Source organism: Amphiura filiformis, chromosome 6 (genome assembly GCF_039555335.1).
Source record: "Amphiura filiformis chromosome 6, Afil_fr2py, whole genome shotgun sequence".
Classification (NCBI taxonomy): domain Eukaryota; kingdom Metazoa; phylum Echinodermata; class Ophiuroidea; order Amphilepidida; family Amphiuridae; genus Amphiura; species Amphiura filiformis.
In genome coordinates this window covers 7,148,403-7,211,300 of record NC_092633.1, presented here as the reverse complement: position 1 = coordinate 7,211,300, position 62,898 = coordinate 7,148,403, and the positions used below count along the sequence as shown (strand labels likewise).

At 38.3% G+C, this 62,898-nt stretch overlaps 1 protein-coding gene across 1 annotated transcript; it reads right to left on the bottom strand.

Moving 5' to 3' along the window:
- Window positions 1-10,256: 10,256 nt before the first annotated feature.
- On the bottom strand, window positions 10,257-62,661 carry LOC140154901 (E3 SUMO-protein ligase RanBP2-like). Its single transcript, XM_072177560.1, is given in 32 exon segments — window positions 10,257-13,804; window positions 14,493-14,724; window positions 16,159-16,508; window positions 17,259-17,456; window positions 18,644-19,871; window positions 20,497-20,697; window positions 20,939-21,136; window positions 21,799-22,041; window positions 22,967-23,280; window positions 23,822-23,938; window positions 24,717-24,947; window positions 26,378-27,163; window positions 27,670-28,243; window positions 28,245-28,592; window positions 29,794-30,003; window positions 31,031-31,210; window positions 31,733-31,882; window positions 32,378-32,515; window positions 32,825-32,885; window positions 33,743-33,864; window positions 34,605-34,728; window positions 35,032-35,398; window positions 36,125-36,269; window positions 36,487-36,566; window positions 36,948-37,098; window positions 38,149-38,296; window positions 39,221-39,378; window positions 39,935-40,096; window positions 40,734-40,796; window positions 41,708-41,814; window positions 42,650-42,875; window positions 62,469-62,661. Coding segments are annotated over 32 exon segments (8,130 nt in total). The 5' UTR covers window positions 62,550-62,661; the 3' UTR covers window positions 10,257-13,367.
- Window positions 62,662-62,898: the final 237 nt, after the last annotated feature.

The following is a 62,898-nucleotide window of genomic DNA, read 5'->3' as shown; positions in this document are numbered from 1 at the left end:
TACACTAGTGGCTTCTTCAGACTGGCAACTCATCACATCTGACTGCTTGCTTTTATAGGCAACAGGATGCACCGTGGAGGGCGTGATGAGTTGGTCAAAGATGTTGTTGAGTGCGTAGGCCCCCTCGTCCTTGTTTCACTCTAAAACAAGGACTAAGTACCCCCCTGGGTGAAACATCACTAAAAATGTGAGTAAATCACCCCGTTTTTACTTGGAATTGTTCAAAATGAACAAAATTCACAGTTGATATCATTCCTATAATGAACTTGTTCAAAGATCACAGTCATGTTCGATTCCAAGAGCATTGCATTCTCTGATCTTTTCAACTGAACTTTGTTCGAGCACTTGTTGACTGTTTTAGTCGTAACACATTTGGTGGGTTAACCTGTTCTTTTTCTGTCATCACTATTTGCTGTAGAATAGTTACCATAGCAATAGATGAATATAATTTTTGACTATATCACCCTGCACTACAACGTTCACGTGGTACCTATACATTGAACCATAGATGTAAAAAAAATGCTGATCACTCGCACCTGTAAGACTAGTAGTATCTTTGAAAAGAACAGTATTGTATTCAATCAATGATTGCAGACATACACAGGTGATTAGTGCAGGGCGATCTATTCAAAAGTTGTATTCGTCTATTGCTATGGTAGTAAATCTGATTATTACGTCACTTCTACAGCGAATAGTCGCTTTTAATTTATTCTACTCTTTTTCTATAGTCACTATATTGAAGTTAATTCCTCTTACATCATTAAAATTATCTGTTTTGGACAATTCACTTCAGTATCACAGAATTCCAAAAATGCACAGCCCTGTGAAGAATTAATTTACTTTTTGTCAGTTGAAAGAGAACTTTTGTCAGTTGACTGGATTTTTGAGAAAATACTTCTTTCTCAATGTGATAATGTCATTTTTTTTAACGAAGAACATTCTGTGTTTTTAATATGTAGATGTAAGGATATGCAACGTTTTGGAAGTGCAATGACACATCCACAATATAAGTGTTTGGTATGCATCATCAAATGTCATTGAAATCATTTAATGTTCAATCTTATACTATTGTGAGCCTTAAGTGTAATATATTTGCATTAAATACATATTGAATACAAACACTTGTGCCAGTTTGTTTTGTTTTAAAGTGTCTATTTTGTGTATAAATTGAGCATATTCTGACTATCAAACTCATCCATGTGCAGTGTGCTCTGGTGCTATACTTTGATCAGCTCGTAATCGGTGGGAATTGTTTACCACTATGCCGAAAAGTAGACCCATGTCAAGAGTTACATGGTTGACGTACCTGTATGGTTGATATTTTGTTAGTGAAATAAAGTTTAGGTCTTCAATTAATAATTTGTGATACTTCTGGCGACATGTCACAAGACAATTCTCAAAATAAAATAATATATTGATATTAATCCGTGACGCTATTCGCTGCCGTAGTGCACGTTAGTAACCATTGGTTACTGGTTCAATCTCGGGCTCATACACCTGTTCCGAATTATGATATGCCATAGGCTTTGTATTGTGATCATTTCGATCAGTGGTTCATAACAAAGAAAGCGTGAGCCAGTTGACCTAGCAACCGTCATATTATAAGGGGTCATGCAATAATTATGTGTACCCCCAGGGTGTTGAATTCTCAAAGTGGTCTGCCAAAATTGCTTGCCCCCCCTTTGGCCGTGCCAAAAAATCTTTGCCCCCCTTTTTACGTGCCAAAAAACCTTTGCCCCCCCTTTTGACATGCCATAAAATCTTTTTCCCCCCCCCCCTTTACACACTAAGATTTTTAGGAACCTGAATTTAAAACCTTAAATTGTGTTATCATATATGCGAGCGCAGCGAGCACAAAATTTTGCATATTTGAACATGTTCCTAATGTTTTCCTACACCTATCTGGGCGTAATATAGAAATGGTGCCCAAAATATCTGTGCCAAATATCTCTTCCCCCCCTTTTGACCTGCCAAAAATCGCTTGACCCTGCCCCTTCGACCTGCCAAAAAATACTTGCTCCCCCCCCCTTTTGGCCTGCCAAAAATCTTCCCCCTATAATTCACCACCCCGGGTACACATACTAATTGCACCTCCCCTAACGTGCACTACAACAGCGAATAAGGCCCGCTGATTACGAGTTGATCAAAGTGTAGTCATCTTGCCCACTATGATATTAGATTTCTCAGCTTATTTTGCCATTTGTCAAATTTTGCCTCACCCCTACCTCAATCACACAAATCCAGGCTAGGCCATGGGTGCTAGTGTAACCAATGAGGGCAGTTCATATGCAGACTGGCTACTGTACGTATCCCCATGTGGACCCCTTCTTAGGCTGCCACCAAACTTGGTAGTTGAGTTTAATTCCCCAGATCTAACCACCCAAAATCCACAGGTTGCTATGCAACTAAGCTTTAATTAATACCCAAGATAAAACCCCACAATTTGTTTCATTGATCATGCACCTTAATTTATTTTGCCTTGTTCAAAACAATTTACAACTCAGTTCACAAACCACTGTGCTGCAAACTTTCTGGGGCTACCTTTCTGGGGCTACCTTTAGAGGGTATCCGTATCAAGCTGTATCAGACAGTACTGAACCTGTGCTAACACAATGTAGCTCTAATTATAAATAGTATTCACTATTAACAGTGATGCTAACAGAAGATGAGATGACTAATCAGAAAGACCTTTCATATTTTAATATTAAAGGTATTAAATATTAAACGATGTTTTTGAAAACAACACAATAATCCACTGAAAGATATTACACCATCACATTCACCATAGAAGTGATGTAACAGGATTAACTACCACAGCAATAGGTCAAAACAATTTTTGAATATATCGCCCTGCACTACAAGTAGGTTGCACTCAATCACTCATCACCTGTGTATGTCTGCAAACATAGATTGAATACAATACTGCTCTTTTAATAGATACTAAAATCTTACAGGTGTGAGTAATCAGCAGGATATGAATATTCTATAGAAATACGATCCAGGTCTTTATCCCTGTTTTTTGACATCTATGGTTCAATGCATTGGTACCGCATGAACGTACTAGTGCAGAGCGATATATTCAAAAATTGTTTTAGCCTAATTGCTATGGTAGGCTGTTACATTATCACTTCTACTGCAAATACACAGAAGTGGACAGAAACAAAAGTTGGTAATGTGTGAATAGGATTACATTGTTCATCAGTATGTATGTAAATAGTACAAACCCAAGGATGACAGGTGGTTTCCTTAGTTCATTCACACTGGAAGACAATCGATAATTACAAAGAAAAATCACTTTATCAAGGTCAGAATTCACAAGTGATATTTACTTGCTCTAACTCATGTTTGCTCAAAACTGAACATTTCTCAGAATAATGATAAACTGAAGAGGTTCCATTTTCCACCAATACACCTTTTTCAACCGCTAAACAAGGTTTTGATGAAAAATCATCCCTGGGGATATTTTCTTTGTCATTTAAGCTATTTATAAGTGTGTATATTCACAATATACAAAGGTTTAAGTGCTAGCAAAGTCAATGACCTTTAAAGAGGACCATCTACCTGGAGATGCTAGCAGACATCATAGCAAAGATAGAATGGGTAGTATAGCCTTGACTTTCAGATTGCAAATTGACAGCCTCATTTGAGTAGAAGATTTTAAAGTAAGGGACCTCCACTATCCTCTCCCACAAAAAAAAACCATGAATAACATGAGTGTTGATGCACTTTGAAAAGGAAAAGATACTTTTCACAGTATGTTAAGGCAAGTCCGAGGGGAGAGTGACCTAGCAGTGTTTGCACTCAAATATCGAGATAAGTAAAGATGACACTGACTCAAGAGGTAAGGTATGGGTTCTGAAAATGATATCACAAAGCTGATATAAGGGGAGAGGGTGGAGAAACATCCAAAAAAGGGGTGCCATATCTGTCCAATGACCATTACTTTTCTCAGGATGGGGAGAGGGTGGAGAAACATCCAAAACAGTTTTGGTATATTTTTTATTTTCAGAACCACAGGACCTAGGAATTTCTTATAACATCAATGTATTAATATCAAGAAATAAGAAAAGCACAGTGATTTATAGTGCACTACGCACAGGCGCAACACCTATACATTGGTCCACAAGCCTTGGCACACTTTATTGACAACTACAGCCCCATAACAATTAAACAACACATGGACGCAGCTATGAAGCACACACTCTAGACATTCCACAGTGGACCTTCGCAGCCAGGATCAGCTCCCAGCAGGGTCTTAGCTAGCCACCCGTCTGGCCGTCATTTTAGACGGCCAGTTTGCTCCTGGGACGGGCAAAATTAATGCCATTGACAGATGCTATATTATAAATTGTATGTTTTAAGAAGCTAATTGACCTTTTTAGTAAACCCAATTTGTAGAACAAGGCCATATCAGCACATATTTTAACTCTTTGAACCCCCAATAGGCTTTAGACGTCTGGTAAATGTTTTAAAGGTCAAATTAGGACAGGCAATTTTATTCAAATGATTGGCATGACCCTCAATTTCTAGCTAAGACTCTGGCTCCCAGAGTATCGTACGAGTTACAACAAGACAATTAACAAGAAGTTCCTTGTTCAGGAGAATTTCAAGCTAATACATTTTTGACTATGTGTGTGTATGAACCAATGCTAGGGTTCAAACAAGCAACCTCACGCACCATAGATGAATGCTTTTGAGTGAACTTCCATAAACTGCAGTATTAAGTTGAAGGTAGATGGATAGATTTTTTCTGATTACATTTTGTACCCTGTACCAAAACAATCAAATTCCCCAGGTTTTGAGGTAAATTGCACTAGCCTTTTTGATATTAGATGTAAAAACATGTTTCACAATGGCCCATAGAATGGTATGTGTGGTATACCACAATTGGGAATGAGGCTATCACTTTTTCATTCATAAGATCTAAATGGAATATAATTTAGGCCTAAAATTTCACTTGGATTTTGAGAAAAATATGAGCTTTCGTCGGATGCCAAAATCTCCATTTTGATAGGGAAAAGTGAGGGGATGAGGCTATCGATCAGGTCACCCATCTTTAAGGGTACTTTGCCCATGAATTTCATTCAGGGGCGCGTTTGAAAAACGGCACAGCGTATTAGTAAAAAGAATAAAAAATACTAAAATTTCCACCAGGGTTCGACCCACGGCCGATACACTATGCTGAACAGTGAACGATGCCACTGTGCCACGCGCGGTACCTGTGGTTAATGTCTGACGATTTTCAAAGATATACATATCAACACGTTTCTAGTGTATTAAAAGCAGATTTTGGTAGTAATACAGTCATAGTAAGACATTGGACTCTACTTGTTTGTTTGTTTTTCATTTAATATAAATTAATTTTGATGAATTGAACTGGTATGACTCTTAGGACTCGTAATAAACGACGATTAATTTTCTAATAAATATAATAAAACGCTGGGTCATTCAAGGCGTCCTTGTAATTTATGTCAAAACCAGGGAGCGACAACACACCTCACGTGTATAAGCCTACTTTTGCGATCGATACTGTCTCAATGATCCAGACAATAGCATTTGAATATACCGCCCTTATGTATGCATCTGCTTGACATGCCTGGTACCATAATAGCTTCCAATAGCCTACCCCACCGTAAATAGCTTGATTCATTTCCTCGCTGTCCCAATATATACGTGTCACGTACGTAATTTCGAGGAATATTTTGTTCAAAAATGATAGGAAGGGACTGTTTTAAGCCAAAATACTGGCTGTCACCAGATGCGCAATGGCACCGGGAAGTGTTGCAGAAAGGTAAGCGTACTCATTATTAATTCAATATATCACATTTTAATGAATTCGGATGCGAAATCTGAAAAGGGATTGACAGGTCAAAATTCTCACACTAGAAACAACGTCCAATTATTCCCATTGGGGTTTGCTACACGGGTATATAATAAATTATGATTTTGGGCTAATTTGAGAAGAGTTATGGCCTCGAATTTCAAAATACACCGAGTGACGTTTTTTGATCATAAACCTCGTCAATTCAAGACTCTGTAAAAACAAATCAAGAATTTTCTGGGATAATTGCAACTGAAGTATATGAAAGTTATGATCTAAGCTACCAGATGCATCATTAATTTCCTGACTATGATATTTAGTTGTGGGAAAAGATTACTTTATATTTGTGCGGGATTATTTCCCGCCAAAAATTTCAACCAAAAAGAGCATGTAGCCTTAAATGGATAGGGCTGGAAAAAATATGGCTCTTGCCATCTGACCTGCCTTAAAAACATTACTGATTGCTGAATAAACCATTCAAAGTCATTAACAAATTTCCCTCAAGACAACTTCATTTAAATGATAATGTATACACCCACTAATTTATGGTAATCTTATCAGTTGAATTTGTAACATTGGAATTGCACCTTTTTCATCCTGCAATGAAGTCATAGTTGTTCAAACTACATGTACGAAATTCCTACATGTATCCACATTCCCTCTAAATGACTGCAAATCTGTGAAATCCTCTGGCCAGCCCCTCATATAAATAGGCTCCATACCATCTGTCATAAAGAACACCTGCGGAGAGTCTCTACTACAGCACTGACATCTTTGCATCAATACAGAGATTGCTACATTGATAGTTTGTGTAAGAGATGGATATGCCAATGACCTTATCAAGTTGATGTGGTATTCATTTTATCTTGTCATCAATTCCAAACCCATCAATTCCAGATACATGATGTAATCAATATAAACACATCAAAAAAAGTAAGTCCCACAAGTTTGAATAGTCAGAACTTTAAGCACAATTAATTATAAGCAATAGATATGAACATTTGAGAGTATTTTCTTATATGATATCAGAAAAACAAAATCTTATATGATATCAGAAAACAAAATCAGAATCAGAAAACAAAATCAAAATCAGAATGATCGAGAAATTAATGATAGAATGAAATTTGGTGCGATTCAAAAAATTAAATCCTGTGTCTGAAAGCTGCCGTGCGCGTTAGTAAAATCATGCGCTTAGTCCTCTTTGAAAATCAATGTCTTTTTATTTTATTTTTAACAAAAAGGCGAAAATAAAACTCAAAATTCATATTCGATCATAAGTTTCAGATTTGTTTGCATATTTTGGATACGAAAACAATGAGAAGAATAATAGTTTGTAGCAGTGACTTTATTTGTCTACTATTCCAACATTTGCAACATTGGATAATTTTTGCACAAAATTCTTGTCCGAAATCCTGTACTGACACATTAAAAAAATAAACATTAAAAAAAAATACAATAAAAAAAACCCGCATTCCGTATTAGGTTTTCAATTTCTCACAAGCTACTGTGTAAATGAATGGGTGCCAACCATTCATAATACTCTCCAAATTTAAAAGAAGTATCAATGTTGGTTGTTTATACCAATCTGACACACGCTGGTCACTCACTTCGGGTGAGTGCAACATTTCACACCACATAATCCATTTGAACTTTTCAAATGCACCAAATTTTGTTTAACCATTTATTTTTTTATCATTCCAATTTGGGATTGTTTTTTTTGCAAACAAAATTTTCCATACATTCATGAGTTCATATTTTTTTTATTATAGTTTCTAAAATATTCATTGGAATTTTTAAAAGTAGGGTGTCAATTAAAAGGGCATTTCGTGATCCACAGCCTCATCCCCCACTTTTCTCAAAAAAGTTGAGATTTTTATATCACTGGAAACCTCTGGCTACATAATGTTTATGTACAAAATATTTCTTGCAGATTAATTCGCTTAGCAAAGATATTGTGAAATTTGAATTTCGTTCTGGTGCACCAGAACGAAATTACAACGCATTGTCTATGGAGCAGTGTAATACACATAATCATGCATAACTCGCGAACGCAAAATCGGAATCAACTGAAATTTTGGGAATACGTTTTTTTTGTGGATATCTAATGAAAAATGACAATACTCCTTTAAAAGCTAGCATTAGATGTTGGTTGAATATGGCATTTATTGGCTTTCGCATTTGAACTCTATATCAGTCTTGTTGATTCTTATAAGCCAAATTGTCATTGAAATGATGCAATGCATTGTGGAACAGTTTTTGCAGTTATGGGACACTTTGCCCTCTGACCTATTGGGAAATTGTTTTTTTTTGTGCATGCAAAATATTATTTAAATGTTTTACTAGAATAAAAATTGTTAAAAAAATATGAATATGATATAGAATAATTATTTAGAATATTGTTAATGATAACATTATTACAATAATAAGTAAATGAATAATAATTAGAGCAATTTCCCTGATATGTCAGAAGTGTCCCAAAAGTGCTCTCAAAGATTAGAAGTTACAATGGCGATTGGGCTTATTATTTGTGGTTAAAGGTATGACCATTCAAATTTGTGGAGACTTTCTTTTTTGGGGGTGTTTGCATGTTTTAGTCTGCCCTCTCAATTTGATTATATAACACTTGTACATAGTAAGAGAAAGTTTATTTAAAAAGGCAATGCAACACTATAAATGTTTTCTTCTGCCAAATTCCTTTTGATTTTTCTTTTTTTGATTACCAGAGTCAGGTACTCCAAGGCAGCACTTATTGTGTCTTTACCACTGGACCCACACCATATGCGTGGCATGGGTCATCCAATTTAGGTGAACAAGGTCTGGTTGAGGGGGTGGCAACCATTTTAAGGCTAATTTTTCATGGATATGTTCAAATTTCCACTTCAAATCAAGGTGCACGTACTGACCCATATGATAAAGCCTTGAAATAAGCAGGACCCAGGAGCCATTTACCCAATGGTCATAACATTTTGGCTCCTGGTCCACATAAGCATATTCGGTATGCCAAATACCTTATACCGGTATACCGTCAGGTCCATACCGGTATATACCGGTATCCCAGTATTTGCCGTTTTCTCCCATTATTTGTTGTAAAAAAAACGGCGCGGTCAAAAGATCAGTAAACTAGTAAAGTAAGAAGGCCATTACGGTAATCTATATTTTAATTGAGACGCATGCGGTAGATAATTCAACTTACTTTGACATGTTTTACGAAAAATAGACACACGCACACAAAACGAAATCCATATCACGAAATCTCATAATTCCATTCGTTAGTTAAATCCTATTATAGTTTCCAATTCTTTAAAATCCGCAGCGGCTTTCTTTGCACTATATTTAAATGAGCATTGCGTGTTATTGATCAGTGTCGAACATCTATGAAAATAACAATACATTACATTTCCCACGAGCACGTGTGCAGGCTTGCAAATTGTTTGTCTAACGTAACGGGTTTCCCGATTTAACCCCTTATAAAAAAGCTAGGAAAGGTCGAATGATTTTCGTACTCCCTTTATTTTCACGAGGCCGCAAAACATTATAAAATATTGATAATGACAGTGATTATGACAATGACATTTAAATGAATCGGAGATTTACTTATTTTTTGTACCATTATGTTAATAGTAAGTATATTAACGATCCGCTCACAGGCCTCCTAGTAGAAAGATCATGAACATGAAATTTAAATTGCCGCGAAGAAAATATTGAATGTATTAGCATTCGAGCTATTAATAGTAGCTCGATGGTATTATTAGCACATGTTTGTGGTGGTTGTCCCACTACTTCCTCACAGGGGCATCGCGCTCATCTGAAGAAGAAAAAACAAGGGCGTGACCTATTTGCGGTCTAGCTATACCGCAGTTGTAAACAAGGGTTATGGTCATGCGAACACCTGGGGTAGTGGGGTGTCGGCGTGTCGTGTGAAATTTTCCCAGGAGTTTACATTTCATACATTCCAAAATTATATAAATTACGGGCCCTGGAAGAAACCTGCCTCCAGTCCAAAATCAAAACCACAAAGGGGATAAAAATTACAAGAACATATCCAAAATCTGTCTCATTTTGTGAAACATCAAAAACGAATCATGACACAAAAGTCATAATTACCAGAAACACTACTTCCTTCAACATGTTTAAGGAAATGGCTCCTGGTTCACTAGATAATCACAGAACCAGGAGCAGCTTTTTCCAAATGTGTGGCTCCTGGTCCAGATCTGCTTATTTTGAGGCTTGCAATGCATATGATGATACACATTTGGCCCGCCAGAGCTCCAGAGCTGAACACTGAACCCTACCATGTGAGGCTCATATCCCAAGCTTCAATTAAGTTAAATTATGGACTACTTTACCATTTTTTGCTTCAATTTGTTGTTTTAGTTAACAAAAAATATACAATAAAATTTCAAAAAATGCAACACAATTCACGACTTCAAGACAATTTTGCAATTTTCTAATAGGAAGAATTCATTTATTTCTTTTTACTACCAATAACATCAGTAGCACTTGAAGATATCTAAATCTAAATTACTTAAATCTATGTAAACAAAAATATTTAGGGTGACACTTAATAGGTGATCATTTTTCTTTTCTTTTTGTTTTGGATTATGCACATTTTTCTAAATGTGCTCATCACTCAATTTCAAATTTTGTAAGAAACAAATCAAAATATTTTCTCAAATATCATTTTTTTACATTTTTACTTCATCTGAAGAACTACTTGGGTGCACATCAATTTTCATTCATATATCTTCGTATGATTTTATCGTAAATATATACTTCAGTATGCAACCATTAAGTGCCACCTTCATAAACAAAATTCTGCATACTTATATATGCTACACCACGTGATGAATCAAATGCACTGCTAGAATCACAGTGATTTTTACATTAGTTTTTCTTGTTCTATAATGTTTAACAAAATAAAACCAAGATATAAAGAAAGCTACAAAATAATAAACAAACATCCAAATTCATATCACGGATTTCTGTTTGAAAGGCTTAACCACCCTATAGTCTGTTCAACTCATAATAGGCAAAACATACTTGGCTTTGTTACCGTGTACAATAACCATAGACCATTTCCCTGCAAGCAATCCAGAATTTCCCTCCAGTTTTACCAAATTTCCCTCCAGTTTTACCAAATTTCCCTTCCCTCCAGCATGACATATTTCCCTTATGTATTTCTTTATTTTTTTGCTCAAAAACCAAAAATTTCCCTGCAATGAGCTTCCCATATTGCCCACTTTTTCCTGCATGATAACTGTACATCAATAAAGTCCTAACTTACACTGTCGTAACATAAGAAAAGCATGCATTAAACCCAATATGTAAAGCACTCTTTGCATAATTGTTATGGCCTAACTGTGTGTTCACCATTCTTTACACATTCATGTTTATGAGGCTTGCCTGTTAGGAGCTGAACAATGTAGTCTAAAATTATGTATCAATACTTTCCAATTACACACACAATTTTGTAATACTTGCAACATGGTTTCTTGTTATAGATAACATAAACGATTTATCCGAATAACACATAATTTAACATCATGGATTCAACTTGAGCATGAAAGTTTGCAATTCAACCACTGCATGAATGTTTCATTTCTTTATAAGCAACATAAATGCACATAATTGTACATAAAAAGTATTTGTGCTAAAATTTGCATGATTGATTACAACCAGCAAGAGATCATGATTGAAAATGATATTATTAATTTGTCTACAATACTGGGCAAGGCACACATAATAAGTAGATTAATAAATGATGCATCTGTGATCAAAGCATGTGGGAGAACTCATGAAAAGATGTAGGGTTGGTATGTTTGTCACATACAGGTAGTGGTCATTTCAGTGTCCCCTCCCAAACTCATTCCTCATCAGCGGAGAAATTAATCAGGGGCCTTATCCTACCAAGCCTGGAAATAAGCAGACTGGATCCAAAATTTGTTTTTGAACATTGCTCCTGGTTCACTGGAATTTTACAAGCACCAGGGGCAATATTTAAAGAAACAGCAGCAATTTTCAAATAGTAATATACTTTTCTGCATATACAAAAAATTATAGCATTCCAGCACTACTGCATCAAGTGCAAAAACTGGAACCAGGAGCAATTTTTTTAAATAAATTGCTTCTGGTTCATGTGAATTTTACAAGAACCAGGAGCAATTGGTGTCTTTGCGAGGGCAAATTTGCTCCCCGCACCCGCTTTTTTCCAGACTTGTATGTATAATCTTTTATACACATCATAATGTTGGACACCAACAATTTAGGCAGTCAGCAGTTCAGATTTTTAGATGCCTGTCACAAAATAATGTGCTGGTTCGTTTGAAATGCCACTCCCTTTTTGGTCGTCTTCTTCCATGTTGGGTGTATTGATTTCAACTTGGATAGCCCATTGTTAAGGCAATAAAGATTGTCTGCTCTGACAAATGCTGCATTTCTGATTCTCTGTTACAAATCTTGGTTCTGTTGACGGATTTCCCGCTCATATAATGAATTCAGGTTTGGTCGCAATGAGAAAATAAATTGCAGCTGTGTTTATAGTAATGGCAAAACGCGTATAAGGTATTTCATTGGAATTGGGGACTTTCAAATGTTTCGGGGTAATTCCAATTCCAAATGAGAGTTATACGCTCCATGCATGGGTTCAATCTGATTCTACAATACAATAGGTATGTGACTATTGCTGGAATGTTCCCACTATGCACTCCTCTCATGTCATAACTGAATCAGAGCAAACTAGGTTAATGAATAAACAACCATTCATTACACCTGGAATAATGGAATATATTATAATAAACATTCCTTTCATATTAATTTCTGGATTTATATGAGTATCAACCATTCAATAATACAATTAATGCTATGCTTTCCTAAAAAACAATTAATGGCATGTTTCCCTGAAAACAATTGTTCAAACTATATAGTACTTTTTGGAGTCCAGATGGACCTCAGGATAAATCAATCCTATCTGCAACCATGTTTAATGTGATATTACACATGACATGATCTTAGTCCTTATGATAAATTCAAAGCACCGGCACACACAAGATAAGCATCTTATTTTACTATTGCTGCTGCTCAAATTTAGGCATTAATACATACATTTAATAGAAAAGAATATTACAAGATAAGCAATGATAGAGACTTTGACTAAATATTCCGTCAGTCTTTGTGTTGGCGAAGGCAATGCTACCGTAGAACTGATGATTCTTTATCAAATTATAGACATAGCTGTGAACTGTTGAATTTTGACTGTGCATACTTCATCGCGATGTAGTACAAATTTCGCGTAACAGCGCACCCAAAACCCCACATATTTTAGGTCTGCTCACAGCTGCCTGAAACCTTACATGAAAAGTTTTACCTTTGATCCAGCACAAGAACATTAAACTATGCTTTAAGACAGCATACATGATTTTTTTTCCCAATTTCAAATAAAAAAATTTACAAATCAATATCGAAAAATCTCATCCCAACTCTCACTCCTGTACTCAAATCAGATTGTCCATAGTTAAAATCGCCAGTTCTGCGGTGATTTCTTTGTTAGTTATACATTGCTAACACCAACATCCTCCTCCTCTTCTTCCTCCACCTCCTCATCAGAAGTACTATGACTGTTACTACTACTACTAGATGTAGTTGTAGTTGTCTCTGAACCTGATTCACCTTTATCACTACCGAATAAGCCATCTGTAGTTTCCTTTAGTAACGATAATAAGCCTGTGTTGCTGGCCTTTGGTGGCATCTCCGGACTAGGACTAGCTGTAGATTTGGGAATCACATCCGGTGAAGCACCAAGAGTTAAACCACCTGCTCCTCCTGGTGTAATCTTCTCTTCTACAGCATCTGATGGTGATGCTACAGGACCACCCCCTATCGTGGATGTCTTGGTAGGAGTTGCTGCTACGTTGTCAGCTGCTGCAGACTGGGACGATTCTGAGCTTGATGGTGGTGCTGCTGCTTGCGTGGTGGAAGTTGTTTCTTCTACACATAAAGAGAACAGAAAATTATAAAGGTATATATGTAACACACTGTAGATATTTTATTGTGAAACACAGAACTTCATAGAGAATATTCCTAATATATATCATACATGCTTCTAAATGACTCATTGAAAGAGTGCAATCTCCTTACAATATATGCACTATTCCACAGCAATGGGCACTTCTATATTGTAGAGCTGAAGTTCTCCTTGCTACTAAATATGTAGGAAGATTACAAATTTCAATCTAAACAATATTTCTCACTCCCAATTTCCCCAAAAGTCATATTATTGACCATATGAGATCTAGCTATTGCTATATATTCCAGTGAGGTGCCAGTGTAAGGTGCTGATAACCATGGTAATTCTCCTGACCAGTTCACCTGTTTGTAATTTGGTGAATGTTTCAAAACCACTGCAAAATCAGTGCTTCTAACAAATGAAAAATCGCAACAGTACCTAGAAAAATTTGCTATATCTTGTTTTATTTTCAATTTAGAGAATAAAGAAATTGAAAAACACAATTTAAAGAAGAAACAAGTGTTTAATATTCAAAAAGTGTATGAACTTTTAAAAAGTCTATATTGCGCACAGATCAAAGTATGAATATTATGAAAAAAAAATCTACAAAATGTATTTACAAATTTTGACAATGTAATCAACTATTAATAGTAAGGAAAATTCTAATACCTTTTGTAACCACTTCTTCAGTCTCCTCATCAAGAGCTTCTAATTTGCTCTGACATTCTTCAAAAACTTGCTTGAACAAGAGTGCTGTCTCCTCTAATTTAAACTTGATGGCCAGCTGTTCAAATTGTGGCTCTCCCTCTGACGCATCCATTGCTAGCCATACCCATGATGTCTTGGATCCAGCATTGGGGGCAAGCTTCATGTCTGCAGTGATGTAATGATTAGCACACACCTGTAGATCACATGAAGTAAAAGAAGTTAAGTGAGAGCAAAGGGTTTGTTTCCCTTTGTTTCCCAATATAACAAAAAGTACAGTCATGAGAGAGAGCAATGTTTATTTCACATCCAAGCAGTACTCAAAGACATACTTTAAAGCTTGAACACTCAAAGACATACTTTAAAGCTTCCAACACTCAAAGAGCACAGCTTGAAAACTCAAAGAGCACAGTTTATCCTGTTTTAAGAGCGACACCGAGTCCCAAACTAGGTTCTCTGGTGGAGGAACACGGTTGTTTGATGGGATCATTTATTAATTTTCAAACAAAACATCACGTTCAAACAAATTTTAGGCTTAAACAGCTAAAAGTGATTCATGCTAATGAATACAGATGCTTTTGAGTCATTCTCAACGTTAATTTCCCCTCTTTTACAAAATTATTCACGTTTATAGTATTTTTTAAAGCTTTTTCGGATATAAAATGTATCTATTAATGACAAAATTGGTGGCGCTATTTAGTTACTGGAAATTACTCTTTCAAGCTTTTAATACAAATAATTCCTTTTATTGTTTGTTCACAGGGCCTCCAAGAATAGCAGTGCTTTTACACTGAAGGAGCTACCCTGTATAAAGAAAGTTGAAATAAATAAATAAATAAATAAATATAAAATTTCCTTCTCGCTTGTTTCACCTATTCCATCTGTTTTAATGGCAGTATTAATCACCTAACCCTTGAAAATAAAGAAATGTGATTTAGGATAAATAGCGCTATCTATAGTTTGCATTTAGTTAATAAAGAAGCCAACTCTATATATATCAAACAACCGTGGGAAGTGGTGGGTGACCGTCTGGCAAAACAAGACATCATGTAACACATGCACACATTATCTGGAATAAGCCTTAGATGGAATGACAATACTCAATTTGAGTGAATTTAGGTATGATTAATTAGGCCAAGATAGACTACCTAGAGTCAACCTAGGGCTGGGACAAATACCTGGAAACTCTGGTACCATGGGTCTGAATTTCTGGTGCAGGATACCCAAAGGTCATTATAATGTTATGTTCACTAAAGCTCACATGAAAAGTTCAATGGTTCCAATGACATAGTCCCAGCCACAATATACAATTACAAGAGGCCATATTTCAATTGCCGAAATTAACTAAACCGTAAATAATTAAGATCAAACCATGTCACTGAGATTAACTAAACCGTAAATAATTAAGATCAAACCATGTCAAACAGGATATTTACAAGCTGTTGTTTACATGAAATATTTGCACATTATATATCTTCACCAAATATCATTGCTATTCACACACAACTGTTTGGAGACAATTCATAACATTTTTGGACTCCACATTGACTTGATCGGTGGGATATGGGTACCCGGGTTCCCGCTCATAACTTACATACAATTACCTTATAAGTCACACCCTTAGACTTACCTTCAAAACTTGTTCACGTCGCATGATGACTCTAAACCGTCCAGTTTGCTCATTGCTCAAGATCTTAACATCCCCAACTCCACGATCCTTCCAAGCACCTCCTTCCACGTCAAAACGATACAATTTGGAACGGGAGCAGAACAGAGCCTTCTCATTCTCTTCCCCAGTTTGCAAGTCTACTTTCTCTGGTAGTTTAGCAATAGGATCAAAATGGATCTCACGTTCTTCTTCTGGATTATGTTCAGCATTTCCAGAAACAGCAGATATTACTGATGATGAAGTGGGTGGAATTGGTGAATTCTTGAAAATTTCACTGAAAGCTGATTCCACTTTAGGCATTGGCTTGGGATCTGCAGGATATAAGAAATGTTCAAATGAAACAAGAGTATGAAAAGAAGATGTGTTGGCTAAATCAATCAAAATATTTTTACTTCTTCCACAGATAGGTCAAAATACTTCTAAAAGCATCACACATGTTTCATCCGTCACTATCATCATGAGCACAGGTGTACAAATCAATCAATGCTCAGATCCATGTTCACATAATTCAATCATTCATCCATCCAGTCCATTCATTCACTCAATTCAATCACCACTTATAAATATGACTAATTCATGATCTCATGAACAAATGCCATGTTATATAAGTTATATTTCATTATTTCTAAATATGCCAGCGCATATGCAGGTATTTTAGTATAATGACCGCTTCTTGTGACACATTAATACGCTTTATAATGACCATATCGTATTGTTTGCGCACATTGACCCCCCTATTTAGACATTGCATGATTACGTGGTGGTGTAATTAGTAGCTGGTGGTATGTCTGTCATCAGCTATTCCTTTTTTCAACAGGGAAACCAAAAAATAAATATTGATACATGTGAATAACAAAAATAAAAGTGACAGTTATGAATGAGATTGATGACCTTGTATCAGTTATTTTTCAGGTATTGTGAAAAATCCTAACACTTGGTTTGGACCTAAGAATATCCTTCAGGACTGCGCCCCTTGGGATATGTTCCTCAGTGCCAAAGCAAAGTGTTTAGATTTTTCACAATACCTCTTAACAACAAGTCTGTGTTTACAAATCCCTTACCACTCTCCTTCTTAGCAGCAGCAGCAGTTTCCTTTGGCTCGGAACTAGATGAGATTTCCGATGACTGGACATCGGATGTTTCAGGGGTGGTGGTAACTTCACTTACAGCGATGTCACTCTTTGATGACTCTGAGGCTGCTGTAGAGCTCTTGTTGGTAGATTCCTTCAGCAAGTCTTCAACAGCTGCTTCAAAGATGTCTGTGAATATCACATAGTCAAGACATAATTGATCATGAATTGGCAGCCTCTAATAGTGTAACATGTAAGGAAATTGTCCTATTATTGAGAACATCCATCAGCTGTTTTCCTGAATTTGAAATATAGTCTTGCCTCAAGTTGAGAGTAACGCCATATTGGATTTTGCAGTTCGAATCAGTGCCTTTATGCGGTTGCGTCACGTGTGTATACACCCTGCGGGATCAGGTTAGTGTGTGAGATTCAAATCTGTCACTGCAAATCCAACATGGTGTTACTCTCTCAACTTGAGATGAGACAAGACTAGAGTCACTGTTGCAATGAGGATTAACTCTAGCTAATCGTAGATCCATCCTTTGCACTCATATCAGTGATAACATTTTTAACCCAGCAGCTCACCTGGAGTTAGGACCAACCATCAAATATGAACAACTCTTCCATTACTCATTAGGTTTTGAACACTCATTATTTAACAATTATCGGGCTTTCTATGGTAACAAACATTGAAGACAACAAAATGATGGATTAATATACTATAGCTTATTTTAGTATAACTTCTATGCAGGAGGGATAATAGTTTACACAAGTAACAAGTAGAAAAAAAGACTGAAACATTTTCAGAAAATAATGTTGATCCAAGTGACAGAAAACTGGCTTTGATTAGCGTAAGGCCAAAAAAAAAAAGTTGTTTGTTTGTCCTCCACCGCCCGCTCCTCAGATTAAGGCCTGACCAATATTTTTTTTTCTATTTTTTTTTAAGATTTGGAGTATCTCTGGACCTAGCTAGAGCTAAATACTAAGATCTTTCATGGTTGAAAATTAAAAAAGCCCCCCACAAACATTTCGTGTCTTCAATATTCAAAGTTATAAGTTGTGTTCATGTCATAGTCTATTATTTTTAGTGACTTCAAAATACAATGGATTTGAAATCATTAAAAGACTGACATGAACACAAATTATAACTTTAACTGCATATTAAAGAAACAAAATGTTTTTGTTTTTTTAAGTCACCATGAATGATTGTAGCATTTAGCTCTAGCTAGGTCCAGGAATACGCCAAATCCAAAATTGTTTTTTTTTATTTAAAAAAAATCCCCCCGGCCGCAAAGCTGTGGAGGACAAACAAAAAAATTTTTTTTGGCCTAATGACATACCGCGATACAAATAGCAAACCCTTTCATTATACCTACCTTTAAATTTGTTAGCAGTTTCTGGTGTCTTGAAGCGGACGGCCAATTGCTCAGGTGCCGGTTCCCCATCTGATGCGTCCATAGCTTGCCAAACCCATGATCTATCTGATCCAGCATTTGGAGCTAGCTTCATACTTTCATTCAGAAAATGATTAGCACAAACTCGGAACACCTGGTCACGGCGCATCACGATACGGTATCTATTTGAGGTAGGGTTATGTAACAATTTGATGTCACCAATCCCACGCTCCTTCCATTGACTCGTTTCACTGTCAAATCTGAACAACTTACAACGATGACTAAACACTACCGACTCATCTTCTTCACCCGTTTTCAGCTCTACTTTGTCTGGAAGCTGGACTATGGGATCGAAGTGGATATCATCCCCATCTTCATTGGTGTAATATTCACCATCAGCCCCACCTGGAGACCTGATCAGGCCTGGCGATCGTAAGAGTCCGGGAGATTTATGAGGTTTAGGCGGAGAGGGTTTTGTGGTAAGAGAGCCAATGTCCATCCGGAATGAAAACGTGGAACCCTGGGATTGTGCCATATCAGAAAAAGATGATGTTAGGCTGTCGCCTTCTGGAGTACTGATGTTGGAGCTTATAGATTGCAAAGCCTGTGTAAAAGGATATTGAGTTGGCGATGTCTGTTTGGTTGGTGGCATCGTATTGTTTCCTCTTTCAGGTGTGGATGGTATACTGCTTACACCGCCAAAGACAAAGCTGCTGTTAGTTGGTTCTGGCTCATCAGTCTTGCCAAAGGTGAACTGTGGTAGTCCGGTATTGCGACTGTCTCCAGCATCAAATGAGAACCTGGTAGTTGGTGTGCCTCCCGGAGTAGTCACTGATGTCTGCTGACTGCCATCTTGATTTGAGGCAGTTTGTTTGACAGGAGTCGTAGCCTGCTGTCCACCTCCGAATGAGAATCCAACATTGGATGTTGGTTTGAATCCACCAGCAGTGCTAGGTTGTGCTGATGCAGTGGGTGGTGAGCCAAAAGTAAATCCAGATGGCTTCGGCATACCACCACTTGGTCTAAAACCCTGAGATCCTGATGGTTGGGCTGAAGGCATTGCTGTTGGTGCTGCTGGCTTGGCACCAGGTTTAGGAGTACTGCAAGCTGGGCATACCATCATAGTAGCATCATTCTGACACAAGCAGCCATCGCATTTCCATTCTCCTTGTTTAGGCTTGAATTTGGCCATCAAATCTGCATCAGGTTTCTGGGAGTCAATTAAAAACAGAAGTAAATGTTAGCTCAAAACCACATATGTGACCATCCACCACAACTGAGCCCGGATGTCTCCAGTGCCACTATTGAGATATGCTCCATTGAACTTAACAATAAACAATAGGAAACAAAGGATTTATTGACTGTTTTATTGACTTTTCACTACTTAAATGTCAAGTACTATAGACATGATATACATCATTTTAAAGCTAATTTCAAGCAGAATATTTTGGTTGAATATCTCAAAAATGATGATTGGCGACTTCAGGGCTCAGTTGTGCTGGATGGTCACATATTAACTCGTGTATACATAGCAATATCAGATTTAGTCATCAAAGAATTTATTTGTAGTGCACTATCTAGTTAACTAGATGTTGATTAAAATAATCTTTAACCAATTTGAAAATCAGAATTGTGTTCACTGGTGGTATGTTGCTAACTGGTATGAATTTCTATATTGTTGCCCACTATTCTCAAATTGTGTGAGCAGTTAATCAGTAACATCTTTGTTACAATGCACTTGTCTGTTAGAAAAAAGATGAAACCTTCAGAAGAATCTGTTGAAATATTGCCTTCATTCACATATAAATTTGACAAACCTTAGTTTCTACAATTACCTGGGTCTGTTGTGTACCAAACTTAAATCCTCCTGAGATAGATGCTGGCCTGGCTGCTGGTGCAGCTGGCTTAGCACCAGGTTTAGGAGTACTGCAAGCTGGGCATACCATCATAGTAGCATCATTCTGACACAAGCAGCCATCACATTTCCACTCTCCTTGTTTAGGCTTGAATTTGGCCATCAAATCTGCATCAGGTTTCTGGGAGTCAATTGAAAATAAAATGACTTTATTAGCTCAAAGCCACATACGTTCAGAATTTTATTTTGTACTAATTTATAATTTATGATGGTCGCTTCGTGATTTTTTATAAATCATTTTTAGCATAATGAAGGTATGCAAAGCTGTGAATGCACCCAGGTATCATGTTATTTATTGCCCAAATTGTTTAAAAGGTCATAGTCAAAACACGCATTGAAGTATAAATATAAATTTGACGAACATTTGCCTGGGGCTGTTGTGCACCAAACTTAAATCCTCCTGAGATAGATGCTGGCCTGGCTGCTGCTGGCTTGGCACTTGGATTAGGAGTATTACACGCCAGACATACTGTCTGCTCTGCTGGGTTACGAACATAGCAACCGTCACAGTTCCATTCGCCTGGTTTGGCTGCAAACTTGGCCATCAAATTATCTTTAGGCTGGAAATTGAAGGAATTTTAATTAATATACAAAGTTTTCTTTCATCTTTTTACTTATGTACTATTTCATAAACATTTTGCATTTTGTTGTTGTTGATAAAGCCACATGCATTTTTACTCACTACAATATTTTGTCCTACACATAGGAGGACTTCATCAGGTACAACTGATATGGTCATCTGATCCACTTTCCCAGTAAACAAGTTTGGTTTCCGGTGTTTCTTAGTCTCTTTTGCAGACTTCAGTAGTGGACAGTAAACATGGCTTTAATAAGAGGTATGTGCGCTGTTTAAGTCATGTTTACGATCCACTACTGAAGTCTTCAAAAGAGACTAAGAAACACCGGAAACCACTTAAACTTGCTCACCAGGAAAGTGGATCAGATGACCATATCAATCATACATGATGAAGTCCTCCGATGATTGGGACAAAATATTGTAGTGAGTAAAAATATATGGTAGCATTATACTCCATATCAATACATGGGGAGAAATGCAAGAACATTTGATATGTATAGACAAGTAATAGTTCCACTTTAATTTCAATTGAGTGGGGTATTTTTATGGGGGGGGGGGGTAATAATGGGAGAGTCTTTTTTTTTATCAGAAATTGCAAATGCAAAGACTTAAAGCATGCTTTAATATGTATAGCTCTGCTCCTACCTCCTGAGGTTTCTCCTCAACTGTGATCTCCTCCACGGCTGGCAACTCTGCAATGTCTATCTGGCACTCTTCAAACTTATCTTTGAAACCCAGGGCTATGTCAGGATTCTTAAACTTGATGGCTAGAAGCTCTGGGCTAGCTTCACCTTCAGAGAAATCAATGGCATTGTAGACCCACGCACGGTCTGATGTCTCCAAGGCCTTCAGCTGCATTGCTGGCGTGATGGTGTGATTGGCACAAACCTGCAGATAGTATGGATATAGTTGGTGGATTAAAACCATGGTGTACAAATATCATGACTATAATGGCAGGTTGCATTATGAATTGGCTAGAATGATATAACATGAAGTTATGTATTTGGGATGTGGTGAATCTTGAACTAGTATTTTTGGACAGAAGGTGAATCTTTCCCTAAAAATAATTTTTGAAGGGTGAATCAAGGTGAATGGCTTGAGGTGGGTAGGTTCAAGACTCCCTTTGACGGCTGGGTAGGTTCAAGACTCCCTTTGACTGCTGCATAAGTCCTGCCCTATACTTGAAATACATTGCTGCATATATTCGCGAGGTGTTATTTTCACAGTTAGAGCTCCAATCGCGAAATGTGCAAAAATTAAACCCCCACGACAATTTCCCTGTTTACAGAATTTGACAGCCAAATTCCCAAAATTAGCTTTACGCTGAAATATTACACTACCCCTGCTAATTCGCCCTTTGCAGGGACCTGCCATCTTGCTAACAAAATGAGGTTCTCCCTGCAAACTCATGCGCAAAATGTGCATTTTTGTTTCTCTCGCTTTTCTAGCAACTTGCCAGACAGCTTTTGCAAAGCGCACATGGTAATTAAAGCATGCGTTTGACAGGTGTATGCACACACTTTGCGGGTAGAGTCTCGTTTTGAGATGACTGACGATTGACCATGCAATTACTTACACTCAGAGGGAGCACACTACCATTGGGTGATTCCACAGGAAATCTATGCACCCCCTATGGAAGACATGACCTTAATCTCATACACAGGAGATGTAATTTCAAATGGGTCCCCCATTTAGGTAATCCCATTTGAAATGTCACACTCCCTGTGTGGGAGTTTAAGGTAATGTTTTCCACAGGAGGTATATAGATTTCAACTGGAATAACCACTTTTTACTATCATTCCAGTTTTCCTACCTTGTGGACTTGGTCTCTCCTCATCACCACTCTGACTCTGCCAGTAGCTGTATGTCTCATGAATTTGATGTCACCAACACCACGCTCTTTCCACATGTTCTTCTCCGCATCAAACCTATACAAACGACATCTCTGTTTATACAGCTCCTCTTCTTCTTCATGACCTGTCTTGAGGTCAACGACCTCAGGTAAGGTGACAATGGCTTCATAATGGGGATCATAATCCTGTGAAGCATCACCACCAGCTTGGTCATCCCCTCCTTGACCAAACACTTGAGCACCGGCATTGGCAAATGCAAATGGGGCTGAGGTATCTGAGGAAGAAAACAATATTTAGCTTATTTACTCATGATATGTTGTTTGTAATTCAAACAATTTCTAAGCCATTTTTCTTGAGAAAAAAACCTTCAAATGAAATTTAAGGCATGGTTCAGTAGAAAAGCTTACTTCCAAAATTTTGGACATTGACTTCGCGAGTTTTGCATAATTGCATTGCATTGTACCACAGTGCCCGCAGACCACTATGTTGTAATTTCTGTCTGACAGACAAAAAATTTGTACGATGTCTTTGTCCAATGACCAAATCCGCAAATATGGTTAAGCATAAAAGCATTATGTAGTCCTAGCTTTCTCAGGAGATGAGGCTGTGCATCACAAAGTGCCTCTTACAAGGATGCTTTTAGTTTCCACTAAAAAGGTTATAGTGCAGCTGATCACACATTTTCGCACATATTATTTACAGTCTAACCTCCTTCGTCCAGCCCTCTTTTATACAGACCTCAGTTATTAGACTGAATGATCATTAAAGGAAAGCAATTTGTTGGGGTCCCCCATAATTATTTTTTACCATGTTACCTTTTTTAGCAAATCCATTGGCTGTATTTGTTGCTAATGCTGCAAAATCCATTCCAGATGCTGCTGCACCAAATACATCGCCTCCATCCTTAGGTGCATCCTCGCCTGTAATACTCCCTGCAAAAATATATGGCAATTCTATAATATATCAGCTAGCTTGTAAAATGTGCTACGCCACATACAAACTGCGCTTTATTTTGCAAGTATGCCCAGTCTCAAAATAATCAGAACGCAGGGTCAGAATTTTGGCGTGAATCAGAGAATCGATTCTCACAAAGAATCTCGTAAACAGATTTGCGTGAATCAAAGTTGATTCCCGCAAACGTTTGTAGTTTACACAGAAGTTGATTTGCGAGAATCAAATGATTCCCGCAAATTTATTCTGCAAGAATCAAGATTGATTCTCACACTGTGAAACAAAATTCTGACCCTGGAATGTGTATAACAGGAGTGGCATATCAGATTCTGAAGTTGCACCAATGTTATTTATCATTAAGTAAAGATAATAAATATCATATATTTCACAGAAACATATTTGCTGAGTGTCAAATGTAACTGTACGAGGCCTATGTACAACAGGTTTCTTATGAGTCATGTATGGATGCAATTTACATGTACATAGCGTTTGGGGCACAAATTCATGATTAGTCATTACACTGCATACTGGAACTCTCAACATTTGAGATATTGAGTTTAGTACCATTACATTTACAATAAATGTACCAAAATAAATTGTTAGGATCATTATCATCACCATTCAGCTGCTTTGCAAGTGAACACAAGTTTCTAATTCATGTACTTTTCTCTTATTAAGACACGCACACTCTATCTTTCTCCCCGCCCCCCCCCCCCCTCTCTCTCTCTCCTGAAAACCCAACTGGCTTTCCATACTCACCGAATACATTTGAAGAAGCCGATGTCACGGTTGGCTTGTTAGTCTCATCTTGCTGGACACCACCCGCTATTAATTTGTCAATATCAACATCATCTCCACGGCAACCAATACATCCTGGACATGGTGGAGCATCTTGGTAATTATAAAATGTTGGTGGAAGCTTGAGACTCTTGGCCTTCTCTTGAAGAGCAGCAGAGGGTAATTTCTCTGAGACCAATACTACATCACCATCTGAAAGAGAAAAAAGGTACACAACACTGAGTTATGGGGTTTCTCTTGTCTATTGTTCATTCCCAAGTTCTCCAAATTGGGATGAATCGGATGCTAGCTCTTGTGTGGATCCAAGTGTTTTAATGTAAATTGTGATGCGATCAAGCAAAATCAGTCACAACTCAGAAATACTGATTTTGAGATATAGCCAATAACAGTTAATATTTCCTTTTCTTTCCTGCTGTTTTGGAAACGCTTTAATTGCCCTATATCTTCCGAACTGGTTGTTCAATTTCAATGGGGTTTTCTGCAAAACGCTGCTTTGTAAATGCTTTTTACTATGCTATAAGAAACTGAAAATTTAATATTTCAGAGTTCCGACTGATTTTGCTTGATCGCATCACAATTATGCAATAATCTATTTCAGAGATTTAATCATCATGCAGTAGTCTCAAATGTCACTGACATTGGTGTATAGGAAGTTCTCACATCGAGAACACAACAGATTTGTGTATGTCATTCCAATTTAGTGAAATATGTGCAGAGTTTCAATATATCCTGTTTATTTTTCAAATGATTTGGGATTTGGGTTTAAGGTCATGTCTTCCATAGGGGTGTATGTATTTCAACTGGAATGCCCCATTGAATTTCCCTGCTACAGTTGAGTGTTTGTTTTATTCCATATTTAACCTGGGACACTCCATCAGTTGAAAACACAATTAATCATCTGTTCTTCCTTGAGGCCCAACTGCTACAGTTGAGAAATCAGGACAGGCACCCCTAGGTGTGGTGAAACCTTTATCCTGCAAATGAATATTCATAAGTTCCACTGCGTACAGTTTGTCAATAATTCCAGTGATCGGATGAGATGATTATTTAGGCCTATACCTTATCCATTTCAGATGACTAAATGCACTCTCAACTAATCTAGTATTTAGCTAATATCTTGAACTTGGTTCACAATGCCGTAAGTGTGCAAATGAAGAGGTTGGTGATGATTTACATTTCAGTCAACCGAGAGGAGGTCCATTATTAGGCTCATTAACCCCAAGGGTACTACCTGCCAATGTATTGGCCTCTAAGAACTATTTTGATTGGTTATAAAAAGAGCTACATCATCTATTGAGCCAATCAGAGATATGGTAAGAATTGTCAATTGGGCTGAAGGATATTAAGGTTCAAAGTGCTTAGAGATACAAAAGCTCTATTTTGATTGGTTACTCAGATGCGTATATCACCTAATTAACCAATCAGAGGCACTGTAAAAAGGCAGTAGTCCTCATGGGGTTGAAATTCGTGTGACATCATGGTGTAAACGAGATCATACAGACAGGTGCACTTGGATTACACCTCATCACACAAACATTGATTTTGCCTCATACTCTAACCATATAGTAATAAGTACACCTTCCTTTACTATCGCTACAGTTTACAGACTTGTTTTTACATACCCTCAGTTGGCTTAGTAGGTGTAGGCTTAGCAAATGATATACTTGTTGGAATAACTGGTTTGGAGGGCTGACCGAAAACAGGTGTTTGTGTTGGCTGTCCAAACACTGCAGGTGCTGATGGCTGTTGTATGCTACTAGTTGTTGATGTTGTTGTTGTAGCAGCAGTAGATGACGACATAGAGAATGAAAACCCAGCGAATGGACTCTGAGAAGCAGTGGCTGTTACTGGTGCAGTAGGCTTTGGCTGTGCAAACATTGAAACTGTGCTAACAGGAGTTGATGAAGCTTGCGGCAATTGCTGGCGGAAAGTAAACGTTGATATAGCTGATGGTGTTGTGGTGGTGGTGGTGGTTGGTTTGCCAAACGTTGGTTGGCTAGTCTGAGCAAATCCAAATCCACCACTTGGAGACGAATATTGACTCGGCTGCTGCGGCTGTCCAAAAACTGAACTTGCAGGGGTAGGACTTGGTTTACCAGCGAACACAAATGACTGTTGCGGTTGTTGTTGCTGCTGTTGTTGCTGCTGTTGTTGTTGCTGTTGTTGTTGCTGTTGTTGTTGCTGCTGCTGTTGTTGCTGCTGCTGTTGTTGCTGTTGCAAAATTTGTTTCTGCATAGCAGAAACGCCTGGAGACACAGGCTTGCCAAAGACAAAGCTCTGAGGTGACTGTGTGTTTCCAGCGGATACTGCCTGCCCTTGCTGGGTTTGTTTGAAACCACCAAATATTGGCTGGGCAGATGCAGCAGCTGTTGGTTTACTCATTGATGGTTGCGGACGCACTGGCACACCTAGGGAAAATATGAATAAGATAGCAATTAAATAAAATGATAATATATAGACAATAACTAAATAGAAAAAGGTTATCTACAATATCAATATTATTTTGTACCCTCAATTCAATTCAATGAAAAGAAGACACAAAGTGCTTTCATAGCATGTAATCTTCCCCATGAAAATTATCTCTGATTACTAGTGAATTCAATGAAAATACTGCAAAGATTGAGTATTGTCTGGGTTTTGTATACACAGACATTGGTCCCAATTCTATTTGTGTCACTTTCTGTACACAACAAAATATATATCAGCCAGAATCTTGACAGTATAGTATTTGCTTTCAATAACAGATTTCAAACTTGGGCCATTTGAGCTATTTTTTGTTAAAATTGGATCAATGAATAATCAAAAGCCTTCATTTTGTTATTATTAATATTATATTCTTTAGGTTTTCCTCCAATCATTATGTGCCACTTTTGGCAATATATGGTCTTGGCAATGTACAGGTCATTTAGTTTACCTGATGCAATTGATCCTTGCTGCTGTGGCGAGACAGATGTACCAGCACCAGGTCCAGCGATTCCCCCATGCTGACACCTCACTTTGGGGTCATCACCCAACAGCATGGACTTCAATATTGGAGAGTCAGAAGCACTTTTAGCAGCTGGAGACATCCCCATATTTGTTGCCGATTGGTTTGGTGGAACAGGTGAAATACCACGGTCAGATGATCCAGGTCGCCCAGGGCTAAGTGCCGACTGATCGTTGCTGAAATACGATGCAGCTGCGGCTGCTCTACTGGCTACGTCCGGTACAGCTGCTACTCTGGTGGCACCATTTTGATCTTGAACAAGAACTGTTGTAGGGGATGGCTGGCCTTGCATCTGATTAGCTTGGCTTACTAATAGATTTGCTAGAGGTGATGATGCATAGGCTGGATGTTTAGCAAGAGACGGCAGTACACCCTGGTTGATGCTACGTCCTAAAGCCATGTTGGATGCCATCTCATTGTCCACTGCTTGACTTGTCATTTCGTCATACCCTGGATAACCTGGCTGCATGTGACCTCTTGGCCTGGCGGGGTGGACGCCATCATGCTGTGCTGCAATGCGGCGCCATCATATCCGTACGCATATCCATGGTGTGCTGGATAGTAAGCAGCAGCAGCAGGGGTGCTGCATAATGCTGGTACATTCCTTGTAAACCATGCACTGGTGAGGCAACCACTGGCGGCATACCAGCTACATTAGGCGTTTCTATTTTGCACATCTGGGCAGAGATTATGATAGGTTTATTAGGAGTGATAGTAGTAGCTTGTGAGGTATCCGGCACCTGAGGTGGGGCACTTGGCTGTTTGGATGATTGCTGCTGTTGCTGTAGCTGCAGCTGCTGTTGTTGCTGTTGTGTTTGAGCTATCTTGGTGCTTAGGTCTTGAAATTTCAGCTGAAAATATAGAGCACAATTTTGGGATTTATGTTACATGATACCAAACATATGAAGGAGCTTTACATATTACATAGATGATTATGACAAAAAAAACTGCATACTTCAATGATAAAACATCTACAAAGCCCCCCCCCCAATACACACCAGTTAACCTTCCAGTAGAAACCGAATGTATACTCTAACCAGTGTGGTAATGGTAAAAACCCATCTTGGATTGAACAGGAGTTCATACCTCAGGCTCACATCCAGTGAGCGGGATAGAATTCAGGTTCTAAGATATCATTAATCTTCCACAACTAAAGGATATGTCAAACTTTGATTTCCGGGGAATATATTTAGGTCAAAAAACCCAAAGATAAATTTCTGGAAACATGCACATTTTGACAAATTAAAGATGGACCGCTGTTAAATCAAAATTTACTTCCAGGAAACAACCTTCATATAGCACCTTTCTCATGGCCACCATCCAAAATAGATCAGCATCAGGGCTGCAAAACAAAAAATGTTTATTTCCCTGGAATAGAAGTGAAATTTCACTCTAAGACCGCAAAATTTCAAATAATTTCGTATGTATTTCTTACTTGGGGAAGCACAATTTACCTCAAAATCACAAAATTTGCCTGGAATGAGCTTACCGGATTCTACATATTTTCCAGGCCTGATCAAGCAAGTTGGTCTGATTTGAAGTCTGTAAAATTTTGATTTTGACACAAGGAATAATAATTCTGGAAATAATGCATCTAGGGCCAGCTAAAGAGCTCTAGATATGATTAGGCCAGGCTAGTTTCAATCACTTCAACATTTTCTTTCAATGAAGTGGTGATCAAAATGATCTATTAACCAATTTCAGTCTTGTCAGTGTATCAAATTGTCAGGCAGATCCAGGGTATTTTGGTTTTTTTATAATTTTTTTCCCCACAAATGATTTATTCATCATGAAAAGAGTTAAAACCAAATTTTTTTGGGGGGGTATACCCCCTTTCCTATTCCCCGATCCCTCATGTTCGCTAAAAAGATTGTGCCCCGAGCCAGCACTCTAATTTGATAGTAGAATTAGCCGGCACTCAACTTGGTCTAGCTACAACCCTGGGCAGATCGTGTGAGCAGCCAATCAGCATCACTGCATAATTATGCTCTGGGGTGCAAATTTGTAACAGAATCGTGCCTCCTATTTGGAAAGTGATGCTGGACTACTTACATTCATTTCTAAAATTTGCTTCATGAGTGCTTGATTGGATTCCATGAGCTCATTCTGTCTCTCCATCACTGCTTGATTCTGTTCTAGGATACGACCATGCGATGCATGCAGCTCCCTCAGTGATTCATTCTCTTCCAGTACACGCATGTGTGAGGTGTTCATAGCTCGCAGTTCTGCTGCTAATCGGCGTGGGCTTGGATCTTTGACGTTCTGTAGTTTAGTATCAGTAATGATAAACACGTGCATCACATCAATATAGATGGAAATTATTTGAAAAAAAACCCACAAAAACAGGTAAAACAAACATTTAGAGCATTTTATTTCATACAGGTAGAAGAGGGAAACGGTCAAATTAGTTTAAATGTTTTTCCACTCTCATCAAACAGAAATGTATAAGTTGTGCAATGGCAATGATTAATATTGCGGGGGAGGGGGTGGAATGATGAATTTGATACTGCACATCAGGTTTAAGCTAGTACAGTAATACTGTAGTAATAGGACTTTTTTTGTGTTTGTAAAATGTCCTATTACTACTGAATCACAACTATCACCTTGTCAAATATGCTACACAAAAGCAATATGCTAGATATTAATCCAAAAATTCCTCTTCATCTGATGGTAAATGCTACAAAGCTTATTCACAGAATTTATCCAGGATTATTATACACATGAGAGTACCAATTGCGAATTCACCAAGACATTTCAATATCCTCCTCATCATAGTGTGGCTTCATTAACAGTCACTTGTTGACATTCCATTCTACACCAATTGAACTATAATTTTGCACAATTGTTGGATGTATACATACATTTCACGCATCTCTGTTCCCATTTATCAATGCTGATGAGTGCCAAGTGGAGTGGAGCAGACAAGCATAAAACCTTCAACAGTGAAACATAGCTTATATAGTACACCTAACTCAAGAATCCTAATGAATTTCATACATGTCTGTTTGCACAGTACCATGGCCTCTTTTGATAAGGTGCTTCATAAAATGCTGTTTAATAATAATATGATGATTGTACCTTCATCATAGCCAATTGATTTGACAGGAGACTGTCTGGTTTGACTTTATCTCATTTTTTTGGATGCAGACATAAACAGGCTACCGAATTAAAGGATGGTCCGATCTAAACAGATGGTGGACAGTGGTGGTCAAGGTCATTAAACCCAAGGTAAAAATAGCATATGATGAAATCAAACCATCCTCTTTTAACAATGACAATGCAGCCTTACCTCATCCTCAAAGTCCAAGTCCAAGTTTGACCTCACTCTCTGTGACCTAACACTTATGTCAGCTACACCACTCAGTCTAGAGTCATCATGGGGTGCTTCCATCATAGATAGTTGACTTGCCAGTTGGCTCTGGTCTGTTTCAATCTCCTCAAGCATCTCTTGGACAGGTTCATGCAAAGACTGGTAAAAAGGAACATAGTAATACAATTATTTCATTCAGATTCTGTGTTCAAAATAAGAAGAAAGTGGTGAGTGTCCAGAGGACAATCTGACCTAATGGTTTTGATTGTCCTGCCTAATTGTTTGGTTGTCTGTAACATTAATTGCCACAAATGTCACTTTTTGCATAATATGTTTAATTAAATGTATTTTGATGGGTTTCTTGTAGTTTGTAGATATGAACTGAAGTTTGTTTGCAGATTTTGCTTGTCTGGAGCAGTACAGTAATACATCAATTTTGGTTGTCTCAGACAACCTGACAACCACTTATTTCGAAAACTGTCCAATTCAAGCTGTCATGAACACAATTGTGTAATATCCCTGAGTGGAAGATAAGGTCATTTCTTAAATAGGAGGAGTATGGATTTTAACTGGACTAGCCCATTGCATCCCATGTAACCTTTAAATACCATATTTTTGCTGGGGTTGGATGGTTTGAAAATACTGCACTGAGTTGATTCAATACATAATTTGTTAACTTACATGATTTGGCTTGTCTTCGATACTATCCATAGTAGCAAACAGAGCATACTTGGCCTTATCCAATAGCTCCCCATGCTTAGAGACGTCACTTGTGTTCAGCTGGTCCTCAGACCGTCCACCAGTTTGAATACCAGCCAAAGTCTTGTACATCTATAATGGTATCAAACAAAATCAGTCAAACTTTAAAATAATTCTTTAAATCAAAACTACCATATTCAACCTATGGGTTATTCACATTTCCCATGTAATGGAAAACAATAAATTATATAATTCACATCACAATAATAGATATAACAAATGAAAATAAAATGCCACAGCCAGAGTGATTTCCTGAGATTTAATAATCATATTTTTAATTCAATTGCATGCAAAAAGTGTCTAAACTGACAATGGGAAGTGTCCACACTGACCATTGAGCCTTTTATGCCACTATGTCAGGCTGACCAAGTTAAGAGAAGTATACAAATTCAAAATTGTTGTCCTACAAGCATAATCAATCTGGCTGATTCCAATTAGGTATAAATTGGCACATGTGTAAACATTACAAATAAGCCAAAAAATCAGGTTTGAAAAAAGTAAAAAATTTTCATTTTAAAAGATCGTACATTATGGCTTTAACATTGCCATTAAACATTAGTCACTTACCATAGCCTTAGTATAGAGAGCATTGGGTGTTTTAGCTCTGTCTATACATTCCAATGCTTCTTGGTGTTTACCAGCCTGGAATTTATGCTCTGACACCACCACTGACCCCTCATCAATGTACTCTTGAATTTGACTAGCCTAGAAAAACAAAAGGTGGTTATGTAGCTTAATACAATCACAAACAAGCCAGTAAATAAGTATCATTTGTTGGGAAGACTTGCCCAATTTAAAAGATAGATAACTATATCAGGGGTAAGTCGCCACATATAAAAAGAGCTGAAAAGGCTGAAAACAGCAAGCAAAAAGCTGTAAATTTGCAAATATCCTATACATTTGCACAGAGCATGTGTGTAAAAAAAAGTTGAAATCAAAACCAAAAAAGCTGCTAATTATCGTGTCATCAGGAATCACCAATTTGGTGTTTACGAGTAAAGTAAGAATGATTACCTCCATTTTTGTCTGCTGATATGGAAAGAATGGCTTCTTCTGCAGTGGTACAGTCTTATCGCTGAAATCAACAAGAAACAAAACATGATAATAGTGCATAGCTGCTGTCTTAAATTGTGAGGGTCTTTCAAAACATTCTTCCAGATTTGTGCCAATATTTTACATTTAGAAATGGTGGCCCTTCAAAAACAATCCTGTCTAGTGCCACACATTCCCCAGTCCATATCTTTGAACCACAAGTAGCCTGCAAAAGTTCGAATATTTTTTAAAGGTCAACTTTGGATGGGCAATTTAATTGAAATGACAGTCAAACTTCAAGCCATTGTTCATAATATTTTGTTGTCTTCAGTTATTTGTATATCAACCAAAGACATTATACACCAAGATTACCGGCTCAAATTGCACCATATGTAAAAATATGGCAAATCTACTATCTTGGGCTCATGGAGGCCCGAAACCAAACAATAATTTGCGTCTTTCAAGTTTGGGAATTTCAAAGGTTTGGACAAGCAGTGCTTAGTACCTGTTTTTGGCACAATGCATTTCACACAGAACACAAATAACCACCCACTTTGAATCAAAGTTTACAGAGTGCATAGCAAAATAATCAGGAGGAACATTAAGTTGCCTTCATGAGCAACTCACAAACTTGGAAAAGATGGTACTCTTTGATTCTACCTCATTGGTATCAACTAAAAACCAAAACAAGATTTAGTTTCACTTGTCAAATAGCAAAATCTTTAGCACAAGGTAAACATTGTAGTTGAATCTGGTCCTCATGAGTTCCATGTCAACACTAGAGGTATGACCAATTATGACAAGAATACAGACATGGTAAGTACTACTGTAAAGCACAATATTTATGTGGCACAAAAACAAAACTATTTAGAATGTTGGCTTTCCCTTCTACTCTCTTACCTTCCTAATAGTTTGAGTTGCTCCAAGGCAGTTTGCCAGTACAGTACACTCATCCGTTGATACGCCTCCCACTGCTCTCGTTTGTTCTGAGGGTCATCGCTTTGATTCTGAACTTCCTTCATCTAAAAAGAAAAGGAAAGTGGCGATTACAGAACTGATTTTAAATTCCACTTTGCTACTGAAGCTTGGATACGATCCTGATTCATCGGTGGGGGTCCAGGTGGATACCTTAACCTAGACCGTACCCCTGGCAGGGTCTAGGGGGACAGCCCAAGTAGGGTACCAGAAGCCTGTTGAAAAATTCTGGGTTTTGAACTTCATTAATATTGTGACAAAATAGTAAGCTTATACAAGTACATTGTTTTTGTGTGGTTTCACTCAAGTTCGGTTTGGCCAGTAAAGCTTCCTAACATCCATATACTGGGAAACAATTTTCAGATAGATTTTTCAATTTCATTTGATCGCCATGACAAGAGCTGTGACCTGATTCCATGCACTTTAGAAATACCTAATCAATGTGTGTATACGCTGGAATGAAGTAGCAATTTTCTGTTTTACCCCATTTGTTTGGCCCGAAAATTAAAATTATTTGACAGTCAAAACCAACAATATTTGGGAAAAAATAGAAATCTATTTCTAATGCAAAATTGCATCGCACATTATTGTTGACAGTATTGAAACCAACTTAAGGCAGCATAAGAACCTGGCATCACATGCCTTTTGGCTGGTTCAGGTATTGTGATTCATTCCAGGTAAGAAAATAAACAGGGGTCAATATGCCTTTAGTCCACGTTAAAACATATTACAAAAAAAGCTTGCAAGACTAGAAATCAATGTCTTACAATAGCTTTTGTATTCTTACCCTTGCATGGAATGTCCTCCCTAATTGAACCAACAGTGATGTTTCCATTCCATGGTTGATGCGACATCGCAACACCTCCAAACCTTTCTGAGCTGTCAGTCTCAACTTGGCACGATCACTGGATCTGAAGTAAAATAATTAAGAATTATGAACATTTGATTTTAATTCTGGACATGGTTTGTAATAAATTATCAGCAAAAGTTACAAATTCACCAGAACTTTGAACCAAAATGTACTGATGTGATTGTGATAAAATAAAAAGTATTTTGTACAATGAATATAAATCAGTAAATCAGCATAAATTATGTTGTAAATGTATATAGAACATGTTAATTTAATTTGAAGAAATCTGTGAACTATCCTCTTGAACTGGATACATAAAGCAAAACTATTTTCCTAAAAAAACTAAATGATTTGATTGACTTACTTTGCTTTGCCTGAGTAGAGTTGATGGAGTGCCAAATACCACTCCAACTGCTCATCAGAGCACAGATCACGATGCAACACTAGAGGGCGCTGTCTAGGAAGATCCTTGCTGATTAGTTGACGCTGATTCAGCAGCGACAGCATGGTAGTTGCTACGTGTACACTGGCATACAAGAAAGCTTCTATGTCCAAGAGTCGGATGTTGTCCACAGAGATGTTGTCTATGTTATTGGTGCTAAATAAGAGACGTCCAAAGATGCCTTCCACAAACGAGCCCAAATCTGGTAGGATGCCATCTTGCCGTATGTCCCACTGCAGACCTAACCAAACCAGACGGTGTGGGTCCGATGGTTTGTGCAAGACTGACACTGTCAAAGAAAAAACATAAGACGTTGATTAAATTTGTGGCCAGGCCTGGAATGAAATTTTATATCCTGGAAAGGTAAACATACTTCCCTCAAAAATTGTAAAATATCTAAACCGTATCAATATTCCTTTGCAATTCTTTATCTAAAGAAGCAAAATTTCTGCAGATTTCCTGCAGATGCCAAAATGTCACATTTTTTAAAGGCCTGCCTGTAATACTCAAGTGACTGCATAATTTATGCCAGGTGATAGCATATAGTACTACATTCAGAATATTTCCAGAACTTAGTTGGTTCCCACATTATCTTATTAACAACTTTTTTTTACATTTTTATTACTCTCCTTTGGAATGCTACCCAACCCTCTTGTTGGATCATGAAAATATATATCAGCACTTGTAGAAGTAACCAACAGTGACTTGTGGTGAAGGGGAGAGATTAACAGTAGTGGGAACCTTTCAGTGCCAATGTGCTAATTGTACTCATGAAAATGGAACAAGAAAATCAACAGTTCCAAGTAATTTTGACAGGGATTGCAGTTTATTATACTGCCATTATATTGGGGTTTAAAATTTAACACAAAGAAAACAGAAAAAATGCATACTTTTGTCAATATGCTATGTATCATCCTGTGAAAACGTCATTGCACAACATAATTGGTAAAACTATTACATTTGCAATTTCTTTACAAAGAACACTTATATCCCTTTACTTAAAATAGTTTCCTACCTTCATCATAATGGTATACTGTTTTAATAAGGTCTGGTAATTCTGGTGTATTAGTTAACAGAAAGCTATCGTCAACATGCAGTGATGACAAGTCTGTAACACCGCTATCATCACCAAACACCTGGTATAAAAACTGCTGTCGACCCTTTGAAAGCAAAAATATGAAAAACAATATGACATTTTCAAAGAGAATAGCATTTTCAATAGTTCCCTGTACATAAATTAAGTACATTAAATGTGAAGCATAAATGCTAATTTGAAGACAATAGAAGGAGTCTTAAGGAATAAGTACTGCTAGTGGAACAAGACAAACATTGTGCATTAAGCAAGTGATTTCATTATGACACTACTTCCTTACATACCTCTTCATTACACCACTGTTCAACACATTCCTCTAGCCAGTCTGTACTATGCTGCTTCACTAACCCATGAAGAACATGACCTGCAATACATACAAAATATACAGTGTGAGTGATAATCTGGGTAGGTACCTCATCTTATTTTCCCAAGTATCCTGCCTCCTACCATGCTGCTTCTGATCAATTAGGCCTAACAAGTTTGTATTGACCTTATAGCTTCAAAGTCAGGATCGGTCAGTCTGTCAGTTTACTTTTCTTTTCTTTTTTAAAAAATATTTTGCCACATACAATATTTAAAAACACAAGTAAACCAAAATTTGATGGCAAACAATGATTTAAAAGGCTTGTCAGGCTTGTTTTTTAATAGTTTACAAATATCTAAGAATGTTACACATATTTATTTAGGTTTAAATTGAACTGCTTTCCCTTGGTTTATTTTCTACCTATTTTTGTAGATAACTTACATATCTCACTAAGTCTTGAGCAGCCCATCTTGTAGAGATTAGCTAAGTTTTCATTCTTAGTGGTAGCATGATTCTCACTGGGAGACACCTGTAAGCTAACCAGGTAGGACACAGCAGCCATGCCCATTACATCATGCCAACGAACTTGATTCTGTCAAAACAATATACATGAAACATGTTATCTCGGTGTAGAAAATAATATTATCTAGCCTATATACCAAGCTTCCACAACTAACAAGTTACAACACATCAAATCCTGTAACTAATCATAAGTCCAAACTCAACCTAAATCCTATGAAAGAGTTACAATTGATGGCATGGGGACTACGTGTTTAGGATGTGCATCACATTTGCAACCACCTCTATGCGTGACAGGTAACATAATGAATCTGGATTTGCATCTCTTTGAACTAAGGTCATCAGTTATGTGACCCTTACCAAACCTGTAGACATCTCATGAGAGCTTGCCAAGTTGAACATACATCATTTTGTCATCATTTACGCATATAGCAATTAGCATGGAAATAAATCTGGCAAACCTACACATCTTTCTGTGTGACCTGAGCATGTGGCCCCTACCCAGCCCTCAATTTAAGATTTTTTTTTCTACCTTATCTTCCCTACCCAGCCCTCAATTTAAGATTTTTTTTCTACCTTATCTTCCCTACCCAGCCCTCAATTTAAGATTTTTTTTTTCTACCTTATCTTCCCTACTCAGCCCTCAATTTAAGATTTTTTTCTACTGCTGCAAAATTACACCTCACTTGTCAAATTGGGGTGCAATTCCTTCTCATGAGGTCAAATTTTAAATGCAGATTAACAAATGCTTGTGGTTGCTTATTATCACAACCCTGACAAAAATGTAAAAGTTATTGTCTAGACAACATGCAAACAATGTGCATGGGAGCAAGTTGGCACAGTGGTTGTTCCATCGCCTTGCACCACTGGAGTCCCAGGTTCAAGCCCCGGCCGTGCCCAAGGACTGTATGTGCACTTGGTTTATCCCTATCCATGCTCGCTCTTGCAGGTTTTCTCCGGGAACACTGGTTTCCTCACTGCTTTCACAATTGGTAATTAGTTGTTTAGCTATCAAAAACTTCCTTCACCCAATGGAATTTGGGGGAGCTGTAGAGAAGTTCCTTTTTAATTTGAGGGATGTCCCTACCCCCCTACCCAAACCTCCAGGCAGGTGCATGCTTACATTTGCTGCCATCTTCATAAGTAGTGAGCCGACATGGTAGTACATCTGGGCCTTCATTTCATTCAGGGTAATCTGCGCATGTGGCACTTCTGCACTGTACCGACTACTAGCTACACAATCATTGGCTTTCACTAAATCATGGTCCAACCTGCATAAAAACACAACAAGACAAATTCAGTGACATAAATTCTCTACCACATACAGAACAAATAATTGCTACTTTTCCACATTCCATCGCCTTTACTGGTCATGGCCATATCCAAATCAATGAACTCAAACTCCACCATGTTTTTATGTAAGTCATGAAGAAGAAATCATTATACCTTCAGATTGATTTGCCATGCTTTCAACAAACTAATTCTTAATGCATCCCATTTGCCATTGTAATGCAGTGTGCTGCTGATGCTGCTGCTGATGACGATGATGATGATAATGATGATGATGATGATTGTCATAAAACTCCAACCTTACATTGACATAGGAAAGTCAATGTATTCACGGTGCAAGAGACAAACCCATCATTGAACAAAACAGCACATATAAATACGTTTAACAGTACATAAACAATGAAATACATGTGTACCTAACAAAAAATAGATGTCAAGTAAACTTTAAAGCAACTTGTTTCAGAACTCATTATGAAAGTTTTAAGATTACATGCTTCCAGGATGCCAAATATTCAATTTTGCATAATTGCTAAAAATGACAGAGATTTAATTTTTTAGTCCTAGTGAGTGACAATGCAATATGGAAGATTTCCCATAGCATTACCCATGGGCCTATAATAGTTTCCCTAATCTATTTTCTTTCTACTATACACAATTACTGGCCTACGAATATCGCTTGGAGCTTGTGTTAAATTTGTGTTTTAGGTATGAAAATATATCTATAATCTTTGCTTGAATCTTGTTTGAATCTTTATTCACCCAACTTATAAGAAGCATACAAAGATGTTATGATTTGAGAAATGAATCTGATTTTATAAGATTGGAGAAGTGTTAAGATATACACACCCTGACAAATGTGTATCAATCTTACAATGTTATCATAATATACTAATAATCTGACATACCTTTTCAATATTTCTGCAGTTTGTGCGGTCGACAAATTTGGGTTTGCCAAACTCAACACAACCAGTCTATTGATTGCATATAACAGGCTGCAGTATGTTGTTATGCAAGCCACTTGAGCATGTTGGGACTGATCTCTACTCCATGATCTCAGCATTGTCTAAAACAAAGAATAACAAACAGATCATCAGACTTGCTTCAACTCTGGATATGCACAAATTATTTGATGTTTGTTACAGTGCAAGTCAATACAGTCCCAATTGTGGTTTGCATAAAAGTACGCACCAGTCATGCAAAGTGCAGTCAGCGTAGGCACTGTGCCAAACTGCATGTGGGTTGTGCTATATCAATCCACAATATCATGAGTCTCACCAATTAAAAAGTAGAACAAAGTATAGCAGTAGAGTGACTGATGATAGACACCACAACGTCTTCATTTATCCTCTAGATACCCCCCCTGAAGGTGGAAAGAGTTTTGTAATCACACCACTGAATGTGATGGTTGTATCTTCACATGCACAAATAAATATATATTCACATGCACAAATATTTATTTATGAACAAAAGTTTGTAACTTTGTATGTTATCTCAACTAACTTTATAGATTCTTTTTCCCCAAGCCAAAATATCAGCAAATTGCCAAAGCCAGGAATCGAACCTGGGACTGCCTGCACCAGAGACAATTACCCTAACCCAGTCTTCCTAAAGATACTTACTAGATAGACATTGATTGCCTGTTCCCACCATCCCTGATGGTCATCAAACAGGTGGGTCGTCTCTACCTTAACACATAGTTGTTTAGCATCATTCAGACGACCTAGCTCAATGAGAACTAACAATAACTGTATGTGCAGGTTACAATCACTTGGGAAAGAACGCTGTAAAACAACAAAACAATTTGTTTACTCAACTACGACTATATTTGTCAAGGGGAAGCTTAAAATATGTAGAAAAATGTCAACTGAAGGGATAGTTTTCATATTAAAGACCTGTTGGAGGTGTTGCCAAATTCTGTGAAAAAAGTGCTGTATTGGACATTCTTCTGCAGTTGCAAAGCCCAAACAGAAAACCTTGATAAAAATTACTGTCTGGGTGAAACCCTGAAAAGAAAAGATTTTTTAACAACTTATTATCAGATCTTTTTTTTTCCAAATTTCTTTCCTTTTATTTTCCCATCTTAATTTATACTTGCACACATATGTTGATTTGTCCCGTGTATGTTTTCATTATTATTCTAATTTCTCTTCATTCCATTCTTGTCATTTTTGCTGTTTTCTTCACTAGATCATTTGTAATGCTAGTTACTACTAGTGCTACTTGTTGTTTTTACCTAGTAAAAGGGATGTTAATGCTCCCGAAACGTTGGCCGTTTCGTCTTTTTTAACCAAGATTTTGGATGTTGTTGTACATATTAAACAGTTTTAACATCTTAATTTTGTCTGACCTTTTTCTAGGACCTGGGATACCAAGATACTATGGACTTTGTTGCCCTGCCAAAGTCCTTGATTTACCTACCAATTTAGCACGCAAGTACTGCTCCAGCTCATTCAGTTTTCCACTAGCTCGGAATATATGCTCCTGTTGGAAAATGGAAGAAAGCAATGAAAGTAACACCCAGTGATAGAAATAAGCCAACATTTTTAAGGGATATCTGGCCCCCTTAGGCCTGAAAATCTACAGGTCTTCAATAATGTTTTACAGACTTGAACTCAAATTTTAAAATAAGTATCATATTTTCAACAATCCACCAACTTAATACAAAAAGGTGCAAGCTGCAAGTAAATGTCAAGTTGACCACTTGAGATGGTATTGGTTATTGATCACCAGGAATGCATTACAGAAAAATCAACATCTTACAATGTGCTGCATAAAAATGCATTTTACACAAAGCAGGTCAACTGCAGGGTTCAAATTCACAATCAATTGCGGGATCCTATTTAGGTTCTCGCGAAGGGCTTTTTGCGCGAACCTTTGGTTCTCATCAAAAACAGGCTTTTGATTCCTGCAAAATATTGAGAAAAACAGGCAAAATCATAAGGCTGTCACCACCTTCCCTCATGTACCTGGCCTTTGCAGTTGTTCTTCAGGACAGACAATGCATGTTGCTTTCACTGCCCTTTCACAACAATGCTCAAACTTAAAACTAGTTGTAAGTCCATGGATTTCCATTTGTGACTGTACAATAATTTTACAGCTAAAATGAAGAAAACTTCACCTGTATTTCCCAACAGAATTATATTTTTGGAATAATAAGATTATAAAATCATATTTCCGTTGTAAGTAAAGGAAAGTAAAATGTAACACGACCTGCGATCTGAGACTTGGAAGCTTACGAGAACCAATTTTGGTTCTTGTAGTTGTAATCCAGCTAGAACCTTCAGGAGAACCGGTTCTCGGGTTCTCGTCAGATTTGAATCCCTGTCAACTCTATTTTCACCTAACACTGATATGACAATCCAACTCTTGTCTCTCCCACCCAAACTGCTTACCCTGATTTTATGCACTGTTTCATGACCTGGATAGTACTTCTCTGCTTTTTCTGCCCAATAGCGATGACGTTCAGGCTCACACCTCACTTTACAATATAGCTCTGCAACTGTTTGAAATTTGAAAACAAGATTTTATTATACCGTACCTGATTTTTCTCTCCTTTATAGCCTTTGTATTTATCACAGAATACAAACCACGTTTATTTTCTAACTTGTGTTACTAAGTATATATTATTTAAAAGGCATGTTGGTACTTTGTGGTTTCTTGACGTTTTTCTAGAAACACAAAATTACCCAAAATAGGCAAATACCTAGGATTTATTAGCCAACAGGGAAGGTGCTATGGTTACCCAGCTTTCAGGGGTGGTAAATTCTCCAACGAGCTTTTTCCAATTAAGTGTTTCTATTTTAAGCTGTAAGTGTTTCTAACATTGCCTAAATTTAAAAAAAATAAACACTTTATCAAAAAATCCTGGCAAGAGAATAGAGATTAAGCTTTACATGTAGCTTATTTACTAATCATAGAACGGCATCAGCACCTTGATTGTGAGCTAAATTTTTTTAAAAACATTTGGCAAAATTTTGGGAATTAAAAAAAAATAAAGAAAAACATCAGAATTGTTATAATTCTTATAAGACTCTTAAAATAAGTGGAGAAAATACTTTTCTTTGTTATGGTTAAAGATTTAAATGAAGAGACCTGATTAATTTGACACAGGAGCCTTTTTCCTGCAAGGGTCAGTGTAGTATCCGAGTCAACTACAAAGACTGAAAATGTGGTGGAAAATTATTGCTCACATTTGATTGATTTATCTTGATTTATTTCCAGGCGTGATTTTGGAAAGCCACACATATTTTACCTGGGACCATGAGTCAGTGAAATTTATGAACACCTTTTTATCTCACTCCTCTCGGAATAAATTCAAGCCTTGATCAAAATACCTTTCAAGATAAGGTCCTTCTGCATGTCATTTAGTTCCAGAGCTCTCCTGTACCCTTCAATGGCCTTCGGTACATTCTGCATAGCCTCACTGATCTGACCGAGTAGTTTATGAGCACGAGCATCGTTAGGTTTAGCCGACACGTAATTCTGACAGTACGATAGTGCAGTGCTGTATTCCTTAGCTTGGTAGTACAGACTGGCCACATGAAAGCCTTTCAATTGAAGCTGTATGGAAAATTAGTGCATGTATGATTTTAAAAAACATCTCATGATACCAAATAATTATAATACCGTACATAATATAAACAGATTTTCAGCTTACTGTGCATGTATATTGGTCACGCAGATGCATCATTCAATGCAAGCCCACGTCATCATACATCAACACTCTGTACAAGGATACAAGGATACCAAATCAACAAAGTATAACATCATAATACAGGGTAGGCATGTTCATCACCACTTTTTGAATATCGTATATCGCCAGCAAAATTTGTCGCGATAATCGATGAGGGAAGCTTAAAAACATTTTATTTGACCAAGTTGCTTGTTTTGATGTTTTGGGAGACTGTGAGGGATCCCAGCAAACGGAAGACGGAGCCTATTCTTGACTGTGTAATATTCCTTCAACACGCTGCCGTACGGTAACATTTTTATACGATGGACAGATAGTATCAGTTTGTGAATGAGGACATCGTATAAGTAGGTATGCTAGGTGAATTCAAATTTGCCATCAAACTGCATCATTTTATATATCAAATCAAAGCCCTTGAGTAAAGAAAGCCAAAACTGAAAACCTTTTTGTCATACAATGTAGCACTTTCCGTAGCAAAGTTACATCTTGTCAAAGATTGACTTTCATCAAAAAGATTCTGCTAGCAAAATTCCCCAAAACAGCATTTCGGTGGTGTTTCTAAATCTTAGTCTCATGATGATAGCAGTCAACCACCTCGGCCATTCTGAACTCAAACAACTGTCACTCCACTACCTTAGCTGATAAACAATTCTCCTTTGGAGGTCTGTTAGGGCACTCATTTAGCTACAAAATGACACCAAACACACTACAAATTGTACAATACCTTTTGTTTAAGCAGAGATATATAACAATTTGAACGAGTCTCGATTTGGAAAAGCGTAACAAAACCACCATTTTTGGGTGGCGAGTTCAAAACGCGTGGCCATTTATACTATAGGTTTCCTTGACCGGCCTGTCCAATCTGTTCTTTTAAATTTCTATGTAAATATGTATTGTGTTTGGGCCCCGGTCAAGGCGAATTTGGCTGACTTAGCAAATGTGTTTACTAAGGTTTACCTCCTCATACCTATATTCAAATTAAGTAATTCTTGGCCAGACTGGAACATGCGCGTTGCGGCCATGTAGTGTACTAAGCGTGTACGCAGTGTAAGGCGCGAGTATACTTTCTTCTGTACCGCGCTATATTTGTGTGTGTATATCGCGGAGCCACTAGCGTACAGTGTTCCAGTTTGGCCAAGAATTACTTAATTTGATTATAGTATAAGTTCCTTGACCTTGTACTATAGCCAAAATAACAAATTCTCGATCATGAGAGGATGTACCTTCTGCGTCAGCGTACTTTTCATAGAATAACACAATCGCGCGACCTGCATGACCGAACCTTGACCTTGCCTAGCAACGACCGTGTGATTGGTCATTGGTTAATTTTCGAAAGCTGTGTTTGCGCCGTAAGCATCGGTATTTGCGTATAATTAAAGACAGAGATAAAAAGAATTGATCGCGTCTGATGTCATCTGTCAATCAAACTCGAGCACGGTTTGTTTACAAATGTCGTGATGATGACTTGCTGAACCCGGCGGTATACCCGGTCGCCTTATATTCAGGCCTCAAAATACTCTTTTGAATAGGAGGGCTATTTTTGACAGATTCCATGAAAAATAGCCCTCATGTGTGTATTTTGCCATTGACAATTTTCTTTCCATGGGGGCTATTTTGGGAAAATTGAGGCGAATCGCCTTTGCCCCGTGAATTTTGACCCCTGCTTATATTGTTAATTTTGCACTTTGAAACATGCAAACCAGGGTTCAGTTTTTGCCGGCAAAAACCTGTTTTGGCCAGCAAAGTGGCAAAAACCTGGCAAAAACTGTCATTTTTTGCCAGTTTTTGCCTGGTTTAAACCGCAAAATGGCAAAAACTCACATATAGTCACTCAAATATTAAAAAGTGGCACAGAAAGCTCATAAACAGTACGGTAACACACAACTTTTAATGAATCATTCAACATATTTTTTGTCTCATCAAGTCCTTGAAATGAAAAAGTTTTGAATTTGATACATGCCACATTTCAGTTAAATGCACTTGGGCAATGAAAACGCATGCATGCCTTTAATTTCTTACTATATTGCTTACAAAATCTGGCCTTGTTACACTCGAGAACTTATTTTTGCAACTTACTAATTTGTTTTGAGATGTAAAAACTGAACTATAAATCACTTTTTTAGTTTTTGCCATTTTTGCCGACAAAAACTGGCAAAAACTGTTTTTGCCAAGTGGTTAAAACCGCGGTTTTTTCCACCTGCGGCAAAAACCTGCGAACCCTGATGCAAACCATCTCAAAAGTTAGGTCTTTATAGCATGATAGTAGGAAACTTTCTTTGGCGAAGGCACCATGTCAACAATGCCTAGAAAATGCACCGGATAGATCGGTCTTCCTTTTCATGTTTTACGCGCTATTAACCTGTGTTAACCAATCAAGGATCGTAATTGACAGTGACATCAGACGCGATAAATTCTTATATTATAATCTCGGTCTTTAATTATACTACGCTCGACGCAAATAACTGTGCGTACTCAAGTTGGCTCTCATGATCGAGAATTAATTATTTTGGCTATAGTACCGTACCAACTTGTGTGACATGCGACCCCCGCATGCGACCATATACATTCATGACATGATTAGCCATTATCATTACATGCATGTATCATGTCACATGTGCATGTGTTATTTTGGTACGGTACCATTGATTGTCTAAACTCTAAGTTTCTTAATGCTCTTTTACACAGTGATACCAAATTTGCAGATGTTCCTTGAAAACACCCAAAAGTGTCGTCCTCCCTAATTTTTTTAAGTATAAAATGATCATGCACGGTGAAACATGGAAACTGAATGTAAAACTAAATTAAAAACCGGTACTCACTTAAATGCTGGCGCTGTTTCCTTTATGCGTTTTAGTGACTCTACTGAGTCGATCTGCGTCAATTTACTCCTTTGAGCGGAAGCATATTTTGGTAATATTTATGTGAAACAGTATGTATACATTAATGAGTAAAAAAAACCGGAAAACTTTGTTTTCGTAATGTACACTAAGTTTTCATGTCATGCAATGTGTAGAGATTTCGCCATAGTCGTTTACATTATGGGAATCGAACATGCTGTTGATGAACCAATTATGTCGAATCATATTATATCGCCGGTCTAAATAAAATCATAAAATTACGTGGCATTCATTTAAAACACACTACTTACATCTATTTACTATAAAAAGTATAATTTATTTGATATTATGTATTAAATGTTATATATGATATCATAAAATTTCATATCTTGAAATTACCAAAATATACAGACAAATCAATTTTAAAATTAGGAGCACAGACTGCACGTTAGAATATTCTCTATTTCCCTCTTTCTTTTCCGATTTGAAATTTATTTTGTGCACAGGGAGCGGATTCAGGCTCCGTCATTAAATCTTCCATTTCCGCCCTATACCCCTCTGGCCGGCTCCTTGTCCCTCCCGGACCTCCAGTCCCCACGTGTCTCACGCCCCTCCACATACACACCCCGTCCATCCGGGAGGGGATTTTAAAATTTCCCACCGTCGTACACTTGTTTCAACTTTAGGTGGGAGGGCCCCCCCTTTACAGATCTCATAAATTTCAGCCCCCCCCCCTTTTGACATGAAAATTTTATGGGTCAACCCGCCCATAGAAAAGCATAGGCCTAAACTCAATTTTCCCAGGAAAATTTGTGGTCATATTTTTCAGCCCCCTTTGGAGGGTCAAAACTTTTGGAGGGTCAAAACGTGATGCACATAAGTTACCGTGGGCCTATAGGCCTAGGCCTACCTAGGTGGCCTACCGGCAGTGTTCGAAATAAGCACTTATCCTCTTGTCCTCTTGTCCAAAAATCACTGGGGACAACCATATTGAGCTATGTAGGCTACTTATCCCTGGACAACCACTAAGTTAGATTATTTGCACTCAAAAACATGACATAGGGGGCCTATATTTTGGGGACAACCAAAATGTTTTGAGGACAAGCAGAATTCATAATAGTTGTCCTCGGGAAAACCTCCATATTTTCCTTATTTCGGACACTGCCTACGGTGCCGTAACACAGCAAAATAGGTCAAGTATAAGCCTACCATTGAGGCCTATTGACCTTGAACTATTTTGCTGTGGTAACGAAACAATCTTATCCTTAGGGAGTGTTCATTAATAGGGGCCTACTTTGGTGGGGGGGGGCTGGTCTCCTCAAATGTTTTGCTAGAGAACTTTTTTGACCCCCTCGATGGACCGCTAAACTTTTTTGACCCCCCTCTTTTGACAGACACAATTTTGGGTTTTGAAGAGGAAATTTTTTTGCCCCCCCCCCCCCCCACCTTTCCTACCACCTAAAACCTTTTGTTCCCCCCCCCCTCTTTCTTTTAAGGTCCAAAACTTTTTTGGCCCCTCCTTTACCAGCCCCCCCACCAAAGTATTTCTGAACACTCCTAGTATTTGACTTGATTTATCAAACGAACATTACACCTCTTTTGGCAAAATCAGAGCACTTTGATTTTTGACCCCTGATAGAGCCAAAAACGCCACGGTGACCTTTAACCTTTTAACTCAAGAAACGACACGTCCTAGATATGTCAAACTAGGCCTATAGGCTACATTTTCTGAATCCTTGTGACTCAGTGGAATAGGCCTAGGCTACATGGGAATGGTACACAATTTGAGCAACTTTGAAATTTGACACTGTGCAAAGTTCGATGACCCCTAAGCCTATATTCCCCCCAACCCACCCTAAGATGCGCGTTTACCTGAATTTTTCTGTTCTAATTGTATTGCTCATCATCATAAAGTCAGCACATGTTTGTTTCGAAATAAGTCAAAGAAAGCCAGGTCTACGGATCAAGCGGAAAAGCGGAAGTAGGGCCTAAAGATGAAAGAACTTGAAAGTCGAAGAAAGGAAGGAAGAAAGAAACTAAAGAAACAATGAAAGAAAGGATGTAAGGAAGAAAGAAAGAACTAGACAGTGTGGTCTAAGACCACAAGCCCAGCCTGAGGTGTGACCCTTAATGACCAAAATCTAACCATCCATTGGCTAATGTCAATGCATGTGTGCACTGTGCACGTAGCATCAAGGTATTTCGTTTTATACCGAAGTGAGCCCTTCATGACCATTGACGTCGGTATGACCCCAAATAAAAAAATACCACATATACATTGGGTAAACACAATTCATGTGTGAACATACCGTACCATAACTCTCGTATGTTTTTCTTTTAACTAATAAAAATTTTTGAAGGTATTTCGTTTTTATACGGAAGTGACCCCTTAATGACCTTTGACCCCAAATAAAAAATACCACATATGCATTGGGTAAACACAATTCATGTGTGAAATATACCAACACTCCGCTTTTTCAGGCTTAGCTAATAATTTAAGTAGTCCCTTAATGACCTTTGACCTCAAATCTGTGTATGATTTACAGACTGTGTAATAAAGTGATTTAAAGGGGTATTCTGCATGGTGAACTAAATCAGAAGTAGGTTATTGTGGTCTTTGTAAAATCTTTTGTTTTCAGTGGGGGGGGGAGGGGTAGGGAGTTGAGTTAGCAAACCAACTCATTTTGAGGTTCACCCCCCCACTCTAAAGACCACAATAATCAGAAGCATTATGAAACGTGTTTTCTACATACGTTCATTTATCATTTAACATGTTTAAAACAATGGACTGAACTCGTTTCTTGTTTTATTTTATTTTCTTTCATTCATTCATCAATAATCAAATTAACAACATAGCCTACAAAAAGACAATTGCTTGAGCGAGCTGGCCTAAATTCCAGTTTCCCCTCCCACTCTACATTTTAGGCTGTTCACTTTTATGTGGTTCTCATAGGCCTACTCGTTTCAGTGGGGACACCGGGCCCGGCCCCTGATTGCTACTAATAGAGCTGTCCCTAGGGCTGTCCGAACCCCGGGTGGCACTTAACACAAATGACCATACGGGTACCGGTATGTTCCCCCGGAAAGACCCCGCAGCTCCGAAAGATTGGCCCGCCTTGTACCAAGCTCTGAAAGACCCTTGATTTTGAAAATTTCAGATACCCCAAAATTGCTCATTCCTCAGTTTCTGGTTTTTCAGGCGATTTTCAACCATCAAGCCAAGAAATCAGCATGTTAAGGCTCGTCCCATCAGAACCCAAGTGTGTGTCCGAGCTTGTCCGCCCAGACCGACCGGTTAATAATCAGTTCTTCTGGGACAACGTATCAGCGTGCAAATCAACCAAGCATGGGAGACACTGTAATGTTGATTAGTGATTACATAATTATATAGAGGGCGGCATGATGGCAGACTGTAGGGTTCGAGCAGACCAGTGGAGCAGCCACTCACCGGTACATGTTTATAGTAGGGTCACATATAGGGTTTTCGTGGGCTCAAGAGCAGGTTGATAGCGGTTCTGTGAGATAATTAAGATGAACTCCTTCCTGCTCCTCCCCAAAATGTGGGATAAATCCAGGAGGTGGTAAATCCATAGCTGAGACGAATACAATTTCACGCATTCCTACACTTCAATGGCAGCCATATAGCTGGGTCCCGGGAGCTGGGTCCCCGCCGGCTCCATCTCACCTAAAATGTGAAATGATGCGGCCTTGGAGGGTATTTTAATTTTATCACCCGTGTTACACGTAGACAAAAGAATGATGACAGTTTACAACACAAAAGAATCGATTTTTACATAGTGCAGTTTTGTCCACGGCAAATTCACCGTGACCTTTTCAGTCATAAACCCGCTTAGTGAAGATTAAACCGAAATATGCAGTACGGATACCGTACTAAACCATTATAGTAATCGACTGTCCAATGCACATTTCTTACCACGTGATAATATTAATCCAATGAGCGATCGGAATTGTCCGCACGGTCGACTAATCCAATCGATAATGACACTATTGACGGGTGGAGCTCCACTGACTGAGTTTTGGGGATTTTTCACTGGTTTGCTACTATGCTAATAATTTAAAGATTGACATGTAGACAATAAACCATACTTGATTGACAGAAAGTACTAAATTTGTACCTATTACGGTTTGGTGGCACTTCTCTTCCAAACGCGACCAAGTCAGGGCGGCCCGGTGAAGTAAAATGTGCATTGGATTAACACGGGAGTTTGGATAAGATTGTAGATTTCCTTCTCATACAAATGCATGGTCCCCGTAATTAAAGCTTGTACCGGATTAAAAATTCAGATATTTTGAAAAGAATAAGTAATTGAAACATAGAGCAAGTACTAAAATCAGAGCTTTTATACTTTTTGATATATGACGCTAACTAGTTCATCTCCTATACCCACAGCACAGCGCTACTAGTACGGGTCAATTACCTATGTGAGTGCCCCTGTGTTGTGTGCATACTTGTAGTTAACAATAACTGCATGATGAAGCGGCTTTAATCCACCGGTTTGGTGGCACTTCTCTTCCAAACGCGACCACAGGAAATGCCCTTGAAGCAAAATGTGCATTGGATTAACACGGGAGTTTGGATAAGATGGTAGATTTCCTTTCTCATACAAATGCATGCTACCCCGTTATTAAAGCTTGTACCGGGTTGAAAATTCAGATATTTTGAAAAGAATAAGTAATTGAAACATAGACAAAGTACTAAAATCATAGCTTTTATACTTTTTTCATATATGACACTAACTAGTTCATCTCCTATAGCTACAACACTGCGCTAATAGTAGGGTTCAATTGCCTATTGTGAGTGCCCCTGTGTTGTGTGCATACATGTAGTTAACAATAACTGCATGATGACCATTTTCGTCTAACATGTCTAAGTTTTCCGGGCCCTTGTCCTCCCGGGGGGGGGGCACTCAACTTTGGAAGTGACGGTATGTGCCTGTCAATAGGCCCCCTCTTTTGAAGTCGACTATACCCGATGACCCCCCTTTTTTTGGTTGCGGCTACCCAATGATCCCTTTTTTTGGTTGCGGCTACCCAATGACCCCCTTTTTTTGGTTGCGGCTACACAATGACCCCTTGAATAGCATCATCAAAATGACACAAAATAATGCTGAAACTTTCAATTAAATTCTCTTATTTCAACAAATTTCTATTGAAAATTTGGAACAAGAAAATAGAATTTTGCTCCATTTTTTCAAAATTTTCTACCCGATGACCCTTATTTAAAAAAATCTTATACCCAATTACCGCCTTAAAAAAATGTTATACCCATGACCACCTTTTTCATTTTGTTTGTACTCGATGACCCCCCCCCCTTTTAAAAATAACGTTTTGTACCCGATAGGCCCCTATTTAGCGAGATACCCGTCACTAAAGTTGAGTGCCTCCCGGCCTTGTACCCTCCCCACCCCTGAAAAAGTCTTGATACGCGCAACTCCAGAAAATAATAATAAACTAGGCAGTAGCCGCAGCTCCTGTGAGAAGTCAGCCCCCCCCTTGCTGGCCGCCCTGATATTTGAGATTTTTGGCTTTTTTTGTTGTATTTTTGACCATTTTCGTCAAAGTTTGCTCTCCTTAAAGGTTGTCTTGCCCCCCGCCCCGAAGAGAGCTAGTTACGCCGCCGCCGGCAACTAGACTAGGTAGGACCCGCTGCTGTATGCAGTGGCGTAGCTGCCGGGGGGGGGGGCAGGGGGACAATTGCCCCCTGGCAAAAATGGCCTATTTGTATATAGCCTATTTGGCCCCGCCCCTAGTGCACGGGAAAAAGAGGAAGAGAGATGAAAAAGAGAGGAGAGAGGGAGAGGAGGGGGAAGAGAGAGGATCAGGATCGATTTTGACTTCTTGAAGACAAAGAAATAGAAAGCTTGCACAAAAGCAGCAATAGGAGCAGTAAATTATAAAAATAAAACAATAAAAGGGCCAACCCAAAAAGAAAAGTCGAAAAAAGGTGGTCAAGAAGGCTGTGTACGACATGTTTCTTGTATTGCATGCCCCAACCGATACCGACACAAAATTGGCTGATTTAGTTATTTACCATTGAGCTATTTCAAACTTATAGGGCCGGATTTACCATTAGACCAGGTGGGCCGGGCCCAGGACCCCGAAAACACCATGTTTTGGACGAAATGCAACATTTTGCTGGGCTTCACGCAGCACTGGCCTTCTACGTAAATTTACATAAAATTTACCTTCATTTTGGTCTAAAATTGGAAATTTTAGCAGCTAAGCGCGCAGTAAGAATTATGGCCAAAATTAATTTCTATTAAGACCAAATTAGTAAAAGGCAAATTTTTTCTCATGAGATGGCAATTTCTTTGAAAAAGTAATAACCCAGTTTATATAGGCCTACCATTTCCCCTCTTGGGCTACTGTATTGCAAAATCTAAACTTATTTCCTGTGTTTTTTATTTTCTTTGATATTTTTACTCTCACAGTACCTTTTTCGATGGGGGGGTGCGTCGCACCACCGCACCTACCAACATTTTTGTTTGGTGGATTTGGGCCTGCCCCGCCCATATTGGTATATCCCGGGGACCTATAATATGCTACGGTTCCTCGATCGGATCTATAAAAGTTTGCAATTTTTGCACCAAGCTGTTTTATTTTTTTTCCAAAAGTTGTATTGTTTTATTTTTGCCAAAAGTTGTTTAATTTTTGCCAAAATTTTTTATTTTGCCAAAAAAATGATGAATTTTGGCCTTACATTTTCATTTGTAGGCCTATTTATTTTAAAAAGTGACAATTCAGCGAGGATTTTACAACAATTTTGAGAAAACTAGGCTTTATGTCACCAAAGTGTCAACAAATGTCGTGATGATGACTTGCTGAACCCGGCGGTATACCCGGTCGCCTTATATTCAGGCCTCAAAATACTCTTTTGAATAGGAGGGCTATTTTTGACAGATTCCATGAAAAATAGCCCTCATGTGTGTATTTTGCCATTGACAATTTTCTTTCCATGGGGGCTATTTTGGGAAAATTGGGGGCGAATCGCCCTTTGCCCCCGTGAATTTTGACCCCTGCTTATATTGTTAATTTTGCACTTTGAAACATGCAAACCAGGGTTCAGTTTTTGCCGGCAAAAACCTGTTTTGGCCAGCAAAGTGGCAAAAACCTGGCAAAAACTGTTTTTGCCAGTTTTTGCCTGGTTTAAACCGGCAAAAATGGCAAAAACTCACATATAGTCACTCAAATATTAAAAAGTGGCACAGAAAGCTCATAAACAGTACGGTAACACACAACTTTTAATGAATCATTCAACATATTTTTTGTCTCATCAAGTCCTTGAAATGAAAAAGTTTTGAATTTGATACATGCCACATTTCAGTTAAATGCACTTGGGCAATGAAAACGCATGCATGCCTTTAATTTCTTACTATATTGCTTACAAAATCTGGCCTTGTTACACTCGAGAACTTATTTTTGCAACTTACTAATTTGTTTTGAGATGTAAAAACTGAACTATAAATCACTTTTTTAGTTTTTGCCATTTTTGCCGACAAAAACTGGCAAAAACTGTTTTTGCCAAGTGGTTAAAACCGCGGTTTTTTCCACCTGCGGCAAAAACCTGCGAACCCTGATGCAAACCATCTCAAAAGTTAGGTCTTTATAGCATGATAGTAGGAAACTTTCTTTGGCGAAGGCACCATGTCAACAATGCCTAGAAAATGCACCGGATAGATCGGTCTTCCTTTTCATGTTTTACGCGCTATTAACCTGTGTTAACCAATCAAGGATCGTAATTGACAGTGACATCAGACGCGATAAATTCTTATATTATAATCTCGGTCTTTAATTATACTACGCTCGACGCAAATAACTGTGCGTACTCAAGTTGGCTCTCATGATCGAGAATTAATTATTTTGGCTATAGTACCGTACCAACTTGTGTGACATGCGACCCCGCATGCGACCATATACATTCATGACATGATTAGCCATTATCATTACATGCATGTATCATGTCACATGTGCATGTGTTATTTTGGTACGGTACCATTGATTGTCTAAACTCTAAGTTTCTTAATGCTCTTTTACACAGTGATACCAAATTTGCAGATGTTCCTTGAAAACACCCAAAAAGTGTCGTCCTCCCTAATTTTTTTAAGTATAAAATGATCATGCACGGTGAAACATGGAAACTGAATGTAAAACTAAATTAAAAAACCCGGTACTCACTTCGTGCGCTGTTTCCTTTTATGCGTTTTAGTGACTCTGAGTCGATCTAGCGTCAATTTACTCCTTTGAGACGGAAGCATATTTTGGTAATATTTATGTGAAACAGTATGTATACATTAATGAGTAAAAAACCGGAAAACTTTGTTTTCGTAATGTACACTAAGTTTTCATGTCATGCAATGTGTAGAGATTTCGCCATAGTCGTTTACATTATGGGAATCGAACATGCTGTTGATGAACCAATTATGTCGAATCATATTATATCGCCGGTCTAAATAAAATCATAAAATTACGTGGCATTCATTTAAAACACACTACTTACATCTATTTACTATAAAAAGTATAATTTATTTGATATTATGTATTAAATGTTATATATGATATCATAAAATTTCATATCTTGAAATTACCAAAATATACAGACAAATCAATTTTAAAATTAGGAGCACAGACTGCACGTTAGAATATTCTCTATTTCCCTCTTTCTTTTCCGATTTGAAATTTATTTTGTGCACAGGGAGCGGATTCAGGCTCCGTCATTAAATCTTCCATTTCCGCCCTATACCCCCTCTGGCCGGCTCCTTGTCCCCTCCCCGGACCTCCAGTCCCCCACGTGTCTCACCCCTCCACATACACACCCCGTCCATCCGGGAGGGGGATTTTAAATTTCCCACCGTCGTACACTTGTTTCAACTTTAGGTGGGAGGGCCCCCTTTACAGATCTCATAAATTTCAGCCCCCCCCCTTTTGACATGAAAATTTTATGGGTCAACCCGCCCATAGAAAAGCATAGGCCTAAACTCAATTTTCCCAGGAAAATTTGTGGTCATATTTTTCAGCCCCCTTTGGAGGGTCAAAACTTTTGGAGGGTCAAACCGTGATGCACATAAGTTACCGTAGGCCTATAGGCCTAGGCCTACCTAGGTAGGCCTACCGGCAGTGTTCGAAATAAGCACTTATCCTCTTGTCCTCTTGTCCAAAAATCACTGGGGACAACCATATTGAGCTATGTAGGCTACTTATCCCCTGGACAACCACTAAGTTAGATTATTTGCACTCAAAAACATGACATAGGGGGCCTATATTTTGGGGACAACCAAAATGTTTTGAGGACAAGCAGAATTCATAATAGTTGTCCTCGGGAAAACCTCCATATTTTCCTTATTTCGGACACTGCCTATCGGTGTCAGTAACACAGCAAAATAGGTCAAGTATAAGCCTACCATTGAGGCCTATTGACCTTGAACTATTTTGCTGTGGTAACGAAACAATCTTATCCTTAGGGAGTGTTCATTAATAGGGGCCTACTTTGGTGGGGGGGGGCTGGTCTCCTCAAATGTTTTGCTAGAGAACTTTTTTGACCCCCTCGATGGACCGCTAAACTTTTTGACCCCCCCTCTTTGACAGACACAATTTTGGGTTTTGAAGAGGAAATTTTTTTGCCCCCCCCACCTTTCCTACCACCTAAAACCTTTTGTTCCCCCCCCCCCCTCTTTCTTTTAAGGTCCAAAACTTTTTTGGCCCCTCCCTTTACCAGCCCCCCCCACCAAAGTATTTCTGAACACTCCCTAGTATTTGACTTGATTTATCAAACGAACATTACACCTCTTTTGGCAAAATCGAGCACTTTGATTTTTGACCCCTGATAGAGCCAAAACGCCACGGTGACCTTTAACCTTTTAACTCAAGAAACGACACGCCCCTAGATATGTCAAACTAGGCCTATAGGCTACATTTTCTGAATCCTTGTGACTCAGTGGAATAGGCCTAGGCTACATGGGAATGGTACACAATTTGAGCAACTTTGAAATTTGACACTGTGCAAAGTTCGATGACCCCTAAGCCTATATTCCCCAACCCACCCTAAGATGCGCGTTTACCTGAATTTTTCTGTTCTAATTGTATTGCTCATCATCATAAAGTCAGCACATGTTTGTTTGAAATAAGTCAAAGAAAGCCAGGTCTACGGATCAAGCGGAAAAACGGAAGTAGGGCCTAAAGATGAAAGAACTTGAAAGCCAAGAAAGGAAGGAAGAAAGAAACTAAAGAAACAATGAAAGAAAGGATGTAAGGAAGAAAGAAAGAACTAGACAGTGTGGTCTAAGACCACAAGCCCAGCCTGAGGTGTGACCCCTTAATGACCAAAATCTAACCATCCATTGGCTAATGTCAATGCATGTGTGCACTGTGCACGTAGCATCAAGGTATTTCGTTTTATACCGAAGTGAGCCCTTCATGACCATTGACGTCGGTATGACCCCAAATAAAAAAATACCACATATACATTGGGTAAACACAATTCATGTGTGAACATACCGGTACCATAACTCTCGTATGTTTTTCTTTTAAGCTAATAAAAAATTTTTGAAGGTATTTCGTTTTATACACCAATCCGAGAAGCGTTTACTGTATTTGGCCCTCTATTGACGGCAACACAGATGTACCAGAGCGGGAGATTTAATTCGTAATTCAATACTCATGATTGTGTATTGAATACCACTGTTGTGTACAATTCCCGGGTACAATTCTGTATAGCACACAATAAATAATGGATGGAACCCCCGACCTCGGGACACCGCAGTTTTACATCGGGGACACCGCAGTAATGGCGAAGTCGGATAGGTGTATACCGGAAGTGACCCCTTAATGACCTTTGACCCCAAATAAAAAATACCACATATGCATTGGGTAAACACAATTCATGTGTGAACATACCAACACTCCGTTTTTCAGGCTTAGCTAATAATTTAAGTAGTCCCTTAATGACCTTTGACCTCAAATCTGTGTATGATTTACAGACTGTGTAATAAAGTGATTTAAAGGGGTATTCTGCATGGTGAACTAAATCAGAAGTAGGTTATTGTGGTCTTTGTAAAATCTTTTGTTTTCAGTGGGGGGGGGCGGGGTTGGGAGTTGAGTTAGCAAACCAACTCATTTTGAGGTTCACCCCCCCCCCCCACCTCTCGCAAAGACCACAATAATCAGAAGCATTATGAAACGTGTTTTCTACATACGTTCATTTATCATTTAACATGTTTAAAACAATGGACGAACTCGTTTCTTGTTTTATTTTATTTTTCTTTCATTCATTCATCAATAATCAAATTAACAACATAGCCTACAAAAGACAATTGCTTGAACGAGCTGGCCTAAATTCCAGTTTCCCCCTCCCACTCTACATTTTTAGGCTGTTCACTTTTATGTGGTTCTCATAGGCCTACTCGTTTCCGTATGGGGACACCCGGGCCCGGCCCCTGATTGCTACTAATAGAGCTGTCCCTAGGGCTGTCCGAACCCCGGGTGGCACTTAACACAAATGACCATACGGGTACCGGTATGTTATGTTCCCTTGTACCAAGCTCTGAAAGACCCTTGATTTTGAAAATTTCAGATACCCCAAAATTGCTCATTCCTCAGTTTCTGGTTTTTCAGGCGATTTTCAACCATCAAGCCAAGAAATCAGCATGTTAAGGCTCGTCCCATCAGAACCCAAGTGTGTGTCCGAGCTTGTCCGCCCAGACCGACCGGTTAATAATCAGTTCTTCTGGGACAACGTACCGCGTCCCGTCAACCAAGCATGGGAGACACTGTAATGTTGATTAGTGATTACATAATTATATAGAGGGCGGCATGATGGCAGACTGTAGGGTTCGAGCAGACCAGTGGAGCAGCCACTTACCGGTACATGTTTATAGTAGGGTCACATATAGGGTTTTCGTGGGCTCAAGAGCAGGTTGATAGCGGTTCTGTGAGATAATTAAGATGAACTCCTTCCTGCTCCTCCCCAAAATGTGGGATAAATCCAGGAGGTGGTAAATCCATAGCTGAGACGAATACAATTTCACGCATTCCTACACTTCAATGGCAGCCATATAGCTGGGTCCCGGGAGTTGGGTCCCGCCGCTCCATCTCACCTAAAATGTGAAATGATGCGGCCTTGGAGGGTATTTTAATTTTATCACCCGTGTTACACGTAGACAAAAGAATGATGACAGTTTACAACACAAAAGAATCGATTTTTACATAGTGCAGTTTTGTCCACGGCAAATTCACCGTGACCTTTTCAGTCATAAACCCGCTTAGTGAAGATTAAACCGAAATATGCAGTACGGATACCGTACTAAACCATTATAGTAATCGACTGTCCAATGCACATTTCTTACCACGTGATAATATTAATCCAATGAGCGATCGGAATTGTCCGCTACGGTCGACTAATCCAATCGATAATGACACTATTGACGGGTGGAGCTCCACTGACTGAGTTTTGGGGATTTTTCACTGGTTTGCTACTATGCTAATAATTTAAAGATTGACATGTAGACAATAAACCATACTTGATTGACAGAAAGTACTAAATTTGTACCTATTACGGTTTGGTGGCACTTTCTTCCAAACGCCGACCAAGTCAGGGCGGCCCGGTGAAGTAAAATGTGCATTGGATTAACACGGAGTTTGGATAAGATTGTAGATTTCCTTCTCATACAAATGCATGGTCCCCGTAATTAAAGCTTGTACCGGATTAAAAATTCAGATATTTTGAAAAGAATAAGTAATTGAAACATAGAGCAAGTACTAAAATCAGAGCTTTTATACTTTTTGATATATGACGCTAACTAGTTCATCTCCTATACCCACAGCACAGCGCTACTAGTACGGGTCAATTACCTATGTGAGTGCCCCTGTGTTGTGTGCATACTTGTAGTTAACAATAACTGCATGATGAAGCGGCTTTAATCCACCGGTTTGGTGGCACTTTCTTCCAAACGCGACCACAGGGCGGCCCGCAAGCAAAATGTGCATTGGATTAACACGGGAGTTTGGATAAGATGGTAGATTTCCTTTCTCATACAAATGCATGCTTCCCGTTATTAAAGCTTGTACCGGGTTGAAAATTCAGATATTTTGAAAAGAATAAGTAATTGAAACATAGACAAAGTACTAAAATCATAGCTTTTATACTTTTTCATATATGACACTAACTAGTTCATCTCCTATAGCTACAACACTGCGCTAATAGTAGGGTTCAATTGCCTATTGTGAGTGCCCCTGTGTTGTGTGCATACATGTAGTTAACAATAACTGCATGATGACCATTTTCGCCTAACATGTCGAAGTTTTCCGGGCCCCTGTCCTCCCGGGGGGGGGCACTCAACTTTGGAAGTGACGGTATGTGCCTGTCAATAGGCCCCCTCTTTTGAAGTCGACTATACCCGATGACCCCCCTTTTTTGGTTGCGGCTACCCAATGATCCCTTTTTTTGGTTGCGGCTACCCAATGACCCCCTTTTTTTGGTTGCGGCTACACAATGACCCCTTGAATAGCATCATCAAAATGACACAAAATAATGCTGAAACTTTCAATTAAATTCTCTTATTTCAACAAATTTCTATTGAAAATTTGGAACAAGAAAATAGAATTTTGCTCCATTTTTAAAAATTTTCTACCCGATGACCCTTATTTAAAAAAAATCTTATACCCAATTACCGCCTTTAAAAAATGTTATACCCATGACCACCTTTTTCATTTTGTTTGTACTCGATGACCCCCCCCCCCCTTTAAAAATAACGTTTTGTACCCGATAGGCCCCTATTTAGCGAGATACCCGTCACTAAAGTTGAGTGCCTCCCCGGGCCTTGTACCCTCCCCACCCCTGAAAAAGTCTTGGATACGCGCAACTCCAGAAAATAATAATAAACTAGGCAGTAGCCGCAGCTCCTGTGAGAAGTCAGCCCCCCCTTGCTGGCCGCCCTGATATTTGAGATTTTTTGGCTTTTTTTTGTTGTATTTTTTGACCATTTTCGTCAAAGTTTGCTCTCCTTAAAGGTTGTCTTGCCCCCGCCCCGAAAGAGAGCTAGTTACGCGCCGCCGCAACTAGACTAGGTAGGACCCGCTGCTGTATGCAGTGGCGTAGCTGCCGGAGGGGGGGGGGGCAGGGGGACAATTGCCCCCTGGCAAAAATGGCCTATTTGTATATAGCCTATTTGGCCCCCGCCCCCTAGTGCACGGGAAAAAAGAGGAAGAGAGATGAAAAAAGAGAGGAGAGAGGGAGAGGAGGGGGAAGAGAGAGGATCAGGATCGATTTTGACTTCTTGAAGACAAAGAAATAGAAAGCTTGCACAAAAGCAGCAATAGGAGCAGTAAATTATAAAAATAAAACAATAAAAGGGCCAACCCAAAAAGAAAAGTCGAAAAAGGTGGTCAAGAAGGCTGTGTACGACATGTTTCTTGTATTGCATGCCCCAACCGATACCGACACAAAATTGGCTGATTTAGTTATTTACCATTGAGCTATTTCAAACTTATAGGGCCGGATTTACCATTAGACCAGGTGGGCCCGGGCCCAGGACCCCGAAAACACCATGTTTTGGACCGAAATGCAACATTTTAAAGGCTTCACGCCAAGACTGGCCTTTTTTACGTAAATTTACGCAAAATTTACCTTCATTTTGGTCTAAAATTGGAAATTTTTAGCGCGCTAAGCGCGCAGTAAGAATTATGGCCAAAATTAATTTCTATTAAGACCAAATTAGTAAAAAGGCAAATTTTTCTCGCGGAGCGGGCAATTTCTTTGAAAAAGTAATAACCCAGTTTATATAGGCCTACCATTTCCCCTCTTGGGCTACTGTATTGCAAAATCTAAACTTATTTCCTGTGTTTTTTATTTTCTTTGATATTTTTACTCTCACAGTACTTTTTCGATGGGGGTGCGTCGACCACCCGCACCTACCAACATTTTTGTTTGGTGGATTTGGGTCTGCCCCGCCCCATATTGGTATATCCCCGGGACCTATAATATGCTACGTTCCTCGATCGGATCTATAAAAGTTTGCAATTTTGCACCAAGCTGTTTTATTTTTTTTCCAAAAGTTGTATTGTTTTATTTTTGCCAAAAGTTGTTTAATTTTTGCCAAAATTTTTTATTTTGCAAAAAAATGATGAATTTTGGCCTTACATTTTCATTTGTAGGCCTATTTATTAAAAGTGACAATTCAGCGAGGATTTTACAACAATTTTGAGAAAACTAGGCTTTATGTCACCAAAGTGTCAACAAATGTCGTGATGATGACTTGCTGAACCCGGGCGGTATACCCGGTCGCTTTATATTCAGGCCTCAAAATACTCTTTTGAATAGGAGGGCTATTTTTGACAGATTCCATGAAAAATAGCCCTCATGTGTGTATTTTGCCATTGACAATTTTCTTTCCATGGGGGCTATTTTGGGAAAATTGGGGGCGAATCGCCTTTGCCCCCGTGAATTTTGACCCCTGCTTATATTGTTAATTTTGCACTTTGAAACATGCAAACCAGGGTTCAGTTTTTGCCGGTAAAAACCTGTTTTGGCCAGCAAAGTGGCAAAACCTGGCAAAAACTGTTTTTTGCCAGTTTTTTGCCTGGTTTAAACCGCAAAAATGGCAAAAACTCACATATAGTCACTCAAATATTAAAAAGTGGCACAGAAAGCTCATAAACAGTACGGTAACACACAACTTTTAATGAATCATTCAACATATTTTTTTTTTTTTTAAGTCCTTGAAATGAAAAAGTTTTGAATTTGATACATGCCACATTTCAGTTAAATGCACTTGGGCAATGAAAACGCATGCATGCCTTTTTAATTTCTTACTATATTGCTTACAAAATCTGGCCTTGTTACACTCGAGAACTTATTTTTGCAACTTACTAATTTGTTTTGAGATGTAAAAACTGAACTATAAATCACTTTTTTAGTTTTTGCCATTTTTGCCGACAAAACTGGCAAAAACTGTTTTTGCCAAGTGAGTTAAAACCGCGGTTTTTTCCACCTCCGCGGCAAAAACCTGCGAACCCTGATGCAAACCATCTCAAAAGTTAGGTCTTTATAGCATGATAGTAGGAAACTTTCTTTGGCGAAGGCACCATGTCAACAATGCCTAGAAAATGCACCGGATAGATCGGTCTTCCTTTTCATGTTTTACGCGCTATTAACCTGTGTTAACCAATCAAGGATCGTAATTGACAGTGACATCAGACGCGATAAATTCTTATATTATAATCTCGGTCTTTAATTATACTACGCTCGACGCAAATAACTGTGCGTACTCAAGTTGGCTCTCATGATCGAGAATTAATTATTTTGGCTATAGTACCGCATCAACTTGTGTGACATGCGACCCGCATGCGACCATATACATTCATGACATGATTAGCCATTATCATTACATGCATGTATCATGTCACATGTGCATGTGTTATTTTGGCACGGTACCATTGATTGTCTAAACTCTAAGTTTCTTAATGCTCTTTTACACAGTGATACCAAATTTGCAGATGTTCCTTGAAAACACCCAAAAAGTGTCGTCCTCCCTAATTTTTTTAAGTATAAAATGATCATGCACGGTGAAACATGGAAACTGAATGTAAAACTAAATTAAAAAACCCGGTACTCACTTCGTGCGCGCTGTTTCCTTTGCGTTTTAGTGACTCTACGAGTCGATCTGCGTCCAATTTACTCCTTTGAGACGGAAGCATATTTTGGTAATATTTATGTGAAACAGTATGTATACATTAATGAGTAAAAAAAACCGGAAAACTTTGTTTTCGTAATGTACACTAAGTTTTCATGTCATGCAATGTGTAGAGATTTCGCCATAGTCGTTTACATTATGGGAATCGAACATGCTGTTGATGAACCAATTATGTCGAATCATATTATATCGCCGGTCTAAATAAAATCATAAAATTACGTGGCATTCATTTAAAACACACTACTTACATCTATTTACTATAAAAAGTATAATTTATTTGATATTATGTATTAAATGTTATATATGATATCATAAAATTTCATATCTTGAAATTACCAAAATATACAGACAAA